General features: G+C 37.5%; 1 protein-coding gene across 1 annotated transcript; it reads right to left on the bottom strand.

Moving 5' to 3' along the window:
• Positions 1 to 1,133: 1,133 nt before the first annotated feature.
• On the bottom strand, positions 1,134 to 47,455 carry LOC110445522 (low-density lipoprotein receptor-related protein 1-like; the record flags this gene model as incomplete). Its single annotated transcript, XM_021490191.1, has 7 exons — positions 47,390 to 47,455; positions 46,775 to 46,922; positions 28,190 to 28,882; positions 27,234 to 27,431; positions 25,553 to 25,757; positions 18,124 to 18,312; positions 1,134 to 1,305 (listed from the first exon to the last, which is right to left on the bottom strand). Coding segments are annotated over exons 3-7 (1,317 nt in total), but the record flags the coding sequence as incomplete, so codon positions are not given.
• Between the last annotated feature and the right edge of the window lie 7,308 nt (positions 47,456 to 54,763).

The following is a 54,763-nucleotide window of genomic DNA, read 5'->3' on the forward strand; positions in this document are numbered from 1 at the left end:
AATGTACGCTCTACACTAAAATTTACTTAACTTACGTACTGTCTACATTAACATTGACTAAACTTACGTACGCTCTGCCATAACATTTACTAAACTTACGTACGCTCTACAATAATATTGACCAACCTTTCATACTCTCTACATAAACATTGACTAACCTTACATACTCCCTACATTTACATTGACTCACCTTACATACTCCCTACATAAAGATTGACTAAACTTACGTACGCTCTACATTAACATTTACTAACCTTACATACTCCCTACATTTACATTGACTCACCTTACATACTCCCTACATTAACATTGACTAAACTTACGTACGCTCTACATTAACATTGACTAATCTTACGTACGCTCTACACTAAAATTTACTTAACTTACGTACTGTCTACATTAACATTGACTAAACTTACGTACGCTCTACATTAACATTGACTAATCTTACGTACGCTCTACACTAAAATTTACTTAACTTACGTACTGTCTACATTAACATTGACTAAACTTACGTACGCTCTACATTAACATTGACTAATCTTACGTACGCTCTACACTAAAATTTACTTAACTTACGTACTGTCTACATTAACATTGACTAAACTTACGTACGCTCTACATTAACATTTACTAATCTTACGTACGCTCTACACTAAAATTTACTTAACTTACGTACTGTCTACATTAACATTGACTAATCTTACGTACGCTCTGCATTAACATTTACTAAACTTACGTACGCTCTACACTAAAATTTACTTACCTTACGTACTGTCTACATTTACATTGACTAATCTTCCGTACGCTCTGCATTAACATTTACTAAACTTACGTACGCTCTACACTAAAATTTACTTACCTTACGTACTGTCTACATTTACATTGACTAATCTTACGTACGCTCTGCATTAACATTTACTAATCTTACGTACGCTCTACACTAAAATTTACTTAACTTACGTACTGTCTACATTAACATTGACTAAACTACGTACGCTCTACATTAACATTGACTAATCTTACGTACGCTCTACATTAAGATTGACTAAACTTACCTCTACATTAAAATTTACTTAACTTACATACTCCTTACATTAACATTTATAAGTGAAATAAATGTTAATACGAACCTTCACAATCGACTGGGTGGCACGATCAGACCAGAATGCATTCTCTCCAAAAATTGCTACACTTCTGGGCTCGGAGATGAAATTCTGTTGATGTAGTCCATTTCGGAGTCTACTCTTCACCATTAACCGGAAGAAGGTTCCATCATAACTGATCGATTGCACGGACTCCGACCTGTAAGTAAAATTATATACTGACAATGTAACACTGGATCCTGTAAGGACAATTATATACTGACAACGTAACACTGGATCCTGTAAGTACAATTATATACTGACAATGTAACACTGGATCCTGTAAGTACAATTATATACTGACAATGTAACACTGGATCCTGTAAGTTCAATTATATGTAAGTACAATTATATACTGACAATGTAACACTGGATCCTGTAAGTACAATTATATACTGACAATGTAACACTGGATCCTGCAAGTACAATTATATACTGACAATGTAACACTGGATCCGGTAAGTACAATTATATACTGACAATGTAATATGGATCCTGTAAGAACAATTATATACTGACAATGTAACACTGGATCCTGTAAGTACAATTATAAACTCATACCGACAATGTAACACTGGATCCTGTAAGTACAATTATATACTCATACCGACAATGTAACATTGGAACCTGTAAGTACAATTATATACTGACAATGTTACACTGGATCCGGTAAGTACAATTATATACTGACAATGTAACACTGGATCCTGTAAGTACAATTATATACTGACAATGTAACACTGGATCCTGTAAGTACAATTATATACTGACAATGTAACACTGGATCCTGTAAGTACAATTATATACTGACAATGTAACACTGGATCCTGTAAGTACAATTATATACTGACAATGTAACACTGGATCCTGTAAGTACAATTATATACTGACAATGTAACACTGGATCCTGTAAGTACAATTATATACTGACAATGTAACACTGGATCCTGTAAGTACAATTATATACTGACAATGTAACACTGGATCCTGTAAGTACAATTATATACTGACAATGTAACACTGGATCCTGTAAGTACAATTATATACTGACAATGTAACACTGGATCCTGTAAGTACAATTATATACTGACAATGTAACACTGGATCCTGTAAGTACAATTATATACTGACAATGTAACACTGGATCCTGTAAGTACAATTATATACTGACAATGTAACACTGGATCCTGTAAGTACAATTATATACTGACAATGTAACACTGGATCCTGTAAGTACAATTATATACTGACAATGTAACACTGGATCCTGTAAGTACAATTATATACTGACAATGTAACACTGGATCCTGTAAGTACAATTATATACTGACAATGTAACACTGGATCCTGTAAGTACAATTATATACTGACAATGTAACACTGGATCCTGTAAGTACAATTATATACTGACAATGTAACACTGGATCCTGTAAGTACAATTATATACTGACAATGTAACACTGGATCCTGTAAGTACAATTATATACTGACAATGTAACACTGGATCCTGTAAGTACAATTATATACTGACAATGTAACACTGGATCCTGTAAGTACAATTATATACTGACAATGTAACACTGGATCCTGTAAGTACAATTATATACTGACAATGTAACACTGGATCCTGTAAGTACAATTATATACTGACAATGTAAAACTGGATCCTGTAAGTACAATTATATACTGACAATGTAACACTGGATCCTGTAAGTACAATTATATTCTCATACCGACAATGTAACACTGGATCCTGTAAGTACAATTGACTCAGCATATTTGTGTGTTGTAGTCAGTTAAGCGGGGTTTTGCTTGACATTTTGTCATTTATACTTATTGGTGGTTTTTTTTACCGAACGTAGGATGTTGGTTTCTTGATGTTCCGTTTTACCTCAATGTGAGTTATGTATGTTTATGCATACTAGATACGACAAATACAATCGGGGCTACAACCGCGTCAGCATCATCATCCATGAACACTTAATATGTGTTTTGTTAAAATAAAAGTTAAATGCAATCTTTTGATGGATGTTTTCATGTATCTATGCGACTGACTATACTGAACAGTGCCATGCGTACCACAAAGGTTGGAGCAGCAATTACAAATTGCATATACATTTTCAGTTTGAGTATATACAGTGTCAGTATGAGTATATACATTTTCAGTATGAGTATATACATTGTCAGTGTGAGTATAGATATTGTCAGTTTGAGTATATAAATTGTCAGTATGAGTATATACAGTGTCAGTATGTGTATATACAGTGTCAGTATGTGTATATATACATTGTCAGTATGTATATATACATTGTAGGTATGAGTATATACATTGTCAGTATGAATATATACAGTGTTAGTATGAGTATATACATTGTCAGTATGAGTATATACATTGTCAGTATGAGTATATACATTGTCAGTATGTGTATATACATTGTCAGTATGTATATATACAATGTCAGTATGTGTATATACATTGTCAGTATGTATATATACATTGTCAGTATGTGTATATACATTGTCAGTATGTGTATATACAGTGTCAGTATGAATATATACATTGTCAGTATGTGTATATACAGTGTTAGTATGAGTATATACATTGTCAGTATGAATATATATACATTGTCAGTATGTGTATATACAGTGTTAGTATGTGTATATACAGTGTCAGTATGTGTATATACATTGTCAGTATGTGTATATACAGCGTCAGTATGAATATATACATTGTCAGTATGTGTATATACAGTGTTAGTATGAGTATATACATTGTCAGTATGAATATATACATTGTCAGTATGTGTATATACAGTGTTAGTATGTGTATATACAGTGTCAGTATGTGTATATACATTGTCAGTTTGTGTATATACAGTGTCAGTATGAATATATACATTGTCAGTATGTGTATATACAGTGTTAGTATGAGTATATACATTGTCAGTATGAATATATACATTGTCAGTATGTGTATATACAGTGTTAGTATGTGTATATACAGTGTCAGTATGTGTATATACATTGTCAGTATGTGTATATACAGTGTCAGTATGAATATATACATTGTCAGTATGTGTATATACAGTGTTAGTATGAGTATATACATTGTCAGTATGAGTATATACATTGTCAGTATGTGTATATACAGTGTTAGTTTGTGTATATACAGTGTCAGTTTGTGTATATACAGTGTCAGTATGAATATATACATTGTCAGTATGTGTATATACAGTGTCAGTATGAATATATACAGTGTTAGTATGTGTATATACAGTGTCAGTATGTGTATATACATTGTCAGTATGTGTATAAGCCTTAACAAGTAAAACCTTCCAATCCTTTATCAGTAAAATCTACCAATCATATATGAGTACATTTTACCAATCATTTACCAGTTCAAACTAATAACCTTATATCATTATAGTCTACCAATTCTATATCAGTACAATTTACCAATCATTTACCAGTACAATTTAACAAACTTATATCATTATAGTCTATCTATCCTATATCAGTACAATTTACCAATCATTTACCAGTACAAACTAACAACCTTATATCTGTAAAATTTACCAATCCTATATCAGTACATTTTACCAATCATTTACCAGTACAAACTAACAACCTTATATCATTATAGTCTACCTATCCTATATCGGTACAATTTAACAATAATTTACCAGTACAAACTAACAACCTTATATCATTATAGTCTATCAATCCTATATCAGTACATTTTACCAATCATTTACTAGTACAAACTAACAACCTTATATAATTATAGTCTACCAATCCTATATCAGTACAATTTACCAATCATTTACCAGTAAAAACTAACAACCTTATATCAGTAAAATCTACCAATCCTATATCAGTACATTTTACCAATCATTTACCAGTACAAACTAACAACCTTATATCATTATAGTCTACCAATCCTATATCAGTACAATTTAACAATCATTTACCAGTACAAACTACAAATCTAATATCATTGCATTCTACCAATCCTATGTATGTACAATCTACCAACCCTTTACAAGTACAATCTAGCCATCCTTTACCAATCCTTTTTACCAATCCTATAGAAGTTTAATCTATCAATCCTGTACCAGTACAATCTACCAATCCTATGTATGCACAATCTACCAATCCTATACCAGTGAATTTTAATAATCTTATACCAGTTCAATCTACAAATCCTATATCATTACAAACTATCAGTCATATAACAGTACATTCTACCAATCTTTTAACAGTACAATCTACCAATCCTTTACAAGTTCTATCTACTCATTCTTTACCAGTACATTCTGCCATTGTTATATCACTACAATCTACCAATCCTTTACCAGTATAATCTACTAATCCTTTACCAGTACATTCTACCAATGTTATATCAGTACATTCTATAAATCATTTACCAGTATGATCTACTAATCCTATACCAGTACAATTTACCAATCATTTATCTGTGCATTATTCCAATCATATACCAGTACAATTTACCAATCATTTACCAGTAAAATTTACCAATCCTTTACCTGTACATTCTATCAATGTCATATCACTATAATCTACCAATTCTCTACCAGTACAATCTACCAATCCTGTACCAGTACAATCTACCAAACCTATACTAGTACTATATACCAAGGTTATATCATAACAATCTACCAATCCTTTACCAGTACATTCTACCAATGTTTTATCATTACAATCTACCAATCCTTGACCAGTATAATCTTGAGTGAAATGGCCACCCAAAGGGTGACATTATATTTATTATACTGATTAAGCCACCATGTGTCTTCTATCAACAACTTAAGATTATATAAAATGGTTGCAAATATACCAAACATGGTAGCAACTACAATCAAAATATAAATAAAAATCTTAGCTAGCCTAAGTGGGGTTGCCAAAAAACGCAAAACGCCGAAGATGAGGTTGCCAAACCCATCTTTACATTATTTACTGCGAGCCGGCTGCCCCAACCCTGTCAATTAGGGGAGGTAGGTTTACCCAATGTTATGACCAGTCGGCAAGTGTTGTCTCACCTAACATAAACTAGCAACAACCTGCCAGGTTACAAATTATACATGTTACAATAAAAAAAACCACAAAAAACGCCAACGCCATCTTAGCTAGCCTTATTGATAGTAACATCACAAAAAATGTCATTTTGTACTGACCACAAAAACAAAGGGTCGGAAGTGGATGGGTTTTAAATATCAAGTTAGATCTGATGATAACGATTCGCAAGATGGCTGCCTTATGAACAAAGGGACACGACCCTCAGGTCACTTTGACCAATTAGGGGTCATCATACCGATTTACGTTATCAGCAGCCAATCAATAACCTCCAATATTTTCAGAAACCATTAAGGTATCTTGTTCCATAATATTGTAATATTAATGTTGCTAACTTATAATAACCCTAACAAATTAATAGCAGTTTAGTTAATAAATTTAAACTTGTTATGGAGTTATGAGCATAAATTAAGCTAATTGCTTAGCAGCCTTTTATGCCTCTTCTCCACCCATAGCAAGAATAACTCAAACAAGAGATGTGAGTGAAATGGCCACCAAAATGGTGACATTATATTTATTATAATGATTAAGCCGCCATGTGGCTTCTATCAAAAACTTAAGATTATACAAAGTGGTTGCGAATATACCAAACATGGTAGCAACTACAATCAAAATATAACTAAAAACCTTAGCTAGCCTAAGTGGGATTGCCAAAAAACGCAAAAAGACGTACGATTTAGCAATCCTTTACCAGAAAAATCTACCAATCATTTACCAGTATAATTTACCAATACTGTACTAGTTCAATCTACCAATCCTACGTATGTACACTCTACAAAACCTATATCAGTTTAATCTACCAATCAGATATCAGTACATTCTACCAATCCTATATCAATACATTATACCAATCCTATATCAATACATTATACCAATCCTATATAAGTACATTCTACCAATCCTTTATCAATACATTCTACCAATCCTTTATCAATACATTCTACCAATCCTATATCAGTATATTCTACCAATCCTTTATCAATACATTCTACAAATCCTATATCATTACATTTTACCAATCCTATATCAGTACATTCTACCAATCCTATATCAATACATTCTACCAATCCTATATCAGTATATTCTACCAATCCTATATCAATACATTCTACCAATGATATATCAATACATTCTACCAATCCTTTATCAATACATTCTACAAATCCTATATCAGTATATTCTACCAATCCAATATCAGTACATTCTACCAATCCTTTATCAATACATTCTACCAATCCTTTATCAATACATTCTTCCAATCCTATATCAGTATATTCTACCAATCCTTTATCAATACATTCTACAAATCCTATATCAGTACATTCTACCAATCCTATATCAATACATTCTACCAATCCTATATCAATACATTCTACCAATCCTTTATCAATACATTCTACCAATTCCTTATCATTTCAATCTACCAATTCCTTATCATTTCATTCTACCAATCCTTTATCAATACATTCTACCAATCACATATCAGTACATTCTACCAATGATATATCAATACCTACTAACAATTCTTTATCAATACATTCTACCAATCCTATATCAGTACAATCTACCAATCCTATATCAGTACATTCTACCAATCCTATATCAGTACATTCTACCAATCATATATCAGTACATTCTACAATCCTATATCAGTACATTCTACAATCCTATATCAATACATTCTACCAATCCTATATCAGTACATTTTACAAATTCTTTATCATTACAACCTACCAAACCTATGTCAGTACATTCTACTAATCATATAGCAGTACACTCTACTAATCCCTTATTAGTAATATCTACCAACCCTATGTTTGTACAATCTACCAACCCTATGTATGTACAATCTACCAACCCTATGTACAGTGTATGTACAATCTACCAACGCTATGTATGTACAATCTACCAACCCTATGTATGTACAATCCACCAACCCTTTGTTTGTACAATCTACCAACCCTATGTATGTAGAATCTACCAACCCTATGTATGTACAATTTACTTACCCTATATCATTACAATCCACCAACCCTATGTACAGTGTATGTACAATCTACCAACCCTTTGTATGTACAATCTACCAACCCTATGTATGTACAATCTACCAACCATATGTATGTACAATCTACCAACCCTATGTATGTAGAATCTACCAACCCTATGTATGTACAATCTACCAACGCTATGTATGTACAATCTACCAAAACTATGTATGTACAATCTACCAACCCTATGTATGTACAATCTACCAAAACTATGTATGTACAATCTACCAACCATATGTATGTACAATCTACCAACCCTTTGTATGTACAATCTACCAACCCTATATATGTACAATCTACCAACCCTATGTTTTATCAATACATTCTACCAATCCTTTATCAATACATTCTACCAATCCTATATCAGTACATTCTACCAATCCTATATCAATACATTCTACCAATCCTTTATCAATACATTCTACCAATCCTATATCAGCACAATCTACCAATCCTATATCAGAACATTCTACCAATCCTATATCAGTACAATATCTACCAAAACTATGTATGTACAATCTACCAACCCTGTGTATGTACAATCTACCAACCCTATGGATGTACAATCTACCAACCCTTTGGATGAAGAATCTACCAACGCTATATAATTACAGTACACCAACCCTATGTATGTACAATCCACCCACCCTATGTATGTACAATCTACCAACGCTATGTATGTGCAATCTACCAACCCTATGTATGTACAAACTACCTCTACCAATCCTATATCAATACATTCTACCAATCCTTTATCAATACATTCTACCAATCCTTTATCAATACATTCTACCAATCCTATATCAGTACAATATCTACCAAAACTATGTATGTACAATCTACCAACCCTGTGTATGTACAATCTACCAACCCTATGTACATATGTACAATCTACCAACGCTATGTATGTGCAATCTACCAACCCTATGTATGTACAATACCAATCCTTTATCAATACATTCTACCAATCCTTTATCAATACATTCTACCAATCCTATATCAGTACAATATCTACCAAAACTATGTATGTACAATCTACTAACCATATATCATTACAATCTACCAACCCTATGTATGTTCAATCTACCAACCCTATGTATGTACAATACCAATCCTTTATCAATACATTCTACCAATCCTTTATCAATACATTCTACCAATCCTATATCAGTACAATCTCCCAATCCTATATCAGTACATTCTACCAATCCTATATCAGTACATTCTACCAATCCTATATCAGTACAATCTCCCAATCCTATATCAGTACATTCTACCAATCCTATATCAATACATTCTACCAATCCTTTATCAATACATTCTACCAATCCTTTATCAATACATTCTACCAATCCTTTATCAATACATTCTACCAATCCTATATCAGTACAATCTCCCAATCCTATATCAGTACATTCTACCAATCCTATATCAGTACAATCTCCCAATCCTATATCAGTACATTCTACCAATCCTATATCAATACATTCTACCAATCCTTTATCAATACATTCTACCAATCCTATATCAGTACAATATCTACCAAAACTATGTATGTACAATCTACTAACCATATATCATTACCCTATGTATGTACAATCTACCAACCATATGTATGTACAATCTACCAACCCTTTGTATGTACAATCTACCAACCCTATGTATGTACAATCTACCAACCCTTTGGATGTAGAATCTACCAACGCTATATAATTACAGTCCACCAACCCTATGTATGTACAATCCACCAACCCTATGTATGTACAATCTACCAACCCTTTGTATGTAAAATCTACCAACGCTATATAAGTACAGTCCACCAACCCTATGTATGTACAATCTACTAACCATATATCATTACAATCTACCAACCCTATATAAGTACAGTCCACCAACCCTATGTATGTAGAATCTGCCAACGCTATATAATCACAATCCACCAACCTTCTGCATGTACAATCTACCAAAACTATGTATGTACAATCTACCAACCATATGTATGTACAATCTACCAACCCTATGTATGTAGAATCTGCCAACGCTATATAATTACAATCCACCAACCTTCTGTATGTACAATCTACCAAAACTATGTATGTACAATCTACTAACCATATATCATTACAATCTGCTAACCCTATATCATTACAATCTACCAACCCTATATCATTACAATCTACTAACCCTATATCATTACAATCCACCAACCCTATGTATGTACAATCCACCAACCCTATGTATGTACAATCTTACAATCCTATATCATAACAATCCACCAACCCTATGTATGTACAATCTACTAACCCTATATCATTACAATCCACCAACCCTATGAATGTACAATCTACTTATCCTATTTCATTACAATGTACCCATCCTTTAACAATAATTTCTACCAATCCTATAGAAGTTTAATCTAACAATCATATTCCAGGGAATTCTACCTATCTTTTACCAGTATAATCAACCAATCATATACCAGTACATTCTACCAATGTTATATTATTACAATCTACCAATCCTATATCAGTACAATCTACCAATCCTATTCCAGTATAATCTACAAATCCTTTACAAGTACATTTTACCAATGTTATATCATTACAATCTACCAATCTTTTACCAGTACAATCTACCAATCATTGACCAGTATAATCTACCAGTTCAATCTTCTTTTCTTTTACCAGTACAATCTACCAATCCTTTACCTGAAAAAAAACCCAATCCTATACCAGTATAATTTACCAATCCTATACCACTACAATCTACCTATCGAATACCAGTACAATCTACCAATCCTTAACCAGTATAATTTACCAATCCTATACTAGTACAGTCTACCTATCCTATGCCAGTACAATCTACTATCCTTTACCAGTATAATCTACCAATCCTATACCAGTACAATCTACCAATCCTATACCAGTACAATCTACTTATCCTTTACCAGTATAATCTACCAATCCTACACTAGCATAATCTACCAATCCTTTACCAGTACAATCTACCAATTCTTTACCAGTATAATTTACCAATCCTTTACTAGTACAGTCTACCTATCCTTTACCAGTATAATCTACCAATCCTATACCAGTACAATCTACCAATCCTATATCAGTACAATCTATTTATCCTTTACTAGTATAATCTACCAATCCTTTACCAGTACAATCTACCAATTCTTTAACAGTATAATTTACCAATCCTTTACCAGTATAATTTACCAATCCTTTACCAGTATAATTTACCAATCCTATACCAGTACAATCTACCAATTCTTTACCAGTATAATTTACCAATCCTTTACCAGTATAATTTACCAATCCTTTACCAGTATAATTTACCAATCCTCCACCAGTATAATTTACCAATCCTCCAGTACAATCTACTTATCGTATACCAGTACAATCTACTTATCGTATACCAGTACAGTCTACCTATCCTTTACCAGTACAATCTATCAATCCTATGCCAGTACAATCTACCAATGCTTTACCAGTATAATTTACCAATCCTTTATCAGTATAATTTACCAATCCTATTCTAGTACAGTCTACCTATCCTATGCCAGTACAATCTACTTATCCTTCACCAGTATAATCTACCAATCCTATACCAGTACAATCTACCAATCCTATACCAGTACAATCTACTTATCCTTTACCAGTATAATTTACCAATCCTTTACAAGTATAATTTACCAATCCTATACCAATACAATCTACTTATCGTATACCAGTACAATCTACTTATCGTATACCAGTACAGTCTACCTATCCTTTAACTGTACATTTTACAAATGGATATAAGAAGACCGATTACATTTTTCAATGTCTTGAACAAATATCCGGAGAAGTTTTGGCACTTCAAGGAAGACATGTGTTACTCTCAATTGGTATGTACTATATTCAGCGCAAAAACAAAACACAGCTTGAGGTTTAATGATACAGGTGTACACGGCACAGGAGCGCATAGCTGTGAAACGTAAAGCTTCCTTTACTGCAGGGAGAATTCGAGTATAACATACAAATGGCGAAACGTTTGTGTTGTATTGTTATTATGTTTATCTGTTTATTTTCTAAACGTTCTTTTTAACTAACTTTTTTTGTATAAAAAAAACGACACAATACTGAAACTGTCGTCAACCAACAAAGAAACCTGTCTTCGACAGAAACAGTGGTCTTCCTTCCACCGTAACAGTGGCCTGGCTTTTACTGTAACAATGATCTGTCTTCTACTGTAACAATGGTCTGTCTTCTAATGTAACACTGGTCTGTCTTCTAATGTAACAATGGTCTGTCTTCTGCTGAAACAATGGTCTGTCTTCTGCTGAAACAATGGTCTGTCTTCTACTGTAACAATGATCTGTCTTCTACTGTAACAATGGTATATCGTCTTCTGTAACAATGATCTGTCTTCTGCTGTTACAATGGTCTGTCTTCTACTGTAACAATAGTCTGAGTCTGTCTTCTACTGTAACACTGATCTGTCTTCTACTGTAACAATGGTCTGTCTTCTGCTGAAACAATGGTCTGTCTTCTACTGTAACAATGATCTGTCTTCTACTGTAACAATGGTATATCGTCTGCTGTAACAATGATCTGTCTTCTACTGTAAAAATGATCTGTCTTCTACTGTAACAATGGTATATCGTCTGCTGTAACAATGGTCTGTCTTCTACTGTAACAATGATCTGTCTTCTACTGTAACAATGGTATATCGTCTACTGTAATTATGGTCTGTCATCTGCTGTAACTGTCGCCTTATGTAACACTTCGTCGGGGCGGTTCATCTGTTTCCAGTGTTCTGTCGCCTACTGTTACACTGCATCCGTCTCCAATGTTCTGTCGCCTACTATTACACTTTAATAAGACGGTTCAGCCGTCTCCAATGTTCTGTCGCCTACTGTTACACTATAAAGAGACGAATCAGCCGTCGTCAGTTTTCTGTCGCCTACTGTTACACTACATCCGTATCCAATGTTCTGTCGCCTACTATTACACTTTAATAAGACGGTTCAGCCGTCTCCAATGTTCTGTCGCCTACTGTTACACTATAAAGAGACGAATCAGCCGTCGTCATTTTTCTGTCGCCTACTGTTACACTACATCCGTATCCAATGTTCTGTCGCCTACTGTTACACTATAAAGAGACGAATCAGCCGTCGTCAGTGTTCTGTCACCTACTGTTACATTATAAAGAGACGAATCAGCCGTCGTCAGTTTTCTGTCGCCTACTGTTACACTACATCCGTCTCCAATGTTCTGTCGCCTACTATTACACTTTAATAAGACGGTTCAGCCGTCTCCAATGTTCTGTCGCCTACTGTTACACTATAAAGAGACGAATCAGCCGTCGTCAGTTTTCTGTCGCCTACTGTTACACTACATCCGTCTCCAATGTTCTTTCGCCTACTATTACACTTTAATAAGACGGTTCAGCCGTCTCCAATGTTCTGTCGCCTACTGTTACACTATAAAGAGACGAATCAGCCGTCGTCATTTTTCTGTCGCCTACTGTTACACTACATCCGTATCCAATGTTCTGTCGCCTACTGTTACACTATAAAGAGACGAATCAGCCGTCGTCAGTGTTCTGTCACCTACTGTTACATTATAAAGAGACGAATCAGCCGTCGTCAGTTTTCTGTCGCCTACTGTTACACTACATCCGTCTCCAATGTTCTGTCGCCTACTATTACACTTTAATAAGACGGTTCAGCCGTCTCCAGTGTTCTGTCGCCTACTGTTACACTATAAAGAGACGAATCAGCCGTCGTCAGTTTTCTGTCGCCTACTGTTACACTACATCCGTATCCAATGTTCTGTCGCCTACTGTTACACTATAAAGAGACGAATCAGCCGTCGTCAGTGTTCTGTCACCTACTGTTACATTATAAAGAGACGAATCAGCCGTCGTCAGTTTTCTGTCGCCTACTGTTACACTACATCCGTCTCCAATGTTCTGTCGCCTACTATTACACTTTAATAAGACGGTTCAGCCGTCTCCAGTGTTCTGTCGCCTACTGTTACACTATAAAGAGACGAATCAGCCGTCGTCAGTTTTCTGTCGCCTACTGTTACACTACATCCGTATCCAATGTTCTGTCGCCTACTATTACACTTTAATAAGACGGTTCAGCCGTCTCCAATGTTCTGTCGCCTACTGTTACACTATAAAGAGACGAATCAGCCGTCGTCAGTTTTCTGTCGCCTACTGTTACACTACATCCGTCTCCATTGTCTGAGTTTTTATAATTATCAGACGTGATATACAGTTGCTCGAGTGATCAGAGGCTAGGTTTTTTAAATTCCTGAAATATCCTGGGGGTGGGGGGTGGGGGTTGGGGTCGGGGTCTCTGATATATTCAACATATTTCTGGAAGAAACAGTTTTTTAATAGTTGACGGTCTTAGGCGCAAATATCCCATCCAGGCTAATTGAAATGATTAACATCAACTTTTGAAAATGTAGATACGTATTGTTTATATGCTAAATATTGGTTTAATTTGTTTTACACGTGTATTCTCATACGGTTAATTAAAAAATAACCTGATCATTTGCAGTTGAAATATGCTTTTCGCCACAAAGGATACATGTATGTATGTCCCCACACATTAGACTTTCCAGATTCGTCCTGAATGATATGAGATTCAAGCTGGGTCCATGTGTGTGCATTGTTTGCTATACAGACTAATACTAGTGTCTGAGATGTTTGCAAATACTCCAATCCCTCAACGTAAAAAGTACGATTGATGGACGCGCTGCAGCGTGAACGGAACATTAACTGCTACAAACTAGTTATCTGTATTACTCGGGCATCTGTTCATGCACATTTTCTATATGTAGGACGCAGCAGTCGAACTCTTGTCAGTACACGTACCTAAGCATAATAATCTGTCTAAACCAGTATCATACGGTGATGTTAGAGTATTTGGATACCATGGGTGGGCACCGTCTCAGAAGTTACATAGATAGAGACCTAAATGTGGGATGCGACTCACTCTCAGGTCATATTTATATGTAATTGATAGTAGTTTAGATGCTGATGATATCACACACCGTGTAATTTACCCTACATCATTCATGATATCCACCGTATATACTTCACTATTTATCTTATATCATTCATGATATCAACCGTATATACTTCACTATTTATCCTATATCATTTATGATATCAACCTTATATACTTCACTATTTATCTTATATCATTCATGATATCAACCTTATATACTACACTATTTATCTTATATCATTCATGATATCAACCGTGTATACAACACTATTTATCTTATATCATTTATGATATAAACCTTATATATTTCACTATTTATCCTATATCATTTATGATATCAACCTTATATACTACACTATTTATCTTATATCATTAATGATATCAACCTTATATACTTCACTATTTATCTTGTATCATTCATGATATCAACCTTATATTTCACTATTTATCCTATATCATTAATGATATCAACCTTATGTACTACACTATTTATCTTATATCATTCATGATATCAACCTTATATACTTCACTATTTATCTTATATCATTCATCATATCAACCTTATATTTCACTATTTATCTTATATCATTAATGATATCAACCTTATATACTTCACTATTTATCTTATATCATTAATGATAGCAACCTTATATACTACACTATTTATCTTATATCATTTATGATATCAACCTTATATACTACACTATTTATCCTACTATATCATTCATGATATCAACCTTATATACTACACTTTTTATCTTATATCATTCATGATATCAACCTTATATACTTCACTATTTATCTTATATCATTCATGACATCCACCGTATATACTTCACTATTTATCTTATATCATTCATGATATCAACCTTATATACTTCACTATTTATCTTATATCATTTATGATATCAACCGTATCTACTACACTATTTATCTTATATCATTAATGATAGCAACCTTATATACTACACTATTTATCTTATATCATTCATGATATCAACCTTATATACTTCATTATTTATCTTATATCATTCATGATATCAACCGTATATACTACACTATTTATCTTATATCATTCATGATATCAACCGTATTTACTACACTATTTATCTTATATCATTCATGATATCAACCTTCTATACTACACTATTTATCTTATATCATTCATGATATCAACCTTATATATTTCACTATTTATCTTATATCATTTATGATATCAACCTTATATACTTCACTATTTATCCTATATCATTCATGATATCAACCGTATATACTACACTATTTATCTTAAATTATTCATGATATCAACCGTATATACTACACTATTTATCTTATATCATTAATGATATCAACCTTATATACTTCACTATTTATGCTATATCATTCATGATATCAACCTTATACACTACACTATTTATTTTATATCATTCATGACATCAACCTTATATACTTCACTATTTATGCTATATCATTCATGATATCAACCTTATATAGTTCACTATTTATGCTATATCATTCATGATATCAACCTTATAGACTACACTATTTATCTTATATCATTCATGATATCAACCTTCTATACTACACTATTTATCTTATATCATTCATGGTATCAACCTTATATACTACACTATTTATCCTACTATATCATTCATGATATCAACCTTATACACTACACTATTTATTTTATATCATTCATGATATCAACCTTATATACTTCACTATTTATGCTATATCATTCATGATATCAACCTTATATACTACACTATTTATTTTATATCATTCATGATATCAACCTTATATACTTCACTATTTATCCTATATCATCAGGGACATCCATCTGATATACTACACTATTTATCCTATATCATCCGGGACATCTGTCTTACATGTTACACTATTTACCCTTTACCATCCGGGACATCCACCTTATAAACCATATTAGTTACCCTATACCATCCGGGACATCCACCTTATATAACATACTATTTACATTATGTCATCCGGGACAGCCACCTTATATGCATCACTATTTACCTTATATCATCGGGGACATCCTCATTATATGCCATATTGTTAGCCTTATATCATCCGGGACATGAACTTTATTTACAACACTATTTACCCTATATCAACCGTGACATTCACCTAATTACTACACTATTTACCCTATATCATCCGGGACAGCCACCTTATATGCATCACTATTTACCTTATATCATCCGGGACATCCTCATTATATGCCATACTGTTAACCTTATATCATCCGGGACATCCACTTTACATACCATACTATTTACCCTATATCATCCGGGACATCCACCTTATATGCCATTGTATTTACCCTATACGATCCGGGATATCCATCTAATATACTACACTATTTACCCTATATCATCTGGGACATCCACCTTATATACCATACTATTTACCTGATTTCATCCGGTACACCCACTTTACAGTCACTGTTTATACTATACTATTTACCCTATATCATCCAGGACATTCACCTTTTATACTTCACAATTTACCCTTCATCATCCGTGACATCGACCTTATATGCCATACTGTTTACCTTATATCAAGCGGGACATCCACCTTATATATTATTTACCCTATATTGTCACTTTGGACTCATATTTAGTTCCAAGTATTCTTGTCATGCAAGACATCGTAAATCAAATCAGATTCAAAATTTACTGCTTACAATTATTTTTTGATTCCAAACTATCTATTATGTAACTGAACAAACGATGAAATTTGAATAAAAACCTCCAACTTTCATCGACCGTTAACATAACCTGCCGATATAACCTACTTAGCGTCTACCCAGTAGAGACGTCTGCTCGGGTGGTCGGTCGTAAGTCCGATAGATCGACCCATATTTGGCAAGATCTCCTTGGTGATATTGAAAATGACGTCATGTTGGGTTCTGCTGATATCGTAGCGCTCTATACTTGCGGAAGGTGAATACAAAGTACCGACCCAGTCTATCCAGAACAGGTACCTGTAAAGAACAAACAACATTAGGCTTATTTACCATCAAGAAAAGTTACAGAAGGTCTATTTTAATTCTTAGAAAATAACTTGATCTGTATGTGCCTAGTTGCAAACGAGGGGTGAAATTATTATGTTCCGTCTTTGACTAGTTACACACGAGGCGTGACATTATTATGTTCCGTCTGTGACTAGTTACACACGAGGCGTGACATTATTATGTTCTGTCTGTGACTAGTTACACACGAGGCGTGACATTATTATGTTCCGTCTGTGACTAGTTACAAACGAGGCGTGACATTATTATGTTCCGCCAGTGACTAGTTACAAACGAGGCGTGACATTAATATGTTCCGTCTGTGACTAGTTACAAACAAGGGATGAAATTATTATGTTCCGTCTGTGACTAGTTATAAACGAGGCGTGGCATTATTATGTTTCGTCTGTGACTAGTTACAAACGCGGGGTGAAATTATTATGTTCCGTCTGTGACTCGTTACACACGAGGCGTGACATTATTATGTTCCGTCTGTGACTAGTTACAAACGAGGGGTGTAATTATTATGTTCCGTCTGTGACTAGTTACAAACAAGGGATGAAATTATTATGTTCCGTCTGTGACTAGTTATAAACGAGGCGTGACATTATTATGTTTCGTCTGTGACTAGTTACAAACGCGGGGTGAAATTATTATGTTCCGTCTGTGACTCGTTACACACGAGGCGTGACATTATTATGTTCCGTCTGTGACTAGTTACAAACGAGGGGTGTAATTATTATGTTCCGTCTGTGACTAGTTACACACGATTGGTGAAATTAACATGTTCCGTCTGTGACTAGTTACAAACGAAGGATGATGAAGGTTGCGTCCCGACGTTTAGAAGTTCATATCCATACAAACAGTCTCCATGACAACCTGCAATCGGCCTACCGCATCGGACACTCTACTGAGACGGCCCTCCTACGTGTACATAATGACAAAGCTTCTGAATTGGATAACAATTGCAGAGCGGTGCTTGTCATGCTGAATTTGTCAGCTGTATTTGACGTCATCGACTATGACATTCTTTATAAACCATCTGGAGTACTCCTAACGAGTGAAGGATATCGCACTATGACATTCTTTATAAACCGTCTGGAGTACACCTAAGGAATGAGGGATATCGCACTATGACATACTACACGAGGCGTGACATTATTATGTTCCGTCTGTGACTCGTTACACACGAGGCGTGACATTATTATGTTCCGTCTGTGACTCGTTACACACGAGGCGTGACATTATTATGTTCCGTCTGTGACTAGTTACAAACGAGGGGTGTAATTATTATGTTCCGTCTGTGACTAGTTACAAACGAGGGGTGTAATTATTATGTTCCGTCTGTGACTCGTTACACACGAGGCGTGACATTATTATGTTCCGTCTGTGACTCGTTACACACGAGGCGTGACATTATTATGTTCCGTCTGTGACTAGTTACAAACGAAGGATGATGAAGGTTGCGTCCCGACGTTTAGAAGTTCATATCCATACAAACAGTCTCCATGACAACCTGCAATCGGCCTACCGCATCGGACACTCTACTGAGACGGCCCGCCTACGTGTACATAATGACAAAACTTCTGAATTGGATAACAATTGCAGAGCTGTGCTTGTCATGCTGAATTTGTCAGCTGCATTTGACGTCATCGACTATGACATACTTTATAAACCATCTGGAGTACTCCTAACGAGTGAAGGATATCGCACTATGACATACTTTATAAACCGTCTGGAGTACTCATAAGGAGTGAAGGATATCGACTATGACATACTTTATAAACCGTCTGGAGAACTCCTAAGGAGTGAAGGATATCGTACTATGACATACTTTATAAACCGTCTGGAGTACTCCTATGGAGTGAAGGATATCGCACTATGACATACTTTATAAACCGTCTGGAGGACTCCTAAGGAGTGAAGGATATCGCACTACGACATACTTTATAAACCGTCTGGAGTACTCATAAGGAGTGTAGGATATCGACTATGACATACTTTATAAACCGACTGGAGAACTCCTAAGGAGTGAAGGATAACGCACTATGCAGGAGACGATAGACACAAGTAAGAACAGCACATAAAAAACGACACACACAGGGAAGAACAGCACATAAAAGACGGTAGACACAGGGAAGAACAGCACATAAAAGACGGTAGACACAGGGAAGAACAGCACATAAAAGACGATAGAGTCCTAAGGAGTGAAGGATATCGTACTATGACATACTTTATAAACCGTCTGGAGAACTCCTAAGTAGTGAAGGATATCGTACTATGACATACTTTATAAATCGTCTGGAGTACTCCTAAGGAGTGAAGGATATCGCACTACGACATACTTTATAAACCGTCTGGAGTACTCCTAAGGAGTGAAGGATATCGCACTATGCAGGAGACGATAGACACAAGGAAGAACAGCACATAAAAAACGACACACACAGGGAAGAACAGCACATAAAAGGCGATAGACACAGGGAAGAGTAGCACATAAAAGACGGTGGACACAGGGAAGAAAAGCACATTAAAGACGATAGATACAGGGAAGAACAGCACAGCACACAAAAGACGATAGACTCAAGGAAGGGAAAAACAGCACATAAAAGACAATAGACACAGGGATGAACAGCACATAAAAGACGATAGATTCAGGGAAGAACAGCACATAAAGACGATAGACACAGGGAAGAACAGCACATAAAAGACGGTAGACACAGGGAAGAACAGCACATAAAAGACGGTAGACACGTGGAAGAACAGCACATAAAAGACGATAAACTCAGGGAAGAACAGCACATAAAAGACGATATACTCAGGGCAGAACAGCACATAAAAGACGATAGACACAGAGCAGAACAGCACATAAAAGACGATAGACACAAGGATGAACAGCACATAAAAAACGACAGACATAGGGAAGAACAGCATATAAAAGGCGATAGACTCAGGGAAGAACAGCACATAAAAGACGATAGACACAGGGAAGAATAGCACATAAAAGACGATAGACACAAGGAAGAACAGCACATAAAAGACGATAGACTCAGGGAAGAACAGCACATAAAAGACGATAGACACAGGGAAGAGTAGCACATAAAAGACGATATACTCAGGGCAGAACAGCACATAAAAGACGATAGACTCAGGGAAGAACAGCACATAAAAGACGATAGACACAGGGCAGAACAGCACATAAAAGATGATAGACACAAGGATGAACAGCACATAAAAAACGACAGACACAGAGAAGAACAGCACATAAAAGGCGATAGACTCAGGGAAGAACAGCACATAAAAGACGATAGACACAGGGAAGAATAGCACATAAAAGACGATAGTCACAAGGAAGAACAGCACATAAAAGACGATATACTCAGGGAAGAACAGCACATAAAAGACGATATACCCAGGGAAGAACAGCACATAAAAGTCGATAGACTCAGGGAAGAACAGCACATAAAAGACGATAGACACAGGGAAGAACAGCACCTAAAAGACGAGAGACTCAGGGAAGAACAGCACATAAAAGACGATAGAGTCAGGGAAGAGTAGCACATAAAAGACGATAAACACAAGGAAGAACAGCACATAAAAGACGATAGAGTCAGGGAAGAACAGCACATAAAAGTCGATAGACTCAGGGAAGAACAGCACATAAAAGACGCACTCAACCGTTATGGCAAACCCGGCTGGTCAATTTACAAAGTGAAAAGATCTGTAAAAGATAAAACGGAAAATAGAAAACCGAGGCAAAAGAAAAGGAATGAAAGCCAAACCAAATGCAGAGTCTGAGTCACTATACCCTATGTGAAGGCGACATCTGAGGCGTTTACCCGAGTGATGAGGAAACACCATTTCAGCACCCCGGTGAGACAACTGACAACACTAAGACAGTTGGTGCACCCCAAAGACAAGACTGACATTTTAGACAAAACGTGAGTTGTATATCAAATACCGTGCACAACTTGTCAGCAGTCATATATAGGTGAAACTGGGGGGATTTGATTCACGTCTGAAGGAACATTAAAAGGACGAAGAGAATATGAGCAACGTCACATTTACCAGATCCACACGCAAAACATCAGCCACACAGTATATTAAATCGGCATTAACAGATCATACTAAAACCCAAAATCACATCGTTGATTAGGACGATGCCAAGATAGTTGAAAGGGAGCAACACACAAAAACAAGACAAATCAAAGAAGCAATCAAAATCAGGAAAATTCAGAACATGAACAGAGACAAGGGGGGACAGCAGCTGAGTCATCTGTAAGACCCGATACTGACTTAAAGGGACATCACGTGAGAAGGCGTTTTTTTGATAATGAATGTATGTATTGTATGCACTTCCACTTATGTTACCTCGCTATCCCCATATTTATAGTCCGTTCCAAATGTCCAGTTTGACCACTTGAATTGTTCGGGAAAGCCCTGCTAAAAATAGCGTCGATAACGTCACCTGACTAGCCCGTAAACACAAGTGGTGCGAGCGAGATGAAACGGTTTCCAAAGGGGCCCCCAGAGAGGGGCCGTCAGGCAACTGCAACTTCTTACCGCACTATGAAACCAAGTTGTATGATTTTTAAGTCCGTGTTCAAACTTATTGTACAGTAATTATTCATCATCAAAAGTTAATTGCACACTTGCCAATATTCAGAATTTAAATTTATTTAGCTTTAAACATAAATTTGTTGCCAATAAAATTAAACAAGGGACGGGGCACAAGTTTTAACAATTTATCATAGCCTTCTCCCGTCATACATTTACGATTAAATGTCAACAATGATAATAGGCATAAACACAAAGTAGATATATTTAAATATATATTGAATTTAGTACCGGAATGTGACCGGTACAGGTGGTACGGGGCAAAACACCTTCCCTCAACAATCGGACAAACCTTTCTGTAAAAAGGAATATTCACGAGCCGAATATCCCTTTTCAAATGTTTACATAAAGTGCATATATGCAATGTCAAACTACACGCGAATAAAAAAGGAAACGTTTGTGAATTTATTTATTACATTATACAACTCAATGTCTTTGGCCATTTTTTTCCTAGACCATGCATATAAATCTATGTATACTCTCTTTTCCACTTTCACTGTCTCCATACGCTAACATTTAGTAAGTCATATTAGCCATCACACACACTAAACTGTATGGCAAAACCACTACGTGTACATGTAGAATATGTGTCAGATATGGAAAGTGTTGAGATACTTGATAATTATATTTTTTCAATACTTTACAGAGATTAAAGCATACTTGTAAATGTACCTTTTTATGTTGAGACAACTTTTTTTTAATCAGTTCCTTTTGTCCGAAACAGAAGCCGTAGTTATCAGCAGGACGCGCCACTTTTACAACGTAATCAAATATTTCCCCCCCNCATATGAAAACATGAACTGTTGAAAAATTACGATTTAAAAAGAAATTGTTATGCGATCCTATTTACTAGAAGTAGATTCTTCTTCCTCAGTTATTCATCCTGGTCCGTCATTTTGACATTTTTAATCTAGCTGCGATAACGTAGCTTTCTGACGAAGAGCGATTTTTTTTATATATATTGCGTCGTCGCGCCAGAGGAGGCCGGGTATTATATTAGTACTAATTTAAATCTTGCATGTCAAAACAAAACAAAAATCGTTTGATTCAGCAATATAATTAAATCATACCATTTTACTGATCCCGGTAATATTATAAATTATGTAAATCTAATAGCGCACGTATCTCATCTGACCCCGAGTACCGTCAGAGGATCAGAAGCAGAATACACCGTGGCCATCACAAAAGTTATCCCTTGGAGGGCCTCATGGCAAAATCAAACTAACCAGTCACTTATTCCTTTCGTTCGCATAAACCACTGTATAATTATAAAAAAACACAAAGTAAACTCTCTCCGATACATGCCCATTAACATATTAAACTAAGTTCTTCTGTGTTCAAACTCACACTATGATACTAGCGAGGTTAACAGTTTTAGATATTTATTCATAACATAAACAGCGCTAGCATTTCTGTCGATTTTATTTCAGCTTAACCGGCCGCTATCCGGAAGAATACATGCACCGTACTAACTGCTAGGTCAGTTATTTTCTGCTATGAATACTTCCCACTGCCAATAATGATTCCGTAACGTACCCCTTGCGCTATCTTTTGACCATTTGGCAACTTTTCGCTTCGTAGCTGACACGGTCCAACACTTTTCTTTCGCTTACTTTACACGACCAGTCATTTTGTTTACAAAGAAATGGTGTGCTATGCGCATGCGCTTGTAGAGGGAAATCCCTGAACAAAACGTTGGTCAGACAGGTCATACCGATGATTATCTTAGATTTAATCATTTTTATGAATCTGTTTCAGCCAAATCCGATCGTTATTTTCCATAAGGAGACTCACTTGATATGTTTATGTAGTATTTGAAAAAAAGACACAAAACAAAGTTACTTCAGCGTGATGCCCCTTTAGCAGGGGAGGGGGTGAGATTTACACCCTACCTGTAACCTATCTGATGCAGTGTGTATACGTATACGCTCCCTATCGATAGGGGAAACATCCCAGTCGAGTGCCATACAAAACATACAATTTCGTCACATCGTTCAGGTAAAAAATATAAATCGCTCACTCAGTCATAGCTTGACAAAGTAACTAGTCGGTCTTAAAACGTTGCGACACGTTTAATGCGTACATTGTTTGTGAAGAAAGTAAAACTTTGATATCATATATTATGGGAGGTTGTCGAAAAGCTAACCAGGCCCTTACTTACAATTTACCCCTCTAGCTTCATATGCTGCAGAAAATGTATCCAAACTAATGATAAATACAAATTTATTTAATTTTTAATATTTTGCGCCGCATAATCGGCTTGAAGCTCTACATTTTGTTTTAAATTGAAAAAAAATCTAGATACAGAATGTAATTGAAACTATTAAGATCAATTTCGGTTGATAGAGATTGAACTGTATGTGCTGGAATAGCGTGTAACTGTCGTTCAATGTATACTTCCTGATTTCTCCATTAAAACGTGTTTTTTTCATATAGGAACAGTAAAATACAAAGAAATCATTCAAATGAAAGACCGTCTCGGAAAGTCGAGGAAGTTCTGAACCTGTTGAATCCGTGACAGATTTCGTGTACATCGTTGTAACGCCAATTAGCACATACAATCACCATACACGAACTTCACAACACAATATGCATTTACCCAACAAGGGGGTCGAGGACAAGGGACTTCGGATTGGAAAGGTCTTCATCCAATATGGTTGTAGGATTATTTCCTTCAAGGGAAGCAACTCTTATCTGTGAGGGATACGTCTGCATCCAAAATAAGTGGCGTGTGCTCCAGTCAACAGCGATACTTTCAATGGTGGCTGACACCGCGTCAACTACCAAATGGACGTCGGTCAGAACTGGAAAACAATGGCTACAATCGTTATCAATCTCCTTATACTAACCATATATATATCAACATGGTCATGACACAAATGCGTATTTGTTGGGTTAAAAGATACATTAAAGCCGGCTTGTTTTATTAATCAGACAATAAAGTCGACTTGTAAGATTTTCATCATATCTTATTGAGTAAACAAAAGGATTAAACAGCAGGCTAGGCCTAGACTTGTTTTCAAAGACATCCAAACCGATTTGTTTGATTAACAACTGGCTTGTTTATTAAAGTAAGTCGACTTGTTCAATTAAACAGATATTAAAGCCGTACTGTTCTTACTAGTGAGAGGTACAGTAACAATAAATACAAAACTGTAACAGCTGTTGTTGTTGTCACAAGTTTGTAACGTAAGCAATGGTTTACCATTTTAAATAAAACGCTGAAGAGCTCAGGAGGGTGAAAAGCCTAACCATTAGAGAAACCCGTTGTTTCTAGGCTTGTAGTTGCTATATAAGCAAATGAGTGGTTGCATGCAAATACAAAATCCTCACATGTAGCATTTGTTTTGTATATATTGTGCTGTCCGAAATAGTGGTTAAAAAGTTAAACGGTTAAAAACTATTAAATGTGGCTGATTTTGTCCATTATAATAAACAGCAGATGTCCATAACGACCTCCAACAATCGGTATCATTCTATTACATTTTTGCCAGTGAAATATCGGATTCTGTCAACTTGATAAAACTGAAATGGTGTGAAAATATCACCTTCTGATATTGACCAATCATAACAGTATCTTCTATTCGCTGCATACAAAGGCAACGATTTTTTGCTCAGATTTAAATGAAGCGACGGTAGAATAAGTGGTTGTTATGGTAAATGTTTGGTACACACACTTAAGTATTTACACAAATATACAATTGATAAAATTTGTAGAAAACGTCGGAATTGCGTTTAGTATCACATTCAAAATGGCGCGCAGACTTGTTGTCAAGTGTGACGTCATTAGGATATGGCGCTAATAATTACGCTTCTGATTCCCGTCCTTCTTTAATGCATTACATTTTTTCATGTTTTATGCTTTAAAAATGTAATAAATAGAAAATGTAATGGTGTCTTCAGTAAAAACAAATATATAACACGAGTGTGGCTAATATTTTTATATTTTACACGAGTGCGCAGCACAATTGTAAAATATCAAAATATTAGCCACACTCGTGTAATATATTTGTTATTACTGACGACGACATTAAATATCCTCTATTTGTTCAGAATCTTAATAATTCTTATATCAGTAATTTTAATAATGAAGTTATTTTTTGTAATATATACAACAACATTAAGGGTATTTTTGGTTTCAGAACTTCTGAGGTAAAATATATGAATCTGAAATTAACCAGACTCTCCTAAAGGCCAACCAGAGATTTAGATTTTATTGTTATTAAAATTTATTAAAAAAAAACGATAAGCTGTTTGGCAATAAAGGTTGACTGACATACCGTCGAGTGCTAGTGAACCCCTGTATATCCTACTGTCCCCGTGGCTGGCCCAATAGATCCACTGGAGGCTGAAGTGGTAGTCTATGGCGGCTCCCTGGTCTAGGCCGGAGTACAGACTGATCAGATCTCCAGTCGACACGTCATATAACATTATCTTATGCAAGGAAGACAATAGGATAAACACTGGAATCTCAGCGTCTGTTAAGAGACAAAGAACAGATGAACTAATGGAGTCCGACACTGATCAAAAGTTATGTTAGCGAAAAAAGAACGGGATACTTATATGTTTGTTATCGCGATGATTATTACGAAGAGACTGAAAATCATGTTTTAATCTTGCTATAGCAATGTATAGAGCTAGGCCTCTTGTGTGGCATGTTTGACATCTTCATATATACTATTAAAAGGATAAACAGGGCATACCGGCATCAATGTTTCTAAAATTCCGTTCAATAACTGTAAAATTGCAGTAATTATTTATTTAAATGCATGTAATTATTAATCGTCATTCCAGAAACAGCCTAACACCATCTAAATGTTTGTTCTTTATGCTCTCTGGTATGTACTAATACTGAGATAGTTGCGTGATGCAGGATGTTCTATCTATAAGAACGGCGACCTTCATCATTAGGACTTGTTGAACAATCTGAAGCAAGGAGTTTCGATAAGAAAGATGTGTATGATTATTTGATTCTGATACGTTCATGAGAACTCCAGTTTCCTTTTTAGTTGGCAAAAGAGATCAAAGCCATTGTTACCATAAATAGAAAAGTTTTTAAAAAAATGTGCCAGTTAAGGATTTCCTGTATAAAGCTAAATTGGCACAGGGTATACAATTTTGTCACATCGTTGTAAATGTAAACAATACAAATCGTTCACTCAGTCATAGCTTGACAAAGGGACCAGTCGCACATTGTTTTGTGTATAAAGTAAAAAGACAAAGTAAAGGGTTTTACCTGTGCTCTCCTCATTACTTCCTGGTTTCAAGGTAAAGTCCACTGGACGTGACGTGACATGTTTTGGGGTCGTAAACTGAGGATGTGATAAAGCCCAGACGGAAGTGCTTCCTTTTGAAGTAATATTTTCACCAACACATAATCCGCTTTGAGGAAACTTTCCACAATTAAATTCATCCGGCCACTCATATCCAAATTCGTTCATGATGGACTCGCAGCCAGATCGAACGTCGTCACACAACTTCCGACAAGGAGGTAGAGGAGCCTGCATTTGTGTACATACGGGTAGATACAGGACACAAAGAAATGGCACAAGGCTTACACTACAGTCGATTTTCATAAGAGGACTATACTGGTTAATGGCGATTATAGCATCATCCTGGCTATTGTCGTTAAATGTGTTAGGTAATATGGTGTAATTATATGGCATGGACTCGCATACAGAAGCACGTAACGGTTCGCATTCATAATAGGCCTCCTGGCAAAGCTTTAAAGTGATTAAGAAAGACATGATGACGCATATGGGACGTAAAACCGTTTTGGCGATCGCCATGATTTGAAGACGCTGATGAGTAAGTATCCCTATTTACTGCAGTCAACCGAATTCGAGGTCTATGTATTGGCTTGTATGGCCGTTACTGACTGTACCTAATGTGGCTGGATATTGGTATTTATTTGGATGTCGGTGTATACCTGGAATAAATAATGGTAATAAAACATAATATATACACATACATACACTTGTATAAACGTAATAAAAACACACATATAGACATGTATAAATGTAATTAAAGCACACATATACACATGTATAAATGTAATAAAAACACATATTGTCATGCCAAAACTAAAAAAAAAATGATATTGTCAAAAGTGTACTCATAAATATTCAAAATGAAAACACATATACACATGTAGAAATGTAATTAAAACACACAAATACACGTATAAACATTATCAAAACACAAACATACACATGTATTAACAAAACAAGAGGCCCAATAGGCTTGCATCGCTCACCTGGTATAAATCTCACACTATTTAAAATCATTTCACCCTGTGACCTTGAAAGTTGAACAAGGTCATTACTAGGTCCTTCGGGCCAGGTCAGCGAATAAAAACACACACATACACATGCATAAACCTTATGTTATGGCATTCCTACTTTTATTTGTTAGAAAGAGTGTTTCCCTCTACATTTACACACACAGAAATGTACATGGTATATTTACGGCCAAGCATCCACTATTTTGAAACCGAACGGAGGACGAACGGTGTCCAGACGATGCCGAACGCTGACCGCCCGCTTGCCCAGATGCTGTACGACCGCAGGACGACCGATAAGACTTGTATTATCGTTCGGGACAAACGCGACTAGAAACCGCTAAGCAGCCGAAGTATTCGTTTGAATCGCACTTTTAGCTAACTCAGTCAATCTACCAAACAGAGGTAATATCAGTAGTTTAGGTGGGGATTTAGAGGCGATTTGCCGTTGGTGGCGATTGAGGGGCGGTATTACAAATAGACTGATGACGGCATTTACCTTGGGTATTTGATTTCTGTGAGTGACTGCGGGAGCTAGCGAGAGCAGTAACAGGACTGTCTTGGGACATGTATTTTGAATGACAGGTTGGTTTTGACGACGTCATTGAGTTTTAGCATGATAGGTTGGTTTTGACGACGTCATAGATGTTTTACAACGAGTGGTTGCGCAATATGGTATTAATTTCACTTGAGTTGATTAATTTTCAAAATTTACAAAAGATACGAGCTTTAGCCTGTAACCTGGTTTTTCCACAATGTCACGCGGAAATAGCTGGAGTGTGACCCGATTAGAATACACATACACACATGTTGATGTTAACAAGACTGGAGTAGTGATATGACCCATATGTAAAAATGAACTCATTAATATTCAAAAATGCCTTTTTGTTTACAAATTTTATATTTTTCAAAATTATTATTTCGGCAACAACTTCATGACACAAACATAATTGATGAACGTCTTTAAATATTAAGAGTATGCAGTATTGCATTAAATTAATATAAGTAAGTGTGTTAAATGTTGTGTGATGCGTCTAGTTTTGGGGAATTGTAGCGTCAGGATGCCTGTCATCTTTCGCTTTCAACCTTCACCACTGGCTTGCAGCAGTGTGAAGAGAGAGCCAAGTGAGTAGGTATCTCCTACATAGCCTCTCCTCAGTAAGTCCTATATAGTTTCTCTACGTATCACAAAAAGTATCAGACCTGGAAGGTCATCGCGGAAAGGAAAAAGATGAAACTGAAGATGGAAGGTTCAAAATCACATAGACTGAAAGAGAGATGGAACGGCAAATACAATGACAAGAATAAAGAAGTGAAGAAGAATGCTAGAGAGGAGGATAGAAGGAAGTGGATAGGAAATAGGGCAGAAGAAGCTGACAAGGCGGCAGAGAATGGTAGGAGTAGAGAACTTTACACCATAACAAAGATGTTATCTGGAGGAAGAAACAATCAACTGGTGTCAGAGGCAAAAACGGAGAAATGAAGACCGAGAAGAAACAACGCTTGGGGAACATTTCAGTGATGTGCTGAATAGGGAAGATCAGTAAAATTCAATTGCAGAAAATGAACTAGAGCAAGTAGATGACATAGATGAGATCTACCTTGGGAGTTGGTCTGAAAGCGAAGTAGGGATGGCTCTAAAGAGAACAAAGAATGGAAAAGCAGCAGGAGTTGATGGCATAGCACAGGAGCTATTCAAGGCAGATTTACATGAAACAACAAAAAGACTTGCAGAGATTTTCAATATCGTATGGAAACAGGAAATATGACCAACTGATTGGAAGAAAGGTTTAATTTGTAAGATATTCAAGAAGGGTGATACAACTTGAGAGGAGTGACATTACTATCAGTCATTAGTAAAGTGTTTTGGAGAATACTTATAGAAAGAATGAAAAAAGGGGTTGATACAAAAACTTCGCAAAGAGCAAGCTGGATTTAAACCGAATAATAGTACAACTAAACAGATATTTACACTAAGGAATATCTTAGAACAAGCAAATGAAAGGAGGTCGTCACTGTATATTCACTGTATAGACTTTGAGAAAGCGTTCGACTCTGTGCATAGGTACAGTTTATGGAGGATAATGAGAAGTTATGGAGTACAAGATATTATAGATGAGAATGAAACATCGGAGTGGTTTGACAAAAGATCTGGGTTGGAACAAGGATGGGATATGTCAGGATTTTTGTTCCTTTTCGCCATCGACTGGATTATGAAGAGAACAACAGCAGACAAAGTGAGAGGCATACAGAGGAAATACAACTCCTCCCTGGAATACATTGAGTTTGCCGATGACATTGCTCTTTTGTTATCGAAGCTGAGTGATCTAAGTGAAAAGACAGAAAGACTAACATCTGAGGCAGCAATAATTGGACTAAGGCAAGACACGTAGGAGCGAACAAGCAAAAAAGAATGAAAATATCCTCTTTGTGCTGTAATGGACAGAGAAGGAGGAGGTAGTAGTGATTTCAAGAACAGGCTATAGAAGCTAAGAGGCATTCCGCCGACTATCAGAAATATCTGGGGAGCACAAGCTATTGGTGGAAAGACAAAGATGCATCTGTTCAAGTCGCTTGTTAAACCTGTATTATTTTATGGCTGTGAGACCTGGAGAATTACAAAAGCAGAAGAAAAGAAACTGAACACCTTCCAATACCAGTGTCTCAGAAGGATATTGAGAGTAAGATGGCAGCAAAGAATGGCAGCAAAGGATACCAAATTCTGAAATTAAAGAGCTAGCCAACATAAATGACATTAGCTGTGAAATAAGGAGAAGAGGGTGGAACTGGATTGGTCACATCTTGAGGAGAGAAGGAACAAATGACTGTACAACAGCTTTGGGATGGGCACCAGAGGGGAAAAAACGACGAAGGAGAGCAAAAACAACCTGGCGAAGAACGGTTGAAAAAGAGCGCAACCATATAGGATGGTGTAGCTGGAACACCGCAAAAACAGCAGCGAAAGACATATTGGGTTGGGGGAAAAAAGTGGAGGCCTTATGCACCTACTGGCGCGGAGAGACTTAAGGTTAAGGTAAGCATATCGTACGAAATCTGCCTTCTGTCAAATGATGAAGACGAACTAATCGCTATCACTTTCCAAAACCATTGACGTGGGACTTTTCTCCATGGCAGTACTATATTTGCATTTGCGCTGCAACCCACCATAGGAACACAACCAGCAGAAATGCATTTCATTTGAGTATGAAAGCAAAATCTCTCGTGACGTAACACGTGATTTACTTATGACGTCATAGATTAACCTTGTTCAATTAGAGTCTTTTGGCTTCGCTTCGAATAAAGGAGTATAGACCTGCGTCAAACGCGCAAATGACTTCGGTTAATTATTGGCGCCAGTTTTATTTAAATAGGGCTGTTCCACCAATGTTGTTTAAAGGACGACGCATATACAAAACGCAGTTAATAAATAAATTATTTAAGAACAAATAAATAAAATTAAACAATTGTTCTATAGTAATAATGTAAATATATGGATTGAACGGCGTTTTTTCAAATTTGTATGCCGGTATGAACGCAAAACAGTTAAATCCATATTAAGCATGAAGCCGTAGTGGATACAATACAATATGGATAGTGATAACGGGACGTGGGGAGAACGACGCAGTGGCAGATCTTGTTCTGGTTTTACGGCCTAGGCACGAGACGGTATGACGTCGAAACGATATCGAGTTTCTGTAGCAATTTTCCTGAAACTAATTCAATTTCATAGCGATCAAATCTGTAGGTATCATCTTCTTTTGGTATTGTCTTAATCAACCTTTTTATCCCTTTCGCATTACCTCACAAAGTCACCAACACTTGCCGGTAGCCCGTCTCCTTTAAAATCAGCCATGTTGACAGAAGACGACTTAAACAAAACAGAAGGCAGCATCTTTTCGATGAATAAAAACTCGGAATGTCATTTACCACGTGTGGTGTTAACTCATATTTATCTAACAATCTGCATGTTTAAACCATGATCTGAGAGGGAAATGACACAGCGTATTGGGGTAGAAATCGAGTTTTTGCATGATTATAGGTAGCCTTAACCTTGAAAATTTGCTTAAACCTACATTATAAATAAATTCCCTTTGTTGTAGGGAAACAGGATTCTTTGTTTCTCTTCGATTGGTCGTGTTTCGAGGAAGTTCGGAATCTAAGTGCACTATCATCGACGACCATTTCAATCGGAGCAAATGCTGTACTGAAAGTAATATTTTGTTTGACATGTAGAGACCAAAATATCAACATTGCATTACCATGCTTATTCCAAATTGTCTTTTATGTACAATCAGTGCGGAAACATAGGAAATAAGCACAACAATTTATAAAACAATGAAATTGGTTAACTTTAACGTTAAAACATATACTTTCATTGAAGCTAGGAGACTTATAATTACCAGCAAATCAATCTTTATATATTAAACTAATCATTTTACTGTAGTTGTGATGGTAAATGTTATTTTTTATTTGTAAATTTGTAAATTATCTTAATAAGTAAAAAAAAAAACAAATCAGGACTTGGAACTCACTTCAGCCACAGGTGCTGAACACATATTATATGATATATATATAAAAGTGACTCAGTTAGCACCGAAAATGTCATGAGCCAGAACATGAACCGGGTGACTGGAAACATGATTGTTATGCAGTCTGTATTCGGAAATAGCTTATCTGCAATCAACACCGGTATGTCTGAACACTGTGGTGAACAGGATGGTACAGCATAAGCACCAAATCAAGACTCCAAAGTAAGCCGTCACAGGGGCCCAGTTCTCAACGACATTCTGGTAATTCAGCAGGACGATCTGCAGACAGATCAGGTTATGAATCAGGAGGTAGCCATAGCAGGGAAACAACAGACACTGAATTGAGGCGGTAGCAGACTGGTGCAAGAGGAGTAATGGGGAACGCTTGGATCAACTGTCACCTATGTTACAAGGGAAAGCCGGAGACTTTGCATTTGACCAGCTTACCAAGAGAGACCGAAACAACTATAAAACACGTTTCAAGGAATTGAACAACCGATACAGTCTTCAAAAACCTATGCACCCCAATTAGGTGGGAGAAATAAAAAAAACCTGGAAAAACTGTGGAGGATTATGCTGCTGAATTGAAGAGACTCTATGACAAGGCTCATAAAATAAAAGAAGGGACTCCCACACTAGATCTGAGGATTTATTCAGAAGATTTTTTGATGGGGTATACCATGAAAAGACAAGCTTTGAATTGGAATTTCACAACGTTCCAAAGAATATTGATGAAGCTGTATTCCATGTGGTGAACTATGTGGAAACCAAGAGATCACCTAACCAAGAATCTGCAAGAAACTCGATAGAGACGAGAAAAGTACGAGTCATGACGGTCAAGTGGTCAGGACTCTGTGTCCAAACTCAATTTGAGAATAACCTATGATAGCGTGGTTACCATCACATAATGGGTGGGTAGTAGACTCTTGCCTACTACCAAGATACTGACGACTCAGTTGCACCAATTAAACACCTTGGTTTAAAGTCCATCAACTTTACTAAGAGACAACTATAATACAGAATTACAGGTACAAACTCGGCCATTTATAAAATAGACAACAACTCATAGAGTACAACAGTTTTCCGACTCACATACAGCTTTGGATTATACAATTTGTAAAACAACTTCCTTAAATACTCCTTTTCCATCAGTACTTTCTCACAATAATAAATAGTTCAATTCTCACCATACAGGCTAACACAGTTCTCGTATTAAACAATCTCACAGATAAATATGACAATCTACTAAATTCTGTCAATATTTTAGAACGGAAAAACCCAATTTTATATCCGAGTAGTAAATAGAGTCAATAACTAACACTGTTGTGATAAACAATCTTTAACAATAACATGATCATGCAAAATTTATCTGAGAATAACCAATTGCTCCATAAAGGCTAGCTAGATCTACAGTTATCCTGACAATTAAAACTTGGTGTTAATAAACTCACCTAACTGTTATAAGTACTACAAAAACGCGATATAAATGGAATAATTCACACTAGCTCTCAACACAAGTATATCAATGACGGAATCTATTTTGATAACTAATAATTCATAAAAAATCCTTTAATAACCCATTTTCCGGTCAAACACACGAACGTGAACTCTCATGTACAGCAGAATAGATTACAATAAAATTCTATTATCGGCTGTTCCATTTGTACTAACTATTCCGTTACAAGTTACAACCCCCGTCCGTCCCAAATAACTAGAAACACCCTAAACATTCCCATAATAAACCCACAACCACACAAAGACCACACGTTACCTAACACATAAAGACAACACCAGCTCCGGAACTGAGGAAAACCCTCTTTGTCCATCGCTAACACACACCTCGACAAAAACAGCAACACACACGGCAGACAAACGCTGACTGACAGTTTTCGACAGAAACTGCTCTGTAGTGTTTTATAATTGTTATATAATTACATCAAGCCCCTGTGCATATTGATCTGTGACGTAATATCACTTATATGTATTGAGCATGCGCACTAGTGAATAAACGATATGTGAAGCGGCCATTACTAAGTTATTAGTTGTGTTCAATACGAACGGTTGAATCCGAGGACAATCCTACAATTGGCAACGAGGAGTTTGACATCGTTAGTGTTGAAAGTGTCGTAGTTGAAAATGGCGACATCTATAACGACAGATTTAGGTGGAATTGCTGCATTTGACTGTCACGGTGACCAAACAAATATTGGCCCAAGATGGAAAAAATGGCGCAGAGCCTTCGAACTTTTTGTTGAAGGAAAAGGAGTGACAAATAATGGTCAAAAGAAAGCTCTTCTTCTACATTGTGGTGGAATACCTATGCAGGACATTTTCTACACACTTACGGTGCCAGAACCTACCGGTGATGAAACTGTTTATTCTGTTGCGATTCGAGTGCTTGAGGAATATTTCAGCCCACAAGTGAACGTCCCATTCGAGAGACATTTATTCAGAAACATGACTCAACAATCGGGAGAAACGATAGATCAGTTTATTACACGTTTACGACAGAGGGTAGAGTACTGCGAATTTACAAACAACGATGAACAGATCAGAGATCAAGTGATCGAGAAGTGTCTCTCACACCATTTGGGAAGGAAACTTCTAGAAAAGGGGAAAGATTTGACGCTAAAACAACCACAAGCTACCGCGCGAGCTATGGAAACGAGCGAGACACAAGCAAATAAAATTGAAGCAGTCGACGGAACACGTGGTGAGGTGGTAAATCGAGTACACCAATCCAAGCGTCGAGGTGATACCAGATTTGATGACAAGCGTCTGGGCGGTAATTATACACCAACTTCCGGTTCCGGTAAACAATGCTACCGGTGTGGTAAACAAACACATCTTCAGAAAGACTGTCCGGCACTATCTCAGGAATGTTACAAGTGTCATGAAACAGGGCATTACGCGAGACGTTGTAAGACAAGGATACATCACACAGACAAGGTGGATCGTCACACAAACAATGGACAAGGTCAGATAAAAAGTTTGGAAAAAAAAAGTCCAAATGGTGAGTGACGAAACAAACAATGATGAATATGCTTTCTCGTTCTTGTCAAAATATGAAGACACTACAGTTAATGTAAATATCGGTGGGGTATCGAACATTCCCATGATTATTGACCACATGTAATGTAATTGATAAAGAACTGTGGGACAATCTTAAAACCAAAAAGGTTGAATGTGACTCTAAGAAAGTTGACAAACATTTGTACCCATATGGATGTAGTGAGCCCATAGAGGTGATAGGAACATTTCACACATGCTTTACTGTAGGAGGGAAAGGTCCAGCTTTACTAGGGAAGAAAACTGCCTTACAGCTAGGTGTTCTAAAAATAGGACCCAGTGTTAGTGAACATGTCAGTGTTGTGAAAGACACACAGGGTCTTGGTACAGAACAGGATATTTTCAAACAACTTAAACCTTGTTTTGAAGGTATCGGGAAATTAAAAGATTTCCAATTAGCCATCCCTATTGATGAGATGGTAAAGCCTGTAGCCCAACCAGTAAGGAGAATTCCTTTCAATCTGAGAGATAAAGTGGAGAACAAGTTGGATGAGTTAGAGAAACTCGACATCATTGAGAAAACAGGAGGTCCAACGCCTTGGGTATCCCCGGTGGTCGCCGTTCCCAAAGGTCAGTCAGACATTAGACTTTGTGTGGATATGAGACGGGCTAATGAGGCCATAATTCGAGAACGTCACCCAATACCAACTGTTGAGGAAGTCCTCTATGATCTAAACCAGAGTATGGTGTTTAGCAAATTAGACATAAAATGGACTTTTCACCAGATTGAACTGTCTGAGAAATCTCGATCAATCACAACATTTGTAACGCACAAAGGGCTCTATCGTTACAAGAGACTTGTGTTCGGAGTATCGTGTGCACCCGAAATGTATCAACGGGTCATACAGCAAACTCTTGAGGGATGCGAAGGAGCGCGAAATTTGTTCGACGACATCATTGTTCATGGTAAGTCGGTGAAGGAACATGACCAGCGACTTGAACAAGTACTTCAGAGAATCAAAGAAACCGGTATGACTCTCAACAACAAGTGCGATTTTCGAATGTCAGAGTTAGTGTTCATGGGACATTTGTTGTCGGCGAGAGGTATTGGTCCAGAGGATGAGAAAGTGCGTACTGTCAAGGAGGCACGACGTCCAGAATCTGCGACCGAGATAAGGAGTTTCTTAGGTCTTGTTAACTACAGCAGCAGGTTTATTCCTGATTTGGCTACTGTTGCTGAACCCTTACGTCAATTGACCAGGAAAGACACACCGTTTGTATGGGGAGACAACCAAGAAACCGGGTTTCAAGAGTTAAAATCGCGATTTGGAAATACCGAAACGCTCGGATATTTCGACAACAAAGCACCAACGTTTCTCATAACTGATGCCAGTCCAGTGGGATTGGGAGGAGTTCTCGTCCAAGAGTTGAAAGGTGAAATGCGAGTGATTTGTTACATACGTAGAAGTTTAACCGACGTTGAGAAACGCTATTCTCAAACCGAGAAAGAGGCGTTAGGGATTGTGTGGGCATGTGAGCGTCTACACATGTACTTATACGGAGCTGAATTCACACTACTTACCGATCACAAACCATTGGAGTGCATATACTCGACAACGTCAAACGGTAAATCGAGCGCAGGGATAAACCGTTGGGTACTAAGACTACAGACATACCGATTTACTGTCAAGTATATCCCAGGCAAGCAGAACATTGCTGACAGCCTATCGCAGCTCATCGAGAGCAAGGGGAATAACTCTAGTACGCAGCCAACCGAAGCCGAAACGTACGTCAGATTTGTTGCCCAAAACGCGACACCAAACGCGCTATCGACACGACAAATAGAAGAGGAGTCCGCTGTCGATGAGGAACTTTGTAATGTTAGAAAGTACATTAAAACACAAAGGTGGCATGAACTTACAAACACAAGGTATTTGGCAGTGAAAGATGAACTATGTATCATAGGAATGTTGGTACTGAGAGGAACGCGAATAGTAATTCCCGAAACGCTGCGCGAAACAGTTTTGAAATTCGCACACGAAGGACATCCAGGAATCGTGAGTATGAAACGACGGATTCGTACAAAAGTGTGGTGGTTTGGAATAGATAAGGACTCTGAACAATTTTGTAAAACTTGTTATTCCTGCCAGCTACTAGGATCAACACAGGCTCCGGAACCGATGAAAACTACGGAACTACCCTCTGGTCCTTGGCAGCATGTATCAGCCGATCTGATGTCACTTCCGTCCGGTGACTATATTTTTGTAGTTGTTGATTACTACAGTAGGTACTTTGAAGTAATTTTATTATAGACTGGAATATAAAGACTCTTTGACTATAAGACTTTATGATAAGTTGATATTAACACAAACACATTAGCTTGGTAAAAAAAAATCAGAATATTTTGATATTTGGTAAATAAGTTTTGATTCAAGAAAAGGAGGAATTGTAGTGTTTTATTATTGTTATATAATTACATCCGGCCCCTGTGCATATTGATCTGTGACGTAATATCACTTAAATGTATTGAGCATGCGCTCTAGTGAATAAACGATATGTGAAGCGGCCATTACGAAGTTGTTAGTTGTGTTCAATACGAACGGTTGAATCCGAGGACAATCCTACACTGCTCCAATTTGGAATGAAGTCGCGTGCCACTATGACTATCGCTGGAAATTGCTGGTATTCGCTGGAATACCCTTTAACAAGCATTAAAGTTGTTCAAACGTTGTAGAACCGTAATGAATCCCAACCAAACATAAATATAACTCTGATAACTCACATACCTTTACTAAAATGACCGTGAATTACTATTTATCCACAAGAACATCCACCGGAGGTGTTCTCAATAGAAAATACGAAACTATACTCTGCCTAGCTCCGCAGCTGTCATAACAAACACATCGGCAACTATCGATAACATGTGCTTCAGCCCACCGATTACGTGCGTATTTTTTACAACGGAAATCACCGAGTAAATAAAGCGTAAATAAATCATTATTATCATAATTTGTACATTTACGACTAAAATCTGATATAATGCTCTTTTTGTCACAATATACAATATTAACAATAACTGTCATTTACTTATAGCATATAAAGTGCGTCCTGCACCTTTTAATTCACTTAAGATGGAGAGGTTTTCGAAATTGCCAAATTTGAGATGTATCCAGAAGCCATAATTCAGTATAAAACCAAAGGACAATGTGTAGTGAATATGCATTTTATGTAAGTGTACTCACATGAGTAGAGATGTAAATTTCAAGTCAAAATATAAATTAAAAAGGAAATTATTGAGAAATCGAAACACTTTTCATTTGAAAATTACCTAAAAGCACCCCCTGACTTAATCCTGTTTTTTTTTATAAACGATCTATAAGTGACGATTGCATTTATGTCATTTTTCATTCTTTTATGAATGCCTGATTAGTTTACACATGTTTTCAAAAAACAGAAATGGAACTTTTTAAATGGAACTTTTTATTTTTTAAGCTCATTTTAAAAACAGCAAATTATATTTGTGATTAACCCTACCCTTTTTGGTACCCCCAAAAACTCACTTTCGGTCAAATTTTTACCTTAGTTTTTGTGCATGTTATAGGACTTCTTTGAACAAATTAAGGAGGGCAAAATCCTAATATACTTGGGCCAAAAAAAGGGCCTTACAGACAATCATCCTTTTGAGTTATTCAATAGAAATTTCGATTTAGTAAGTCGAAGTTTCAGGTTATTATCGTATAATTTTGAGTCATTATCTTGAAATTTCGAGTAATCATTTTGAAATTTCGAGTTAGTAAGTCGAAAAAACCGAAATTAACTTGTTTTTGTACATTGCCCAAAATGCTTTTCGGTAAATATTTATTAGAGATGAATGTATATTATAATTTCTTATTAATATCAGGACAATATTTATTTGAACTTGTCAGCCTTAATAGCTAGTAAATAAACTTGACATAAATGATGATTTTAACATATAACGTTTCAAACATATCAATTAGCATTAAATGATAAAAGGAGAAACAAATTATTTTTACATATTTATTTTTGAAACAGTATTTAAGGAAGTACAGACACCTGGTGCAATCATTACTTGGTACATGCGGTATGTCAGCTATAAATAGTCGGTGCTGGTGTTCCGAGCGAATAAACGCCAACAACAAACCGGATTTAACGGCTTGCAATTCCATCATTTGAACAATTCCGATGGCGGAAACCCAGTATGTCAGGAATTTTATGTGATCCTAATTTTTGGACAGAACTTATTTTCTCTGCGATCGTGTCTATTCTATTATCCCCCCGGGAGGAGAGGGATATCTGCAGGTAATGTTTACAGGCGACATTTACGATCATTTTGAAAGAACACGTACATAATCGGATAAAAGTGTTGATGTAAACAATGCAACTACGAAAAAATATCATTTTATCGTTGATATTTCTAAATTTTACTTACACATGTCAAACAGAAAACAACCCACAAAATATAATAATAATAAGCACATGGTATAGATATTTTACACAAGAGTATCTAAACAAAAGTTCATAGACCGTGCTAAATAAAAAATAAGAGAGAAAGTGAGTCTAATCAAATTAACATAGACCGTGTTACATCATAATCAAGGGAGACAGCGAGTCAGTACAAAAATACATAGACCGTGTTACATCATAAACAAGGGAGACAGCGAGTCAGTAAAAAAGTACATAGACCGTGTTACATCATAACAAGGGAGACAGCGAGTCTGTACAAAAGTACATAGAACGTGTTACATCATAAACTAGGGAGACAGTGAGTCTGTACAAAAGTACATAGACCGTGTAACATCATAAACAAGGCAGACAGTGAGTTTGTACAAAAGTACATAGGCCGTGTTACATCATAACAAGGGAGACAGCGAGTCTGTACAAGGGTACATACACCGTGTTACATCATAAACTAGGGAGACAGTGAGTCTGTACAAAAGTACATAGACCGTGTAACATCATAAACAAGGGGAGACAGTGAATCTGTACCAAAGTACATAGACCGTGTAACATCATAAACAAGGGGAGACAGTGAATCTGTACCAAAGTACATAGACCGTGTAACATCATAAACAAGGGGAGACAGTGAATCTGTACCAAAGTACATAGACCGTGTAACATCATAAACAAGGGGAGACAGTGAATCTGTACCAAAGTACATAGACCGTGTAACATCATAAACAAGGGGAGACAGTGAATCTGTACCAAAGTACATAGACCGTGTAACATCATAAACAAGGGGAGACAGTGAATCTGTACCAAAGTACATAGACCGTGTAACATCATAAACAAGGCAGACAGTGAGTCTGTACAAAAGTACATAGACCGTGTTACATCATAAACAAGGGAGACAGCGAGTCTGTAAAAAAGTACAAAGACCGTGTTACATCATAAACAAAGGAGACAGCGAGTCTGTACAAAAGTACATAGACCGTGTTACATCATAAACTAGGAAGACAGCGAGTCTGTACAAAAGTACATAGACCGTGTTACATCATAAACTAGGGAGAAAGCGAGTCTGTACAAAAGTACATAGACCGTGTTACATCATAAACTAGGGAGACAGCGAGTCTGTACAAAAGTACATAGACCGTGTTACATCATAAACTAGGGAGACAGCGAGTCTGTACAAAAGTACATAGACCGTGTTACATCATAAACTAGGGAGACAGCGAGTCTGTACAAAAGTACATAGACCGTGTTACATCATAAACTAGGGAGACAGCGAGTCTGTACAAAAGTACATAGACCGTGTTACATCATAAACTAGGGAGACAGCGAGTCTGTACAAAAGTACATAGACCGTGTTACATCATAAACTAGGGAGACAGCGAGTCTGTACAAAAGTACATAGACCGTGTTACATCATAAACTAGGGAGACAGCGAGTCTGTACAAAAGTACATAGACCGTGTTACATCATAAACTAGGGAGACAGCGAGTCTGTACAAAAGTACATAGACCGTGTTACATCATAAACTAGGGAGACAGCGAGTCTGTACAAAAGTACATAGACCGTGTTACATCATAAACTAGGGAGACAGCGAGTCTGTACAAAAGTACATAGACCGTGTTACATCATAAACTAGGGAGACAGCGAGTCTGTACAAAAGTACATAGACCGTGTTACATCATAAACTAGGGAGACAGCGAGTCTGTACAAAAGTACATAGACCGTGTTACATCATAAACTAGGGAGACAGCGAGTCTGTACAAAAGTACATAGACCGTGTTACATCATAAACTAGGGAGACAGCGAGTCTGTACAAAAGTACATAGACCGTGTTACATCATAAACTAGGGAGACAGCGAGTCTGTACAAAAGTACATAGACCGTGTTACATCATAAACTAGGGAGACAGCGAGTCTGTACAAAAGTACATAGACCGTGTTACATCATAAACTAGGGAGACAGCGAGTCTGTACAAAAGTACATAGACCGTGTTACATCATAAACTAGGGAGACAGCGAGTCTGTACAAAAGTACATAGACCGTGTTACATCATAAACTAGGGAGACAGCGAGTCTGTACAAAAGTACATAGACCGTGTTACATCATAAACTAGGGAGACAGCGAGTCTGTACAAAAGTACATAGACCGTGTTACATCATAAACTAGGGAGACAGCGAGTCTGTACAAAAGTACATAGACCGTGTTACATCATAAACTAGGGAGACAGCGAGTCTGTACAAAAGTACATAGACCGTGTTACATCATAAACTAGGGAGACAGCGAGTCTGTACAAAAGTACATAGACCGTGTTACATCATAAACTAGGGAGACAGCGAGTCTGTACAAAAGTACATAGACCGTGTTACATCATAAACTAGGGAGACAGCGAGTCTGTACAAAAGTACATAGACCGTGTTACATCATAAACTAGGGAGACAGCGAGTCTGTACAAAAGTACATAGACCGTGTTACATCATAAACTAGGGAGACAGCGAGTCTGTACAAAAGTACATAGACCGTGTTACATCATAAACTAGGGAGACAGCGAGTCTGTACAAAAGTACATAGACCGTGTTACATCATAAACTAGGGAGACAGCGAGTCTGTACAAAAGTACATAGACCGTGTTACATCATAAACTAGGGAGACAGCGAGTCTGTACAAAAGTACATAGACCGTGTTACATCATAAACTAGGGAGACAGCGAGTCTGTACAAAAGTACATAGACCGTGTTACATCATAAACTAGGGAGACAGCGAGTCTGTACAAAAGTACATAGACCGTGTTACATCATAAACTAGGGAGACAGCGAGTCTGTACAAAAGTACATAGACCGTGTTACATCATAAACTAGGGAGACAGCGAGTCTGTACAAAAGTACATAGACCGTGTTACATCATAAACTAGGGAGACAGCGAGTCTGTACAAAAGTACATAGACCGTGTTACATCATAAACTAGGGAGACAGCGAGTCTGTACAAAAGTACATAGACCGTGTTACATCATAAACTAGGGAGACAGCGAGTCTGTACAAAAGTACATAGACCGTGTTACATCATAAACTAGGGAGACAGCGAGTCTGTACAAAAGTACATAGACCGTGTTACATCATAAACTAGGGAGACAGCGAGTCTGTACAAAAGTACATAGACCGTGTTACATCATAAACTAGGGAGACAGCGAGTCTGTACAAAAGTACATAGACCGTGTTACATCATAAACTAGGGAGACAGCGAGTCTGTACAAAAGTACATAGACCGTGTTACATCATAAACTAGGGAGACAGCGAGTCTGTACAAAAGTACATAGACCGTGTTACATCATAAACTAGGGAGACAGCGAGTCTGTACAAAAGTACATAGACCGTGTTACATCATAAACTAGGGAGACAGCGAGTCTGTACAAAAGTACATAGACCGTGTTACATCATAAACTAGGGAGACAGCGAGTCTGTACAAAAGTACATAGACCGTGTTACATCATAAACTAGGGAGACAGCGAGTCTGTACAAAAGTACATAGACCGTGTTACATCATAAACTAGGGAGACAGCGAGTCTGTACAAAAGTACATAGACCGTGTTACATCATAAACTAGGGAGACAGCGAGTCTGTACAAAAGTACATAGACCGTGTTACATCATAAACTAGGGAGACAGCGAGTCTGTACAAAAGTACATAGACCGTGTTACATCATAAACTAGGGAGACAGCGAGTCTGTACAAAAGTACATAGACCGTGTTACATCATAAACTAGGGAGACAGCGAGTCTGTACAAAAGTACATAGACCGTGTTACATCATAAACTAGGGAGACAGCGAGTCTGTACAAAAGTACATAGACCGTGTTACATCATAAACTAGGGAGACAGCGAGTCTGTACAAAAGTACATAGACCGTGTTACATCATAAACTAGGGAGACAGCGAGTCTGTACAAAAGTACATAGACCGTGTTACATCATAAACTAGGGAGACAGCGAGTCTGTACAAAAGTACATAGACCGTGTTACATTATAAACTAGGGAGACAGTGAGTCTCTACAAAAGTACATAGACCGTGTTACATCATAAACAAGGGAGACAGCGAGTCTGTACAAAAGTACATAGACCGTGTTACATTATAAACTAGGGAGACAGCGAGTCTGTACAAAAGTACAAAGACCGTGTTACATCATAAACAAGGCAGACAGTGAGTCTCTACAAAAGTACATAGACCGTGTTACATCATAAACTAGGGAGACAGCGAGTCTGTACAAAAGTACATAGACCGTGTTACATCATAAACTAGGGAGAAAGCAAGTCTCTACAAAAGTACATAGACCGTGTTACATTATAAACTAGGGAGACAGCGAGTCTCTACAAAAGTACATAGACCGTGTTACATCATAAACTAGGGAGACAGCGAGTCTGTGAAAAAATAGAACATAGACCGTGTTACATCATAAACTTGGGAGACAGCGAGTCTGTACAAAAGTACATAGACCGTGTAACATCATAAACTAGGTAGACAGTGAGTCTGTACAAAAGTACATAGACCGTGTTACATCATAAAGGAGATAGCGAGTCTGTACAAAAGTACAAAGACCGCGTTACATCATAAACTAGGGAGACAGCGAGTCTGTACAAAAGTACAAAGACCGTGTTACATCATAAACTAGGGAGACAGCGAGTCTGTATTAAAGTACATGGACCGCGTTACATCATAAACAAGAGAGACAGTGAGTCTGTTCAAAAGTACATACACCGTGTTACATCATAAACAAGGGAGAAAGCGAGTCAGTATAAAAGTACATAGACCGTGTTACATCATAAACAAGGGGAGACACTTAGTCTGTACAACAATCCATAGACCGTGTTACATCATAAACAAGGCAGACAGTGAGTCTGTACTAAAGTACATAGACCGTGTAACATCATAAACAAGGGGAGACAGTGAGTCTGTACAACAGTACATAGACCGTGTTACATCCTAAACAAGGGAAGACATTGAGTCTGTACAAAAGTACATAGACCGTGTTACAGCAAAAACAAGGGGAGACAGTGAGTCTGTACAAAAGTACATAGACCGTGTTACCGCAAAAACAAGGGGAGACACTTAGTCTGTACAACAGTACATAGACCGTGTTACAGCAAAAACAAGGGGAGACAGTGAGTCTGTACAAAAGTACATATACCGTGTTACAGCAAAATCCAGGGGAGGCACTTAGTCTGTACAACAGTACATAGACCGTGTTACAGCAAAAACAAGGGGAGACCGTGAGTCTGTACAAAAGTACAAAGACCGTGTTACAGCAAAAACCATTTGATCGACTCGAAAATTTTTGCATACAACTAGACGTCATGTGTTTATCTTAATGGAGAGGTGTGTTCGGCCAATACCACTGTGATTAGTTAGCTTCGAGTCACGAAAATATAACGGATGCTTATAAGCAGAAGCATGAGAATAGTCCGGTACCGGAGTACAGTTGAAACGGTAGAATTAAACATTAGATATTATAATTATTATAAACTTAAGATTTAGCACAATATACTCACCGTAGGACGAGTAGTATCCTGAAATATCTACATGAGCTTGTATAACTGACAGGGTGCCTTGCTCCTGTCCTCTTACCCTCGCCTCACCGAGGTTGTAAACAGATTCAGCTGCTGTATTGTTATAGCGCGTGCTGATCCTCGCGCAGGCCTATGTGAGGAATGTGTAAAGGCAGATTGCAGTGATAATTTAAATATACATTGACTGAGTTCCGTCGTTTATTATCAGAGTTTTGAAACACATATACCGACGACTCTTTCCTTTACTTTTAAATAATGAAAATTTATATAATTCGAAAAAACTAACTCATGCTGAAATAACTATTTGTTTATGTTAATATATCTTATTTCCCCTAGAATCACTTATCAATTTATGCTGAACCTATCCTCTTTATCTGTGTCGGCTGGGTAATCAATTGTTGTCTCCAGTAATTTAGGGTTGACAAGTAATTGTCATAGTAGTTATACTACCAGTAACAACATTAATTCTCTGAGCATTATCCGTATTAGTTGTGTGCGGTATGGTAAGTAAAGAGTATACCTAATGTATGAACCCGTGTGTAACAATTAGCCGTATAGAATATATCTGTGTGTTACATCTTTACGTGTTATAATTACCTGTATTATTGTTTGCCATCGTGCGACTGTAGACTGGTCATACTACTTTTGTCTGGTCACGTGATCCTTATGTAATCAAACGTACCTAATTTTCAAACATCCTGATGACTATGACGACCAATGTTGGGAGTCTGCCGTCGCAATTGCTAGGCCTAAATAATTGAAAGCTAGCTATAACACATTATAGACGAAGCTTTGTGTATAAAGAGCCGGCAACAATTGGGTATGAATACTGATATCAAATGTTGATTTCTTAAATTCAACTGTTTGCTTTTTATTTGCCATGTTGGTCAAGTCAGAAAGCTGTTGTTTCATGTCTAATCAGTCAACAACCCAACCTTTCCCCCTCGGATTTGGAACCCACCAGACTAACTTTTTCCCCTCGGAGTTGGAACCCACCAGACTAACGTTTCCCCCTCGGAGTTGGAACCCCCAAGATTAACCTTTCCCCTCGGAGTTGGAACCCACAAGACTTACTTTCCCCCTTCGGAGTAGGGACCCACCTGACTAACTTTTCTCCCTCGGAGTTGGAACCAACCAGACTAGCTTTTCCTTCTCGGAGTTGAAACCAAGCAGACTAACTTTTCCCCTTCGGAGTTGGGACCCACCAAAATAACTCTTTTCCCCTCAAATTTGGATCCACCATACTAACCTTTCTCCCTCGGAGTTGGGACCCACCAGACTAACCTTTCCCCCTCGGAGTTGGAACCCACCAGACTAACTTTTCCCCCTCGGAGATGGAATCCACAAGCCTTACTTTTCCCCTTAGGGTTGGGACCCACAAGACTAACACTCCCCCTCGAAGTTGGAACCCACCAGACTAACTTTTCCTCCTCGGAGTTGAAACCCACTAGACTAACCTTTCCCCCTCGGAGTTGGGACCCACCATACTAACTTTTCCCCCTCGGAGTTGGGACCCACCAGACTAGCTTTTCCTCCGCGGAGTTGGGACCAACCAGAATAACTCTTCCCCCCCCCCCCCCCCCCCCANAACCTTTCCCCCTCGGAGTTTGAATCCACCAGACTAACTTTTCCCCCGCGGAGTTGGAACCCACCAGACTAACATTTCCTCTTCGGAGTTGAAACCCACTAGACTAACCTTTTTCCCTCGGAGAGGGACCCACCAGACTAACCTTTTCCCCTCGGAGTTGGAATCCACCAGACTAACCTTTCCCCGTCGGAATTGTAACCAACCAGGCTAGCTTTTCCTCCTCGGATTTGGAACCCACCAGACTAATTTTTCCCCCTCGGAGTTGAGACCCAACAGACTAACGTTTCCCCTCAGAGTTGGGACCTACCAGACTTACTTTTTCCACTCGAAGCTGAAACCCACCAGACTCACTTTTCCCCTTCGGAGTTTTGAACACCAGACAAACTTCCCTCTCTCAGAGTTGGAACACACCAGACTAACTATTTCCCCTCGGAGTTGGTACCCATCAGACTAACTTTTCACTCTCGGAGTTGGAACCCACCAGACTATATTTTCACCCTCGGAGTTGGAACCCACCAGACTAACTTTTCCCCTCGGAGTTGGAGCACACCAGACTAGCTTTCCCCCCCTGGCCAACGGGAGTAATATTTATCAGAAAAGAGTATAGGTGGATGTAAATACTTTATCTATGTCGCCATTTGTAATATGTAGCAGTACGATTGTAACGTGCAGGTAGGAACCAATCCAGCCACTGACCACGCTAGTAAACGTGTCCCCGAGTTATACTACTTTGTTGGATAAACTAGGTTGCCAGTAGGGCAAACATAACTTCGGCTCCTTTTCCTTGGCTGTCACATTATTCCCCCCTATGAGAAGTCCCCAGACTTTGGCTTTGGAATCCACTTTGTGTAGTATACGTAGTGCATCATTAACACTGGGAGGTACAACAGGACCCCACCCCTGCCACCAAATGTAAAGTGCGGGCGGCACTTTCCTGCCACTGATCACACTCAGTGTTGCTGAACTGGTGAGCGCGTACCCGGGTCAGCTTGGCATTAAGGTAGTATTATACAACACCAATGAAATAAGTTATTTCAACTTATATTAATCACTCTTGTTAGCCGGATGTAAGCACACGTAGGTTCTTAATGTGGGAGGAAAACGGAGTAACCGGGGAAAACCTACGTGGTCGGGCAGGTGAACCTCTACCTTTTCACGTCCGATCGGACAGTACCCCGGCCCACTCCCCCTATTCAATGGCTGTAATAACTTTATTTATGTAATCATGTGTAATAAATACCAGTATAGAGTAAAGTGCCATCTCTTTATTTCACCATGTTTGATAAGTACAAAGGAATATGTTATTGAATACATGTATATACGTACCAGTATACATGTAATGTAACTGTTCAGTGTGCACTTGTTTACAGTATGGTGGGCTTTAAAACCTTAGCTATGTCACACATATCTACATGCTTTACAGCAGCTAGATATGTGATTGCATGCCCCAAAGCTTGATGTTCTCCCCTGAGAAATTAAACAAATCATGTACATTATTTTAAACTTTTTACTTGTAGTATGATCGGTCAAAGATACCATTTTAACACAGTATGTGATGTTTGGTGAAATCTGTGAATGTTTGTACAACTGATAAAAAGTAGTAGTTTCTTACTAACTATCTTAACTTATATATTTATCACAGAAAACACTTTAGGTTACCCCTACCCTTTAGTTTTGAACGAAAGAAATCCTCATTTTCTAAACAGTTTTTTGCAGATTTAAAGATTGATATATAAAGATATGATAAATAACTTTTTCACCTCCTTATGTATAAAACTCTAATCCTAGGGGCTTCAGCACAATATAGACACTAGTACTACCTACCACGGGAAGCTAGACAAATGTATCATTTTAAGCACACGAGTTGCTACTATAGGAACACTCACATTACCCAGAACATGTAAGGGGCTGTGTTAGACTAGACTGCGGTCTTGCTATCATATCACCTCGCCCGTGTCCTCTGTACTGGTGTGTTGTGGAAAAAAGATTTCTGATACTCGCGCGCCAAGGTTTCCCTAGCTGCAACTCGGGGTGCATGACTTAATGCCATCTACGACGGAAAGTTTACCCCTCACCCAGCTAGTTGTTCCAAGCTAAGAAACGCCACAAGGTCGTGGAGAAGATATTGCGCCTCTCCCTTACGTCTGGTTCTACGTACAAGGAACTCTGATCTGCCTCAGGAGCGAGTGTCTGATAAGCAGAGGCAAGACATTTAGGGGAGATTGACGTCGGGCCTTTACTCAGCATTAGTCTTACTGTTATAGGTAACGTTCGCTCGCCGGTGTTCTGTCCTTGGTGATATGCTGGTGAGCGCACCTTACCGTTCTCATCTTTGAACGGCCTCCTTAAATGGTTCCACTCTATTCAGTGGTGGTCTACCTGCTGTGCAGAAGGACTAAAATGAGAACTTTGTGGCTGCGGGTCTCCTTTTTAATAAATCGGGGTCCAGTGGTCCTGGGTCTGCCGTAAACAAGCCCAGACATAATCGCATACAACGTTCTGCTGGGACTTAGTCTTCAATGCCAAGGGACGGAAGGATAAGGACTGCAAAAACCTCCTTCTAAGAGGAAGTCGGGTCACTAGTTCACTTCTTCTCTCCGTATTTTGTGAAATTACATGGGAACAATATTCATGAAAATATGGTGTTTTACACATGTAGTTAAACAATGCGATATACGATATGTGACAAGGAATGTAAGGAAGCGTATACGATATGTGACAAGAAATGTAAGGAAGCGTATGCTATATGTGAAAAGGAATGTAAGGAAGCGTATACGATATGTGACAAGGAATTTAAGGAAGCGTATACGATATGTGACAAGGAATTTAAGGAAGCGTATACGATATGTGACAAGCAATTTAAGAAGGAGTATACAATATGTGACAAGCAATGAAAGGAAGCGTATACGATATATGACAAGGAATGTTAGAAAGCGTATACGATATGTGACAAGGAATGTAAAAGCGTATACGATATGTGACAAGGAATGTAAGGAAGCGTTTACGATATGTAACAAGGAATGTAAGGAAGCGTATACGATATATGACAAGGATTGTAAGGAAACGTATACGATATGTGACAAGAAATGTAAGGAAGCGTATATGATATGTGACAAGGAATGTAAGGAAGCTTATAAGATATGTGACAAGGAATGTTAAGAAGCGTATACGATATGTGACAAGGAATGTAAGGAAGCGTATACGATATGTGACAAGGAATGTAAGGAAGGGTATACGATATGTGACAAGGAATGTAAGGAAACGTATGCGATATGTGACAAGCAATGTAAGGAAGCGTATACGATATGTGACAAGGAATGTAAGGAAGCGTATGCTATATGTGACAAGGAATGTAAGGAAGCGTTTGCAATATGTGACAAGCAATGTAAGGAACCGTATACGATATGTGACAAGGAATGTAAGGAAACGAATGCCACATGTGACAAGGAATGTAAGGAAGCGCATACGATATGTGACAAGGAATGTAATGAAGCGTAAACGATATGTGACAAGGATTGTCAGGAAGCGTTTACGATATGTGACAAGGAATGTAAGGAAACGAATGCCACATGTGACAAGGAATGTAAGGAAGCGTTTACGATATGTGACAAGGAATTAAGGGGAAGCGTATACGATATGTGACAAGCAATGAAAGGAAGCGTATACGATATATGACAAGGATTGTAAGGAAACGTATACGATATGTGACAAGAAATGTAAGGAAGCGTATACGATATGACACAAGGACTGTACAGAAGCGTATACGATATGTGACAAGCAATGAAAGGAAGCGTATACGATATATGACAAGGAATGTTAGAAAGCGTATACGATATGTGACAAGGATTGTCAGGAAGCGTTTACGATATGTGACAAGGAATGTAAGGAAGGGTATACGATATGTGACAAGGAATGTTCGGAAGTTTATACGATATGTGACAAGGAATGTAAGGGAGCGTATACGATATGTGACAAGGAAAGGAAGCGTATACGATATGTGACACGCAATGTAAGGAAGCATATCGATATGTGACAAGGAATGTAAGGAAGTGTATACGATATGTGACAAGGAATGTTCGGAAGTTTATACGATATGTGACAAGGAATGTCAGGAAGCGTATACGATATGCCACAAGGAATGTATAGAAGCGTATACGATATGTGACAAGCAATGTAAGGAAGTAAGGAAGCGTATACGATATGTGACACGCAATGTAAGGAAGCATATCGATATGTGACAAGGAATGTAAGGAAACGTATGCGATATGTGACAAGCAATGTAAGGAACCGTATACAATATGTGACAAGGAATGTAAGGAACCGTATACGATATGTGACAAGGAATGTTAGGAAGCACGATATGTGACAAGGTTTGTTAGGAAGCGTATACGATATGTGACAAGCAATGTAAGGAAGTAAGGAAGCGTATACGATATGTGAGAAGAAATGTAAGGAAGCGTGTACGATATGTGACAAGGAATGTTAGGAAGCGTACACGATATGTGACAAGGATTGTAAGGAAGCGTTTACGATATGTGACAAGGAATTAAGGAAGCGTATACGATATGTGACAAGGAATGTAAGGGAGCGTATACGATATGTGACAAGGAATATAAGGAATCGTATACGATATGTGACAAGCAATGTAAGGAAGCATATCGATATGTGACAAGGAATGTAAGGAAGCTTATAAGATATGTGACAAGGAATGTAAGGAAACGAATGCCACATGTGACAAGGAATGTAAGGAAGCGTTTACGATATGTGACAAGGAATGTAAGGGAGCGTATACGATATGTGACAAGGAATGTAATGAAGCGTATACGATATGTGACAAGGCATGTAAGGAAGCGTATACGATATGTGCCAAGCCATGTAAGGAAGCGTATACGATATGTGACACGCAATGTAAGGAAGCATATCGATATGTGACAAGGAATGGAAGGAAGCGTAAACGATATGTGACAAGGATTTTAAGGAAGCGTATACCATATGTGACAAGGAATGTAAGGGAGCGTATACGATATGTGACAAGGAATATAAGGAATCGTATACGATATGTGACAAGCAATGAAAGGAAGCGTATACGATATATGACAAGGATTGTAAGGAAACGTATACGATATGTGACAAGAAATGTAAGGAAGCGTATACGATATGACACAAGGAATGTATAGAAGCGTATACGATATGTGACAAGCAATGTAAGGAACCGTATACAATATGTGACAAGGAATGTAAGGAACCGTATACGATATGTGACAAGGAATATAAGGAAGCGTATACGATATGTGACACGCAATGTAAGGAAGCATATCGATATGTGACAAGGAATGTAAGGAAACGTATGCGATATGTGACAAGCAATGTAGGGAAGTGTATACGATATGTGACAAGGAATGTTCGGAAGTTTATACGATATGTGACAAGGAATGTAAGAAAGCTTATACGATATGTGACAATACGATATGTGACAAGGAATTTAAGGAAGCGTATACGATATGTGACACGCAATGTAAGGAAGCATATCGATATGTGACAAGGAATGGAAGGAAGCGTAAACGATATGTGACAAGGATTGTCAGGAAGCGTTTACGATATGTGACAAGGAATTAAGGAAGCGTATACGATATGTGACAAGCAATGTAAGGAACCGTATACGATATGTTACAAGGAATGTAAGGGAGCTTATACGATATGTGACAAGGAATGTCAGGAAGCGTATACGATATGACACAAGGGATGTATAGAAGCGTATACGATATGTGACAAGCAATGAAAGGAAGCGTATACGATATATGACAAGGATTGTAAGGAAACGGATACGATATGTGACAAGAAATGGAAGGAAGCGTATACGATATGTGACACGCAATGTAAGGAAGCATATCGATATGTGACAAGGAATGTAAGGAAGGGTATACGATATGTGACAAGGAATGTAATGAAGCGTATACGATATGTGACAAGGATTGTCAGGAAGCGTTTACGATATGTGACAAGGAATGTAAGGAAACGAATGCCACATGTGACAAGGAATGTAAGGAAGCGCATACGATATGTGACAAGGAATGTAATGAAGCGTAAACGATATGTGACAAGGAATGTTAAGAAGCGTACACGATATGTGACAAGGAATATAGGAAGTACATACGATATGTGACAAGGAATATAAGGAAGCGTATACGATATGTGACAAGCAATGTAAGGAAGCGTATACGATATGTGACACGCAATGTAAGGAAGCATATCGATATGTGACAAGGAATGTAAGGAAGCGTAAACGATATGTGACAAGGATTGTAAGGAAGCTTATACGATATGTGACAAGGAATGTCAGGAAGCGTATACGATATGACACAAGGAATGTATAGAAGCGTATA

This window comes from Mizuhopecten yessoensis, unplaced genomic scaffold, assembly GCF_002113885.1.
Source record: "Mizuhopecten yessoensis strain PY_sf001 unplaced genomic scaffold, ASM211388v2 scaffold255, whole genome shotgun sequence".
Lineage (NCBI taxonomy): Eukaryota > Metazoa > Mollusca > Bivalvia > Pectinida > Pectinidae > Mizuhopecten > Mizuhopecten yessoensis.